The sequence below is a fragment of the Carcharhinus amblyrhynchos genome, chromosome 27 (genome assembly GCF_965287045.1).
Source record: "Carcharhinus amblyrhynchos chromosome 27, sCarAmb.v2.hapA, whole genome shotgun sequence".
Taxonomy (NCBI): domain Eukaryota; kingdom Metazoa; phylum Chordata; class Chondrichthyes; order Carcharhiniformes; family Carcharhinidae; genus Carcharhinus; species Carcharhinus amblyrhynchos.
In genome coordinates, this window is record NC_137350.1 from 10,763,983 (window position 1) to 10,833,439 (window position 69,457).

Consider the following 69,457-nt stretch of genomic DNA (forward strand, 5'->3'; position numbering starts at 1 on the left):
AAAATGCTGCCCAACTGTGATGATTCCTGGCATTTTTTGCATTCTGTAATGTGCAAATGAGTTTGCTCAGCATTTGAAGGCAGATAAAACATTTTCTAACATGTGTGTAATATGTAGCCCAGGCAAGAACTCTAACCTGACATCGCAAATTTTCCATAATTACATGTAAGTTATATGTATTTAATCCCAATCAGCTGAGAAAGTGATAGGTGTAAAACACCCCAATTAGCAAAAGGAAAATCATCTCTCATTCTGTGATTCTTAAAAACCAAGATGACAGACACATTTTTTTAAAATAACTGTTTTATCAGCATCTCCTGCCCCCTTCAATTTTTTTATGTTAACCTGCAGGTCTTTCTACTCCTCCAGCCCTTTAAAATGGTACTATATTTCTGCTGCACCTCTCCATACATCCTCCCAAATTGCAGCAATATTTTGCATTCCAGTGGCACCTTATAAGGTACAAAATAACACCAGCAGCATTGTCAAAGAAAATTTGACAGCAAGATGTGAGCACAGTGGCCTAAACTTGGTTAAACAAATGCTATTAGGAAGTATCTTCAAAGAGAGGGAGGAGGAAAGATGGGAGAAATTTAGGGAAGGAATTCCAAAGCTTCCATTTTATCTGTATTAAATTACAGTTGTCATTTGTCTACTCATTTCAACATAATAGGCAGCAGTGCTCACCATTGTGCCATGATGCTGCCCTCAGTTTTTTATGAGTAAATGACAGCGCAGCAGAGCACACTTAACCAGTTAACCTTTAGCATTTTAACAAGTCACGTTTCCTTTGTGTTTTCTATAGGCCAAGGACAAGGTGTTGATCATCCATCAATGATTGGATCAAATCAGCAGTTCTTTACTGCTTGTCTTGGCACTATGTCAAATTCTACAATGAGCAAATTGAGGAACTCTTCATGAATCTGAGGGAAACTTTAGAACTGGAGATTCATGTTTGATTGTTTTGTCCATTCTGAAGAATGTCAATAACTCTACTGTATCAATTGTCTGAGATTCAGAATGACTCCAGTTTTGACATGTGGGCACTTTAGGTGTATTTGCAAAGATTTCCTCTGATGGGTATTTCCAATTGGAAAATATTGGGTCATAATTTGCTGTCAAAATTACATTGAGACTGACAGCACTCATTGTTACTTACTTGCAAAAAGGCTTCAAACTTAGGGAGTTGTGAGGTAAAAACTCAGAAAACCAAAGGTTATTGTGAATGTGATGTTTCATTGTTTGCCTTACAATGGAAATAAACTAACTGATGCGCAGTTGCTATATTTTTATGATAGATACCAGCGAAATGGACTTTGGAAAGTTAAGCGCTGCCCATTTTAGTCTAAGAACCATTTTAATAACATAACTATTAATTACTACCAGACAATTTCTCTGACACTGGGAATTTACTATTAAAAATGTGCATCTAATTCATTCTGATCAGTTAGGTTTGTAACTACAAGGATGTATATCTGTTTAAATGACAGTAACATACAGATTATCACTGTGCTACAGGGTATAAAAAAATCAGAATTAATACATGGGCATTTGATGATCTGATAATCAATTATTGAGCTCAGAAGTCATCATGTGCTGCAAATTTCCCACCTAAAACTTGCAACATCTTGTAGTGGGTGATGTGGTTAAGTTTATACCTACTGTCAATAATCATTTAAGTGTTAGGGCAGGGGAAGTAAAGGAAATTTAGGATGGAATAGTTTTTTTTGCAAAAATATACTTGATTCATAGAATATCTGAAAGAACATTACAAACATTTCAAAATGACCATCACACGATGTACGCTAATATTCAGGTTTTCTTCAACGGCAGTTTAGTGGCACAGTGATTAGCACTGCTGCCTCACAGTGCCAGCGGCCTGGGTTCAATTCTCAGATTGGGTCACTGTCGAGGTGGAATGTGCACATTCTCCCTGTGTCTGCGTGAATTTCCTCCAGGTGCACCAGTTTCCTCCCACTGTCCAAACATGTGCAGGTTAGGTTGATTGGCCATGCTGGGTTGCCCCTTAGGGTCCCAGGATGTGTAGGTTAGAAGGATTAGCAAGGCAAATATGTGGGGTTGTGGGATAGGGTGTGGGTGGGATTGTTGCCAGTACAGACTCAATGGGCTGAATGGCTTCCTTCTGGATTATATGGATCGGTCATTTTGCACCCTGAGGTGCTTCAATACTGTTGTGATACATTCACTCAGAGGGTGGTGAGTGAGTGGAATCGGCTGCCGTCGGTGGTGGTAGGGGCAAACTTGCTGGGGTCTTTTAAGAGACTTCTGGATGAGTACATGGGATTTAATGGGATTGAGAGTTATAGATAGGCCTGGTAGGTATGGATATGATCAGCGCAACTTGTGGTCCGAAGGGCTTGTTCTATGTAATATTCATTGTATACTTTCAATGCATTCAATGCATTTAATCTAGAATGGGGTGCTGAGTTGTTACTAGACCCTGTTATCAGATTCAGCACCATTTGAGGGTGGTTGGCGGGGTCCAACCAGCCAATGCATCTTAAAACAAATTCCATCCCTTGTTGCACTACTGTAACATTTTTCCTCCACCAGCCATCTTAAGCGAAACTTGTGATTTTTTTTGCTGAATTAGGGAAACATTTTGCTGGGAAGCCCATAAAACTTCAAGTGATCCCCTGGATGTAATCACATAAATGGTTGCATTGTCTCCCTTACGAAATAGGCCATCCGCATAGGAAGTTTCTCATCGGCTGACCACAGACAATGAGAAATCCCACTCTCCATGTTCAGTTACAATGAAACTGAAAGAGATACTGAGTCTGAAAGCAACTTTGAAAGTAGCAGACAACAAGAGAATGATTTGTGTAGAGATCAGAGAATTGTCTTACTGCAACAGAGACTTAGGTTCATTTCCAACCTTGGGTGACTCTCTGGGCGGAATTTTACTGGCACTCCCCCAGAACTGGGCCGGGCATGACAGTAAAATCCTGGTGTTTGTGTGGAGTTTGCATATTCTCCCCATGTCTCAGAGAGTTTTCTCCAGGTGCTCTGGTTTCATCCCACAGTCCAAAGATGTGAAAGTTAGACTGATTGGCCAGGTTAAATTGCCTCTTAGTGTCAGGGGATTAGCAGGGTGAGATTATGGGGATAGGGCCTGGGTGGGAATTGTTTTCAGTGCAGGTTCGATGGGCTGAATGGCCTCCTTCTGCACTGTGGGATTCTATTCTATGATTAGTTGTATCTAACCACTGTGAAAATGTTGACTAAGTATGAAACCAGATGGACCATCTGGCATTCATCTAGTCACTGAACACAACATGATTTCATATTCTCCCCCTGTGGAGTAAAGGATGGATTCACATGGATTTCATGTGGTCCCCCAGCCAATACAATGGGAAGCTGAGAATCTCAACCTTTGGGCACAAATTATGGCTGGGCAGCACGGTGGCACAGTGGTTGGCATTGCTGCCTCACAGCATCAGGGATCCGGGTTCAGTTCCAATGTTGAGTGACTGTGTGGAGTTTCTATGTTCTCCCTGTATCTGCTTGGGTTTGCTCCTACAGTCCAAAGATGTACAGGTTGGGTGGATTTGCTATGCTTAATTGCCGCAAAGTGTTCCAAAATGTGTAGTATAGAGAGATTAGTGTAAATACGGGGGTTATGAAGTCTCACAACACCAGGTTAAAGTCCAACAAGTTTATTTGATAGTAAACCCACTAGCTTTCAGGGTTTCCCGAGGCATGGTACATTGGGGGAGACCATACAGATGCTATGACAACAGTTGAATGAATACTGCTCAACAATCACCAGGCAAGGCTGTTCCCTTCCTGTTAGTGAACACTTCAGTGGTCATGGGCATTCGGCCTCTGATCTTCAGGTAAACATTCTCCAAGGCGGCCTTTGCGACGTATGACAGCACAGAGTCACTGAGCAGAAACTGATAGCCAAGTTTCGCACACATGAGGACGGCCTCAACCCAGATCTTGCGTTCATGTCACACTACCTGTAACCCCCATGACTTGCCTGGGCTTGCAACATCTCACTTACTGTCCTGTCTGGAGACAATACACATCTATTTAACCTGTGCTTAAATGATATCTCCACCCACATTGTCTGCATCTTTAAGAATTGATTAGCTGTAAAGCCTCGCATTCTAATCAGTATTCTGTAAACTGTGTAAGCCTTTATATGCTCTGTCTGTGATCAGAACTCTCCACTCACCTGACGAAGGGGCAAACCCCAAAAGCTAATGGGTTTACTATCAAATAAACTTGATGGACTTTAACCTGGTGTTGTGAGACTTCTTACTATGTCTCCTGTGGACAGAAAGGATCGCAAATTAGTGTCAGAGCCCCTGCAATCTTTTCTCTTGCATCCCGCAGCAACCTGGGATGAATCTCAACTGGGCCTGGTGATTTATCCACTCTTAAACCCGCTGAAACCATTAATATCTCTTCTCTCCTAATGCTGATTGCTTCAGTTATATTACAGATATAGTGAAGAGAGACACCAATGGACACAAATGAGTAATATGTAATATATAAAAACAATTTATTTGCACAAACATGCTTTCATTCAGTATAAAATATTTTATAAATATATTATTGATTTTCCAACTTTTAATAAATATCCAATAAATTACCATTTCTTTTTGAACTCACTTCAACACATTGTATAAAACTGTAACAATCCATTACACAAAGCCATCACAGTGATAAATATAAATATGTTAAAACGATTTGATGTGGAGATGCTGGCGTTGGACTGGGGTGGGCACAGTATGAAGTCTCACAACACCAAGTTAAAGTCCAACAGGTTTATTTAGTATCACGCGCTTTCGGAGCACTACTCCTTCATCAGGTGAGGAGTACTGCTCCGAAAGCTTGTGATGCCAAATAAACCTATTGGGCTTTAACCTGGTGTTGTGAGACTTTTTAAAATGACATAGAGTTAACCAAAACGGTGACCTCATGGAAAACAGAAATGTAAAGGTTAGTGTGGAACAGGGATGGAGTTAAGAACTTGCAACCCCACCCTTGAGACTGAGGAAACCTGGAAGTCAAAGTTGAGAATGGGCTGGACCATTCCAATGCAGATTTGTCACTGGAAGTTCAGCAGTTACACTAAGCAGTTCAATGGAATTAGAATCATAGAATAGAATCATAGGATCCCTACAGTGCAGAAGGAGGCCATCCAACCCATCGAGTATGCACTTACTCTCCGATAGATCATCCTACCCAGGCCCTATCCTCATAACTCCATGTATTTACCCCATCAATCCCCCTAACCTACACTCCCTGGGACACTAAGGGACAATTCAACACGGCCAATCCACCTAATCTGCACATCTTTGCACTGTGGGAGGAAACTGGAGTAGCTAGAGGGAACCCACACAGTCACCCAAGGCCAGAATCGAACCTGGGTCGCTGGTGCTCTGAGGCAGCAGTGTTAACCACTGAAGCCCCAAGGTAAGTGGAGTTTTGAGCTTTCAAGCTGACGGAATTGTTTCATGACATAAATACTGTGCACATAAAATATAATACTTCTTCAAAAAGTGAGGCCTTTCAAAAAGCTTATTATCATTTCAGTCTGTATAAGACATGAGAAATATTTGGTTCCTTCTTTACATTTTTGATTTTATACCTTCAAAGTTGTAAAATCTGTGGTACAAGGGCATTGTGGCGATCAATTTAACTGAAGGCAGATGAGGAGCAAGAAGGATTAGTTGGGCAGCTCAGAAATTCCACAGAGGAAAAGCCAGCCAGTGGAATAAAGTGCCCAAAAGAGCAAACCTGGATTGAAATGTTTCATTGTCACCCCTGACAGCCAATAAAGGAGGAGGCAGTGTTATTTTCTCTTGGATTTCCCTTTGTGAAACATTTAGCATTTCATCATAGAAAATAAATATTAATAAATGAAAACCAATAATTAAACATAAAATAACATAATTCTTTGCTATCCATCAGTTACCAAACATCAAAGTTTCATCACAGCAGTACAGTAAAATACATGTTACGATATCATTATATTTTATCAGTAGCAGCTCACTTAAATTAATTATTCTAATTTCTACGAAACATAGTGTTGGATTTTTTTTCACGCTCTTCTGCTGATTTGTGCCATTACAAAAAGGAGCTGTTGTAATCGGGCTCTAGTCTCAATGCGGATTATTTCCCAGGCGCAGTTGCTGAATCCCTGAAAAAGTGAAACAAATGTTCAGGAAACCCCATTAGAAAATGGACAGATTTAAATGCAGTTAAATTAGCTACATGCTAGTAATAACACTGTCAAATATCAATTGTCTCACCTTCTGTTTGAGAAACTTCCTCAGTTTCCTGAAGTATTTTTGAATGGTGGAGTTTCTCCTCAGCCTGTGCTCTGACCCTGGGCTCCTGACACATTCTTCCAGCTCACTGAGTTGCCGATCCAGGAGAAGCCGGACATTTTCCACCTTGTCCCGGGCCCATGTAACTGAGCCCAGATCCATGCTGTAAATCTTGTTGATGTGTCGCAGGGTTTGATGGACAATCTGGATCCTGTCCTGTGTCTGTTCAAAATATACACAACGCCATTAGAGAGAACATGTTCTCCTTTAACCAGCAAAGTGCAATTTGCACAATTAATCCTTCATTGTTACCCTGGAAAAGCTAAGGGTTTACATAACACCACTGAAGCTGTTGCTCCATCTGATTGGTGGTACAGCAGTTAGCACAGCTGCTTCACAGCACCAGGGACCCAGGTTCGATTCCCAGCTTAGGTCACTGTCTGTTTGGAGTTTTCACGTTCTCCCCGTGTCTGCATGGGTTTCCTCCGGGTGCTCCAGTTTCCTCCCACAGTCTGAAAACGTGCTCGTTAGTTGCTTTGGCCTGAATGTTCACCAGATCATGGCGACTAGGGAAATTTCACAGTAACTTCATTGCAGCGTTAATGTAAGCCTTATTTGTAACTAATAACTATACTTTCAAATGTAGTTACTAGGAGGTACAAGCTTGCATTGATGCAGATTGTACACTCTAACTGGCACCAAATATCTGCCAGCTGGACAAGTATTTTGAGACCTCACACCCTAATTAGCCCAGTCCATGCGCAGTTCCAATTTGCCCCATGATGCCAACAATGGCTTGCATTTATATTTCACGTTTAACACAGCGAACAATCTCAAGGTTCCCAGGAGAATTACCAATCAGGGAGTTGGTGAGGTAGTGGTACTGCTGCTGGATTTGTAATCCAGAAACTCAGGGTACATGGGTTCAATTCCCACTATGGCACAGAGTGAAATTTGGGCCACAATTCTTCCATCGCGACTGGCAACTTTTCTGGTGAGTCATGGTGGGAGATGCGCATGTTCCGGGATTTGCACATGCGCTGGAAACATATGTGCATCTCCCAGAACTGGTGAACAGTCACCGGTCAGACCACACTGGAAACTGGCATGAAGACAGTTAAGTCATTTGAATCTGTTTTAAATGTATTTTAACTATGTTTTCAATCTAATTATCGGGAACTATCTGTTCCCAATTGAATCTCCCACCCTGCTAGGAGTATGTCATTATGGCGAGGTTTAGACTAGCTCCCCGTGTTCAAGGTATTAGCGAGAAACCCTGCCAGAATGAAGGGGGAGGGCAATCTGTGGGGTTCCCCGGCTGGCCAGCAATCCCGGAGACAGACAGATTGGGGCCACTGCATGCACAGAATTCCAACACTGTCAGATTCCGGCGTTAATAGGTCCTGCTCCCAGGTTTTTAATAATATTCACGATTGAGTCTTCTTCAGTGCACAGAATATGGAGATTCGAGTGAGAAGCTGAACTGACAAAACAGTCAGATCTAGAACAGTTTTTCTGCCAATTCAGCACTTTTGGAGAATTGCAGTCTTAATTTCAATAAAAATCTGGAATTAAAAGTCCAATGACAACCATGGAAGTATTGCCTACTGTTGTAAAAATAAACCCATCTAAATGAAAATAAGCCCCATCTGGTCCTTTAGGGAATGAAATCTGCCGTCCTTGGCTAGTCTGGCCTACATGTGATCCCAGAGCCACAGCAATGTGGTTGAATCTTAAATGGGCAATAAATGCTGGCCCAGCCAGCGACACTCACATTCCACAAAGGAAACAGAGAGTTGGCTTAAGAATGCAGAGAGACTTAGGCAGCTGAAGGCATTGACACCAATTGCAGAACAATGGACATCTAGAATATGCATGAAATGAAAAATGGATGTAACATAGAATCATAGAATCCCTACAGTGCTGAAGGAGACCATTCGGTCCACTGAGCCTGCACCAACAACTATCCCACCCTACTTCTGTAACCCCACGTATTTACGTTGCCAATTCCCCTGACACTACGGATCAATTTAGCATGGCCAATCAACCTAACTGCACATCTTCAGAATGTGGGAGGAAACCGGAGCAGGAGGAGGAAACCCACGCAGACATGGGGACGACGTGCAAACTCCACACGGACAGTGACCCAAGGCCTGAATCCAACCCGGGTCCCTGGTGCTGTGAGGCAGCAGTGCTAATCACTTTGCCACCATCTGGAAGCCTGGAGGAAGTCACAGAAATACGAGGGCCAAAAGCCATGGAGAGATTTCATAACAAGCACCAGAAAGTAAAAAAAATACTGTTTCCTGTCCCTAGAATACAGAAGGATTTGATTTGGTTTATTACTGCCAGATGTGCTAACATGCAGTGAAAAGCATTGTTTTCAATAGAAAGGGATGTTGAATTGTGGGAGTTGGGATATTTCGATATGTTAAAACTGGGTTATCTTGCAACAGTCACGTGAAGAAGTTCAAGTTTACAGAGGGTGAAAGGTGGGTGAGTAACGTGGCCAGTATTAGAATAATGGAGTCTCGACTTAGTGAGGTTCCACCAGACTGAGGGAACGGAGACGTGGACCTTTCCCTGGGGTTCCTAAACCGCGTGGCGTGAGTTCAACCCTGACTCAGAGAGGACCAGATTCAATTTCACTGACACTTTCACAGCAAATGAGTGGCCCGCTTTGTAAATCCTGGATTACGGTTGTTCGCCTTAACCGAGTTTTACATAAAATCCTGTCAGGATTATTGAAAATAAGCCCCAGTGTTCACTCACCTGTAACGCCTCCGACAGTCTCACCAGATCCAGGGGCTTGATTTTCAGCGCAAACCTCTCCCTGACACATTGTCGAGGGAAGCGACCGGCCTGAGAGAAAAGACAAACACCGCCTCAGACAAGAATCCCAAGCAGCGATGCTGGAGAATCGCTAACAATTAACTGAAAGCCGAGAAACACTTTCTCTGTCTGTTTTCTTCAAAAACAAACGGACCCTGCGTGAATCGGAATCTGCTCAGAAAGCAGGTTAAACTTGCCAAAGGCATGATCAACTGAACTGGGGATCAGACAGCGGCCGGATCCGGGTTCAACTCCGAACAATAATTATTTTCAAACGATTGAAACGCCTGAGTGGAAATACGGTCTCTTGTGAACCCAGCCTGAACTGTCCAGTTTTGTGTGTGTCTGACTGTGCGTGTATGCTAGAGGGGCCGAATGGTCTACTCCTGCTATGATCTTATGAGAAGACAGAAGCTGGTCCCCCGTACAATGTTTCTTCCCCAGTCACTGACACCAGCCCCTCCCTGGAAACTAACTGAGGCTGAAGCAGAGATTGCACAAACTTGGCATCATATCTGGCCATGAAATGAGTTTCTGATTACATATCCATGCCTTCAATAAAACTGCCGTGTGTGTGTCTCTTTCTGTGTGCCTATTTGTGTATGTTTCTGTGTATTTGTGTGTCTGTGTGTCTGTTTGTGTATATCTGTTTCAGTGTGCCTGTTTGTAACTGTGTGTCTGTTTCTATGTGGCCCGTGAATGTGTGTGTCTGTGTGAATGTCTGCTTGTGTGCCTGTGTGCACATCTATTTCTGTGTGAGTGCCTTTCTGTGTCTCTCTACGTGTGTCTGTAATTAACTCTCTGTATGTCTCTGTGGGTCTTGTCTCTGTGAATATCTGCGTGTATGTGTATGTGTGTTTCTCTGTGTTTGTGTGTGTGTTCGTGTGTGTGCCTATCTGTGTCTCTCTCTTTCTCTGTGTATCTGTATGTATGTGTGGACTTTGCTGGGAGGAACTGTCCCTGGTCATGCTGTCGCAGGGGCTGGCGATTACATTTAAAAAGTGAAATCTGGCAGCGGGAGTTTTGGAAGTTCTTCAGGAGAGGAATAATTAGTCTGCTCCCTGTCTGAGGTAAGGAATCTGAAAGCGGGAGATTCCGGAACCAGGAACTGGAAGATTCCTGATAGAAAAATCACAAACAGCGCTCGGTTCCAGCTCAAAGTTCCAACAATCTGGATCAATTTTATTAATATCCATTTTGTAAAAACAGATTGTTTCCTTCAAGTTGATCGGATTGTCTTGGGGCATCATAGGCTGCTTTGATTATCATTCCTTTTCAAAATCACAAATTAAATCCTATGTGACTGTAACCGAGTTAACCTCCACCACCCCCTCCCCCCAACCTTCTCCCCCCTCCCCCCCCTCCCCCGTCGTTCTTGATCTGCCTACACACTTTGACATGTTTCAAGGCATTAACATCCCCCAGGCCTCTGCACCATTGTCCGGTTGTGGGGGAGGTGGGGTAGGGGACGTGGCATGGTGTGCTCCACTCGCTTGCTTTCCTTCATATCCATCTAAACGTAGCCAGAGAAACTCCTGCAAACTGCTTCTGTTCCCGCTGTCGAGCGGGAATGTGGTATCTCTGGTATCCCCCAAGGATGAATCTTCAGCCTCTCCTCCCTCTCATCTACATCCTTCCTCTCAGATCATCTATGAACCCTCGGTCAATGTTAACATGTGTCGATCATACCCACTGGAGATGACCTTATTGAAACATAGAACATTTCTCAGGGAGCTTGGCTGGGCGGATGCTGAGGCGATGTGTCCCCCTCGCCGCGGAATCTTGGACTACTGGGCACAGTTTAAAAATAAGGAGTCTCCCATTTAGGGTGGAAGTAAAAAGGAATTTCTTGTCTTAGAGGGTCATTACTCTTTCGAATTCTCTTCCGTAGAAACAGCCCCCTCAGCCACTGAAGATGTTTCAAGGCTAATCCACACGGAAGTCAAACGTTATAGGGGGAAGGCAGGGAAAGTGAGGTTAAAGCTGCCAATTGATCAGTCATGACCTTACTGAATGATAGAGCAGGTTAGAGGGGCCGAATGGTCTACTCCTGCTATGATCTTATGAGAAGCTGGTCCCCCGTACAATGTTTCTTCCCCAGTCACTGACACCAACCCGTCCCTGGAAACTGAGCTGAAGCAGAGATTGCACAAACGTGGCATCATATCTGACCATGAAATGAGTTTCTGATCACACATCCATGCCTTCAATAAAACTGCCGACTTCCACCTCCATCATATCTGCTGCCTCCTCATATTTACTGAAACATTAATCTATACACTTTTAACCTCATGAGTTTGACTATTCCAACACAAGCCTGATAGACATTCCACGTTCTCCCCACCGGAAATTTGAAGTTATCTAAATTTGTGATGGCCTTTTCCTAAATCGCAACAGCGGTTTTCTGATCACACCTGAGCTCTGGTTAAACAAGGCCTTAAATTCTTGTACTTGTTTTCAGGTCTCCTCCGGGGTCTAGAATCATCTCCGGCCTCAAGAAACTTCAGACAAATCTGCTTTTCTGTTGTACTGGCTTCCTGAGTTTCATTGTTTCACTATCCATGGCCTATACCTTCAACTATCAAGGTGCTAAGATCAGGAATTCTTTCTGCAAACCCTTGTATCTCTTTAGCTCCCCCTTCCTCTTGTGAGACACTCGTGAAAATCTAACTCTTTCACTAACATTTGGGCATCTGCATAACTTGATGTCAATTTTATTATATTATGTTCCTGTGAAGCACTTTGAATGTTGATTTCATTAAAATTGCTATATACATACGGATTGTTGAGGTTAATGTGTTGTTTCTGTACCCCCTTTTCATTTCTGCACTCCATCACAATCCCATTCTTGACCCATTGGTTTGCCCGTGACGGCTCCATATACACGGGCTAGACGGCCTACCCCTGTTCCTATTTCTTATGTTCTTACGCCCTCTAGGTCTATACTCGTTTAAAGTGGCATATTGTGATTGACATTCTTCCTGCCAAAAGAGCCACTTCACACTTTTCTGCATTAAATCCCGCCTGCCATGTGTCTGCCCATTGCACCCACTTGAGAAGCTGGTGAAGTTTTCCGCTGTCCTCCTCACAATGCTTCCAAGATTTGTACCATTTGCAAATTCCAAAACTATGCCCTGTACACCATCACACCCGTTAACCAGTATTTACTGCCACTCGGCCAATTTCATATCCACTTTGCTCCTGTCCCTTTTATTTCAAGTTTCATAACTTTGCTCAAAGTTGTGCGGCACTTTGTCGAAAGACTATTCGAAGTCCGTGTCCAATAGCATGACCCATGCCAATCAAATCATCAAAAAAAAACTTCAACAAGTTAGTGAGACATGGTTTGCTTGTGCAGAATTTACCTGAATCCGGCATAGGGAGAGCTGAATTTCTAGAAAATTTCCGTTAAACTCGCTACCTTGTTGCCTTAACCCTTACTTTCTTTTCTGTATAACATTTGCAATGCTCCAGACCCCTACACCATCGAACCTAAGGGACAATTTAAATCACCCCGTCCGTGAAATGGCATGGTAATTAGATAAGAGGCAGTAAAGCTTACCCAGATATATGTAGATAAACACTGATAAATACTGGAGACTTCTTTGTTTGTTAAACGGATAGAAATTACAAGCCCATATCTATTTCTCTCCTGATCTGACTTGGAAAACGAACACACCCAATCTGATTCGAATCCCACTCTAGGTGTAATTTCAACTCACCATTTGACTGAGTTTGCTGAGCGTGTGTGTGTTGAGCACTTGCTGTAATTGCAGCCTCTCACAGCCCAGGCTGAGGGTCCCGGACAAGAAGAGCGACACCATCCAAAATCTCCAAATACTCGCCAAAGCCATGACCAACCGAGTCAGAGGGAAAGCCCGATGTGAAAGATGCTTTGGTGGTTCAGCGGCGAGAACGTTTCTTGCGAAGAGAATTCAAGTCGGGAAGTGGGATTGGAACCGCTTGTGATCCGGGAGCGAGCGCCTGTGTTGCCGAATGGTGCGAGTGTGGATTCTGCTGCGAGCAGCCACTGGCACTGCCATGCTGCCCGCTTTAATATGTGCCCGTTACATTGCAAAAGTGAAAATGGGCTGCAGGAGTTTTGGGAGAGCGCCGGGAGATGAATAGTTTGTGCAGTTTCTGTTTGAGGTCAGGAATGGGAAAGCTGGAGACTCCCGAAGCAGCGAGTGGAAAATCTCCGGGAAAAAAAATCACAAGCAGCGTTCGGTTACAGCTCAGAGTTGTGTGGGCTTCACATCACCCGGGGAGGTGCTGCAGAGGGGGGCTCTGTATTGTGGGGGGGGGGGGGGGACAGTGTGAGCATGTATTGGGGGCTACATTTGACCATCCGGATTATAGAGACACTGAGAGCGGCGCCTTTTAGTGCGAACATTCGGCTCCATCCCCTCTGATATCCCCTCTCTGTTCACATTGCATTTGTCCTGTTCACACTTCCCAGCTTGAACATTGCAGAGAGGCCGGCTCAGAGCCAGGCTCACCACTTAATGGAGACTGACTCCACTCCCATTGAGCTGCCCCACAATCTGCTGTTTAACTGCAAGAATTTGCTCATTTCTCGCTTCTTTTCTGCAGCCATTCCCAGACTCTGACTGAGAGAATATTGAATCTGTTCCGATTCCGAGTGGGAAAGTGATCCCGTTCCCTTTCCTTTCGCCCCATTTCTTTCTCCTTTCTCTCTTTCCAGGGGAAGCGTCCGCTTCACTTTCTCTCTGGAGATGAACCTTGTGTTAGTTTGTGCCGAAAGCAAAAGTGACAGTGGGGAGAGTTTGTGAAGAGAGCGGCTCACACTGAGAGGGCTGAGAGGAAGGTTTGCCAAGGGGGTTCTGATATTTGTATTTATCTCCCCTTTCAACTGGCAATAAGACATAGGGGCAGAATTAGGTCATATGGCCCACTGAGTCCTCTTCGCCATTCGATCATATCTGATATACTCCTCAACCCCATTTTCCTGCTTTCTCTCCTAACCCGTCAACTCATTACCGATTAACTAAATTTACTCACTGTCCCAGCATCCACCGCACTTTGGGGTAGCAAAGTCCACTGATTCACAACCCTTTGGGAGAAATAGTTTCTCCTCAAATCTGTTTTAAACTTGCTATCCCTTATTCTGAATCTGTGACCTCCCGTCTTAGAATGCCCTACAAGAGTAAGCATCCGCTCCATATCCACTTCATCCATATCTTTTATCATTTTGCGTACCTCAATTTCCTAATCTCATTCTTCTAAATTCCAGAGAGTATAGGCCTAAAGTGTTCAATCTCTCTTCATACTACAAACCCCTCATCTCTGGAATCAATCTAGTGAACCTCCTCTGAACTGCCTCCAATGCCACTACATCTTTCCTTAAATATGGGGACCAAAACTATGCACAATACTCCAGATGCAGCCTCGCTAATGCCTTATATAATTTCAACAATACTTCCTTACATTATATTTTATTCCTTTAGCTATAAAGACACCGAATCCCTGTCAGATGGAACTTGGACCCAAATCTTCAGTCCGGGTGTAGGTGGGAGTGAGATCCCACAGTGTCATAGAATCCTAGAGTGCAGAAGGAGGCTATTCAGCCCATTGAGTCTGCACCGACCACAATCCCACCATATTCCATAGTCCTACATATTTACCCTGCTACTTGCCTTGACACTAGGGTCAATTTATCACATCCAATCCATCTAACCTGCATATCTTTGAACTGCGAGAGGAAACCGGGGAACCCAAAGGAAATCCAGGCAGACATGAGAAGAATGTGCAAAGTCCATACAGATAGTGATCCAAGGCTGGAGTTGAACCCATGTCCCTGGCAGTGCTAACCACTGTGCCACCATGCTGCACCTTTCTGTAAACAGGAGACACACTGCAATTTACAATAATGCTGAGAGAAATAAGCCAATGGTAAATGAATCTGTTAGAATTGCAAATATTTGGGATGAGAGGCAGAAGCAGGACAGGAATCTCCAGGAAGAATTTTACAAACAGCATTAGTCAGAAACATGCCCGGAAATAACAAGACCTATGGCAGCATGTCCATCTTTATCAGGTAAAAATCTCAACTCCATTCACAGATAACCGGGTCCAATTTGATTTTTTTAATGCTTTCATGAGATATAAGTGACTCTGCAGGCCAACATTTATTGCGCACTCCTAATTGCCCCTCAGAATGTGATGGTGAGCTGCTTTCTTCACCTGCTGTTGTCCTTGTGAAGTAAATAAACCTACAGAGGTGTTGGGAAGAGATTCCCAAGATTTTTATCCAGAGATGGTGAAGGAACGGTGATGTGGTCCCAAGTCGGTATGGTGGGTGACTTGAAGGTGAACGTGCAGGTTGTGTTAACATGAGTCTGTTACCCTTGATCTTCTAGAGGTGGAGGTGGTGGGTTTGGCTGTTGAAAAACCCTTAGTGGGTTGCTGCAGTGAGCCTTGTAGATGGCACACACAGCTGCCCCTGTGCAGCGGTGGTGTGGAAGTCAATGTTTAAATTGGTGAAAGGGGTGCAGACTTCCGGTATAGATATTTTACAATTATTGGAGATTTCCTGCTACGTAGAAATTAAACACAATTGCATAGTGGTATCTTTATCCTCACTTTTCACCCTTTCTGCCCATCACCCCCACCAAAATTGAGAGGTTTTTGCAAAAGTTTCTGCTCCAATTTAATTGTCAATTACCAAATGTGACATGAAACAGCACAATGGGAGAGTATATTCAAGTTCTTTTTTTTTCAAATCATTAAACTATTAATTTGTGCATTTCTGCATTTATTTGGGTGCAGATTAACTCAATCACAATATCTGTTGAGCCAAACCATAGATATTTTAATTAACTTATCAGTTTACCCTCTGTTAGAATCCTGCTTTAAAATGACTGAAAATGACCTTTAAAAAGACAGGTCCCTTTTCCGGTGAATCTGGGGTGTAAAACTAATTTTCTTTTCAAATTCAAAAGTTACAATGACAATCACTTTATCACAGGTCTATTGCTATCCTCACACCAAAATGACCCAATTTTATTTCTTGAGCCTTATTGAAGGTCTGTAAATAATTTCAATGGTGAATAATTTACACTGGGGTGAGGCCAGTATCATGTCAGCCCAGTTTTCAGTGTAATTGTTTTGCCAAAAGGCTGACATCCATGTGCCACCCTCACTGGTCACAGAGTATCTCAAAGCATTTGACAGCTGATAGAGTGCCTTTGAGGCACATTGACTGTTGTAATATAGGAAACACATGCACCAATTTGTGCTTCATACTCCCACAAACAGCACTCTGATAACAAACAGAGAACCTGGTTTAATGATATTGATTGTGGGTAACTATCAGGTTGGTAATCTGGAATTAGTGGATTGCTTCTCTCTCTTGTGTTCCCTTGTAATACGATCACTATTTAACATGCAGATTTCCAGAAGGTGTAAACCAAGATACCACATGAGAGATTTTCATCCTCATGTTCCACATATTCTCTTTCCAATCATAGACTAATCTTTCCTCAGCTCATTGACTGATTTCCCAATCTGTACTCTGCCGCATTTTAAAAGTTTGTTCACATGGGGTGTTCACGTCTTGTTGAAGCTGTACAAGACATTGGTAAGGCCACACTTGGAATGCTGTGTGCAATTCTGGTCACCCTATTATAGAAAGGATATTATTCAACTAGAAAGAGTGCAGGAAAGATTTACTAGGATGCTACTGGGACTTGATGGATTGAGTTATGAAGAGAGGCTGTATAGACTGGGACATTTTTCTCTGGAGCGTAAGAGGCTGAGGGGTGACCTTATAGAGGTCTGTTAAATAATGAGGGTCGTAGAAAAGGTAGATAGTCAATATTTTTTCCCAGAGGAACTGGAGTCTCAAACTAGAGGACATAGATTGAAGGTGAGAGGGGAGAGATATAAAAGTGTCCAGAGGGGCAATTTATTCACACAGAGAGTGGTGAGTGTCTGGAACAAGCTGCCAGAAGTAGTCGTAGAGGCAGGCACAAATTTATGTTTTAAAAAGCATTTAGATAGTTACATGGGTACAATGGATATAGAGGGATATTGGCCAAATGTGGGTAACTGGGATTAGTTTAGGTGTTTTAAAAAAAGGGCGACATGGATAAATTGGGCTGAAGGGCATGTTCCCATGGTGTAAACCTCTATGACTCAAAGGGTTGCATGTCATGGGAATGGTTGGTGTTTGTTGTACATACCTAATTGCATTTAATGGAGATGGCATGCTAGTCCACTTTAGAGGACAGTTAAAAGGTAACCACATTGTGTGGTTCTGCAGCCATATGTAGGCCGGAACAGGAATGGAGGACAGATTTCCTTTCCTTACAAATATGAGTGAATCAGATGGGTCTTTTGGGCAAACTCACAGAAATGAGAAAGAAACATAATTTCAAAAAATGTGCATTATTGAAAACAATTTATTGTAAGTATTAAATACATAAAAACATGGTCTCATTCAGTATAAAAATTGACAGTGTGGAAAAACATTGCCTATTCCATTACTCTGAATAAATATCAATAAGTTAACATTTTTAAACTCATTTTATACATTGTGGAAACTGTCGCATTTTGTTACACAAAGCTATCACAACAATAAATATCAATAAATTAGGGTAGGTGAGATTCGCTGAAATGTTGTTCATTTAGGAGGGCAGAAATGGAAAGGTTAGCGGGGCTCTGTGTTTATTGTTCCACAAACCCACTTCTTGAAAGCCTGACAGTACATTCCAAATCAGACTCTCCACACACTGAAAATGTAACGTTGCACCAGAGATAATTACACAGCCGTAAATATCAATAAATAAATACCAATAAATAAATAATAAATAAAAATAAATAGTCATCCATTGTTCTCTCATTATTAAAATAAAGTATAAAATTCACGACAAATATCCATAAATAAATATAGTTTTTAATGAAAATTCTTTAAAATAAATATCCATTGTTCCCAGTCTGTAATAGAAAAGTCTTTTTCAGTTTCTTCTCCTGATTTGTGCCATTACGGAATTCATCTGTTGTAATTGGGCCCTGGTCTCAGTGCGGATTATTTCCCAGGCACATTCACTGAATTTCTGAAAAAGAAAATTATTCAGGAAAATTGATTACAGAATGAATAGATTCCAAAGGGGTGAATTAATGTACATGCCAATAACCACACAGTCAATCACCAATAGTCCTACCTCCTGTTTGAGAAACTTTTCCAGTTTCCTGAAGTAATTGTGAATGGTGAAGTTTCTCTTCATCTTGTGCTCTGACTCCTGTTTCCTGACACAGTCTTGCAGCTCACTGAGCTGCCGATCCAGGATCAGTCGGAAATGTTCCACCTTGTCTCGGGCCCATGTGACTGAACCCAGATTCATGCTGAAGATCTTGTTGATGTGTCGCAGAGTTTGATGGACAATCCGGATCCTGTCCTCTGTCTATACAAAATATGCACAATGTCATTAGAGAGATTCCATTCCCATAAGGCATAGTATGATATAGGCCATAAACAGATAAGGCTAAAAAATGTTCAAATGGAAAATGTTCACTTTCAGTGACTTAAAAGGGGATCAGACCTATGTGTATTGGAATCAAAGATTACTATTTCTTCCTTCATGGGATGTGGGCATCACTGGCAAAGACAGAATTGGTTCTTCATCCCTAATTGTATTTGACATGAATATTTCAGGTAACATTAAAGAGTCAACCACATGATTGTGGGTTTGCAGTCACTTGTAGGCCAGACCAAGTAAGGACAGCACATTTTCTTTCTTTAAAGGTCTTAATGAATTAGATGGATCCTTACAACAATCTATGACACTCCCATTGCTGGGATTAGCCGTATTTCCAGATTTATGAATTCAGCATGAATTCGATTGGCTGCCCTGGTGTTAATTGAACAAAAGTTCCCAGAGCAGAACACTAGGATTATGAATCCAGTGGCATGAGTACTGTGCCATTATTACCTCCTGAATCTTATTGGGTCAATAATAATTGCAAATAAGCAATGGGAGTTTTAAAAATTGGAGATGTTTTGGATACATACCGGGCTCCTTTTAATGAAGCAGCGAGGCCAGAGGCCATTTGATTTACAATAAAAATTAGACTCTTTGTTCAGTATAGAACCGTGCTGCACTCAGCACATATACAGCAAAATTATCAAAAGAAATGAGGGGCAATTACGGTGCATGAGAATTAACGATAGATATCATAAAGAGGAAGCTAAAAAGGGGTCATAAGAATATAAAGAATATGGAGATGCCAGTATTGGGCTCGAGGGGGAGAAGATAAGAGTCCAAGACATTTATTTGAAATCAGTAATTTGAATTTGGCTTCAGTTCAGAAGGAGATGCTTCAAGTGTTACTGTAAAGGGAGAAGTAGTAAAGAAAATCGATAAAAAAGGGGTATCGCTGTGGCAGTGCAACTGGGAATGTTGCTTCCTGTCCTCACCAGATGCTGGGTCACTTGACCAGTCCAGTACTGCCTTTGAATGAGAGACATACGCACAACTCTTCCTGATCCCACTTACAATACTAGCAACCTGAAAGCAAACATTGGTGAGGCCGCAGCTGGAGTACTGTGTGCAGTTTTGGGCGCCGCACCTGCGCAAGGATATTTTGGCCCTGGAGGGAGTGCAGAGGAGGTTTACTAGGCTGATACCGGAGTTGAGGGGATTGAGCTATGAGGAGAGGCTGAATAAACTAGGCTTGTACTCGTTAGAGTTTAGAAGAATGAGGGGAGATCTCATTGAGACGTTTAAGATGATGAATGGGATGGATAGGATAGAGGTGGAGAGACTCTTCCCGCTCAAAAAAGACAGTAGGACTAGGGGGCACAGCCTCAAGATAAAGGGGAGGCGGTTTAGAACGGAGTTGAGGAGGAACTTCTTCACTCAAAGGGTGGTGAATCTCTGGAATTCTCTGCCCGTTGAAGTGGTGGAGGCTGCCTCGCTAAATATTTTTAAGAAGCGGGTTGATGGGTTTTTGATAAGAGAAGGGATTAAGGGTTATGGGGAGAGGGCGGGAAAGTGGAACTGAGCCACGACAGATCAGCCATGATCTAATTGAATGGCGGGGCAGGCTCGAAGGGCTAGATGGCCTACTCCTGCTCCTATTTCTTATGTTCTTATGACTCTCCAGATTCCCACTTGTGAATCCTCTGATTCTTACTAATTGTGTAAAGTTGTCAGTGGGTATGAGGCCCTTATTTGGACATTCAATTTGTGTCTCCCGGACCGTCGAACATCAGTTAATGGGAACAGTTTTCCCTTTACTGCCTTTCGGAAACAACCATAATCCTAAAATGTTCTGCACTGACGCTGTATCCACAACATGTAATGAATATTGTTAACGCTAGGGATATTTCAGTTACACTGAGTCACATAAGAGTGGGACATGCTGCATGGAGGCATGTTGAATTTCACTGCACTTTCGATCATTTTGAAGTTGAAATGTTTCGTAATGCTCTTCCGCAAGTGTTATGAATAATTTATGTTTTTGGGGGTGATAGTGATCAGAAGAATGAAAGTGTAAGAGGCAGAAAATGAAATAGTTCGCGGGCAACAGATTATTAAAGCAAGTGGTCTTATTGGAGAGGAAGGAATGGTTAGAGAGGCGGATAGAATTTCAGGGGCTTCGAGACAGAGAGTTAGTAAGTGCGGTAAGAGTGAAATTATTAGTGAGTTAGATGCAGAATGAAATACAATGACAGAGGGTTCTGTTATTGTCACAATGGGTGGAAATCACACGATTGAAGGTATTTACAGTTGCCAGTTCCGATCAGATTGTAACTTTTTATGAAACCTCTGTCTAAATAAAATGACCAGTGTCTAAATAAAATGAACCGAGATTTTACTCACCTCTAATTCCTTCGAAAGTTTCACCAGATCCAAGGCTTTGGATTTCAGGAGGTGTCTCTGTTTTATACAGTGCTGGGGAAAGGAGCCACCCTGAGAGGAGAAAAAATATAATTAATTATAAATCCCCAGAAATTTGTGATGATTTGACATTTCTCACGCTGCTCAGAATATAGCTTTAACTCACCATTTGATTGAGTTTGCTGAGTGTCTGTTTGTTGAGAATTTGCTGTAATTGCAGCTTCTCACAGCCCAGACTGAGGGTCCCGAACAAGAAGAGCAACACCATGCAAAATCTCCAAATACTCGCCAAAGCCATGACCAACCGAGTCAGAATGAAACCCGAAGTGAGGATAAGACACCGACTGAGTTCAACTCCGAATAACAATTATTTTCAAACGAATGAAAATCTAAATAGTTCCGCCTCTGAATACCGAGTGAACGGCTGAACTGTTCAGTCCTCTTTCCGTGTGTCTGTCTGTGTCTCTCGCTGTGTATCCGTATATATATGTCGACTGTGCTGGGAGGAAAAGTCCCTGGTCATGCTGCTGCAGGGGTTGGCGATTACATTGAAAAAGTGAAATCTGGTAGCGGGAGTTTTGGAAGTTTTTCAGGTGAGGAATGGTTAGTCTGCTCCCTGTCTGAGGTAAGGAATGTGAAAGTGGGAGATTCCTGAACCAGAGACTGGAAGATTCCGATAGAAAAATCTCAAACAGCGCTCGGTTCCAGTTCAAAGTTCCAACAATCTGGATCAATGTTATCAATATCCATTTTGCAAAAACAGATTATTGCCTTCAAAGTGATCGAATTCAAACTTAAGGGAAAAATAAAGTTACGGTTGGTCAGATTGTTGGATTTCGGGGTTGTTCTTCTTGAGTTCTCTGCCCCAAGGCGGCCCAACCCATTTTCTCATCAGAGCTCCATAAGGTGATTATTACAGTCAGAAATGGCAGTCAATGTGCCCGTGACACAGGTAAACTCTCCCTCCTCCTTGTCGCTCAGTCCGCAGCCTTTGACATGGGCGAGCAGACCCTCATCATTCAACTCTCTCCCCTCACTGTGCAGCTGATTGGGAGCACTCTCTCTGCCTCTCATTCTTACTGAAGTCATTGTACCCTGAGAATATCCAGAATCGCATCTTTTCTCGCCCACAATCCACCAGGCACCCCAACTTTCAGCCTCTGCTGTCCATGAGGATCTCTCCCTGCTCCCTTTTCTAATTCTCCTCTCCATGTCCCCATGGGGACATCATTCACCATTTATCCATCATCCCTGTGCTCGTTGAATTATGTTGGCTTCTGCTTCAGGAATATCTTGATTTTAAAAATCTCACCCTCATTTTCAAACTCCGTCAGTCCCTCATCCCTCCCTATCTCTGTAATCACCTCCTGCCTCTAATCCCAACGAGATATCTGCTCTGTTCCAATCCTGGCCTCTCCACAATTCCCCATGTTAATTCACCGACAGTGACTAGTGTCTCTTCAGCTGCTCAACCCTCAAACCACTGTAATTTCTACCCTAAACCATCCGCCCCACTTTACCCCATTAAAACGCTCCTTAACATCAATTTCATTCATCAAGTTATTGCTCACCTGCCTCAGTATATTTTCGTCTGACTGGCTATCCAAGTTTTCTGCATAACACGCCCCTGAATCACTTGGAACATCCATCTCTCTCTATAATGATGAGAGCTTGTTCCTGATGAGCTGTTTCTGATTTCCCCCCCTCTCAGGCTCACATTCCCTTTTATCCGTCACTCAGTCCCCTTCACCCCAATGCCTGCTTTCTATTTCTCTCTCAGATTAGAGTTGCTCCTTCAAACACATTCAGGTTCAATCTCTCCCTCTCTCCCCTCAAGATCGTTCCCAGTTTCAACTCACCATTTGACTGAGTTTGCTGAGTGTGTGTTTGTTGAGCACTTGCTGTAACTGCAGCCTCTCACAGCCCAGACTGAGGGTCCCGGACAAGAAGAGCGACACCATCCAAAATCTCCAAATACTCGCCAAAGCCATGACCAACCGAGTCAGAGGGAAAGCCCGATGTGGAAGATGCTTTGGTGGTTCAGCGGCGAGAACGGTTCTTGCGAAGAGAATTCAAGTCGGGAAGTGGGATTGGAGCCGCTTGTGGTCCGGGAGCGAGCGCCTGTGTTGCCGAATGGTGCGAGTGTGGATTCTGCCGCGAGCTGCCACAGGCACTGCCATGCTGCCCGCTTTAATATGTGTCCATTACATTGCAAAAATGAAAATGGGCTGCAGGAGTTTTGGGAGAGCTCCGGGACATCAATAGTTTGTGCGGTTTCCGTTTGAGGTGAGGAATGGGAAAGCTGGAGACTCCCGAAGCAGCGAGTAGGAAAATCCCCGGGAGAAAATCACAAGCAGCGCTCGGTTACAGCTCAGTGTTGTGTGGGCTTCACATCACACGGGGGGCACTAAGGTGCTGCTGGGGGGGCTCTGTATTGGGGGGGCAGGGTTGGCATTTGAGCATCCGGATTACAGAGGCACCGAAAGTGGCGCCTTTGGTGCGGGCATTCGGCCCCATCGTCTCTGATATCCCCGCTGTGTTCACATCGCGTTTGTCCTGTTCACACTTCCTCGGCTTGAACATTGCAGAGAGGCCGACTCAGAGCCCAGGCTCACCGCTTTATGGAGACTGACTCCACTCCCATTGAGCTGCCCCACAATCCGTTCTTTAACTGCAAGAAGTTGCTCATTTCTCGCTTCTTTTCTGCAGCCATTTCCAGACTCTGAGAGAATATTGAATCTATTCCGATTCTGAGTGGGAAAGTGATCCCGTTCCCTTTCCTTTCGCCCCGTTTCTTTCTCCTCTCTCTCTCTCCCGGGAAAGTGTCCGCCTCACTTTCTGTCTGGAAATGAACCTTGCGTCAGTTTGTTCCGAAAACGAAAGTGATTCAGGGAAAGTGAGGCGTTTTGTCATTTCCGACAGTGGGGAGAGTTTGTGAAGAGAGCGGCTCACACTGAGAGGGCTGAGGGGAGGGGCTGCCAGAGGTTTTCTGATGTCCGGGATTATCCCCCCGTTCCACAGGGAATGGCAGCGAATCCCTGTCAGATGGAACTCGGGTCCGAATCTTCAGTCCGGGTGTCGGTGGGAGTGAGATCCCACAGCACCAACTGGATCACACAATCCTACAGTGCAGAAGGAGGCTATTCGGCCCATTGTGTCTTCTCGCCGACCGATGCTTTCATGAGATATGAGCGACTCTGCAGGCTAACATTTGTTACTCATTCCTAATTGCCCTTCAGAAGGTGGTGATGAGCCTTTTTTAACCTGCTGCTGTCCTTGTGAAGTAAATAAATCTACAGCTGTATTGGGAAGTGAGTTCCAGGATTTTTATCCAGAGACTGTGATGGAACGGTGATGTGGTCCCAAGTCGGCATGCTGGGTGACTTGAGGGTGAAGTTGCGGGCTGTGTTGTTAACATGTGCCTGTTACTCTTGATTTTCTAGAGGTGGGGGTGGTGAGTTTGGAAGGTGCTGTTGAAGGAGCCTGAGTGGGTTACTACAGTTAACCTTTTAGATGGCACACACTGGCTGCCACTGTGCGGCGGTGGTGCGGAACTCAGTGTTAAGTTGGTGAAAGGGATGCAGAATTCCAGGTATAAATATTTTACAATTAGTAGAGATTTCACACTCTGCAAAAATTGAAGACAACTGTACAGCAGTTCCTTTATCCTTTCTTTTAGTCTTCTCCACCTCCATCACCCCCACCTAGATTGAGAGTTTTTCTGCAAAACTTTCTGGTCCAAATTAATTGCCAGAAACCAAATGTGACATGAAGCAGCACAACAGGATGCTATATTCAAAACAGATTTTAAAAAATACACTGAACTATTAATTTATGCATTTCTGCGTTCATTTGAGTGCAGATTAACTCATTCAAGGTATCTGTTGATCCAAACCATAAGCATTTCAATCAACTTATCAGTTTACCCGCTGCTCAAATCCTGCTTTAAAATGTCAGAAAATGACCTTTAAAAAGACAGGTCCATTTTCTGGTGAATCTGAAATGCTATATTTATTTTCTTCTAATTTTCTTTTCAAATTCAGAAGTTACAATGACAATCACTTTATCACAGGTCTATTGCTATCCTCACACCAAAATGACCTAATTCTATTTCTTGAGCCTTATTGAAGGCCTGTAAATAATTTCAATGGTGAATAATTTACACTGGGGTGGGGCCAGTTTCATGTCAGCCCAATTTTCAGTGTAATTGTTTTGCCAAAAGGCTGACATCCATGTGCCACCCTCACTGGTCACAGAGTATCTCAAAGCATTTGACAGCTGATAGAGTGCCTTTGAGGCACATTGACTGTTGTAATATAGGAAACACATGCACCAATTTGTGCTTCATATTCCCACAAACAGCACTCTGATAACAAACAGAGAACCTGGTTTAATGATATTGATTGTGGGTAACTATCAGGTTGGTAATCTGGAATTAGTGGATTGCTTCTCTCTCTTGTGTTCTCTTGTAATACGATCACTATTTAACATGCAGATTTCCAGAAGGTGTAAACCAAGATACCACATGAGAGATTTTCATCCTCATGTTCCACATATTCTCTTTCCAATCATAGACTAATCTTTCCTCAGCTCATTGACTGATTTCCCAATCTGTACTCTGCCGCTTTTTAAAAGTTTGTTCACATCGGGTGTTCACGTCTTGTTGAAGCTGTACAAGACATTGGTAAGGCCACATTTGGAATGCTGTGTGCAATTCTGGTCACCCTATTATAGGAAGGATATTATTCAACTAGAAAGAGTGCAGGAAAGATTTACCAGGATGCTACTGGGACTTGATGGATTGAGTTATGAAGAGAGGCTGTATAGACTGGGACATTTTTCTCTGGAGCGTAAGAGGCTGAGGGGTGACCTTATAGAGGTCTGTTAAATAATGAGGGTCGTAGAAAAGGTAGATAGTCAATATTTTTTCCCAGAGGAACTGGAGTCTCAAACTAGAGGACATAGATTGAAGGTGAGAGGGGAGAGATATAAAAGTGTCCAGAGGGGCAATTTATTCACACAGAGAGTGGTGAGTGTCTGGAACAAGCTGCCAGAAGTAGTCGTAGAGGCAGGCACAAATTTATGTTTTAAAAAGCATTTAGGTAGTTACATGGGTACAATGGATATAGAGGGATATTGGCCAAATGTGGGTAACTGGGATTAGTTTAGGAGTTTTAAAAAAAGGGTGACATGGATAAATTGGGCCGAAAGGCATGTTTCCATGCTGTAAACCTCTATGACTCAAAGGGTTGCATGTCATGGGAATGGTTGGTGTTTGTTGTACATACCTAATTGCATTTAATGGAGATGGCATGCAAGTCCACTTTAGAGGACAGTTAAAAGGTAACCACATTGTGTGGTTCTGCAGCCATATGTAGGCCGGAACAGGAATGGAGGACACATTTCCTTTCCTTACAAATATGAGTGAATCAGATGGGTCTTTCGGGCAAACACAGAAATGAGAAAGAAACATAATTTCAAAAAATGTGCATTATTGAAAACAATTTATTGTAAGTATTAAATACATAAAAACATGGTCTCATTCAGTATAAAAATTGACAGTGTGGAAAAACATTGCCTATTCCATTACTCTGAATAAATATCAATAAGTTAACATTTTTAAACTCATTTTATACATTGTGGAAACTGTCGCATTTTGTTACACAAAGCTATCATAACAATAAATATCAATAAATTAGGGTAGGTGAGATTCGCTGAAATGTTGTTCATTTAGGAGGGCAGAAATGGAAAGGTTAGCGGGGCTCTGTGTTTATTGTTCCGCAAACCCACTTCTTGAAAGCCTGACAGTACATTCCAAATCAGACTCTCCACACACTGAAAATGTAACGTTGCACCAGAGATAATTACACAGCCGTAAATATCAATAAATAAATACCAATAAATAAATAATAAATAAAAATAAATAGTCATCCATTGTTCTCTCATTATTAAAATAAAGTATAAAATTCACTACAAATATCCATAAATAAATATAGTTTTTTATGAAAATTCTTTAAAATAAATATCCATTGTTCCCAGTCTGTAATAACACAGCCGTAAATATCAATAAATAAATACTAATAAATAAATAATAAATAAAAATAAATAGTCATCCATTGTTCTCTCATTATTAAAATAAAGTATAAAATTCACTACAAATATCCATAAATAAATATAGTTTTTATGAAAATTCTTTAAAATAAATATCCATTGTTCCCAGTCTGTAATAGAAAAGTCTTTTTCAGTTTCTTCCCCTGATTTGTGCCATTACGGAATTCATCTGTTGTAATTGGGCCCTGGTCTCAGTGCGGATTATTTCCCAGGCACATTCACTGAATTTCTGAAAAAGAAAATTATTCAGGAAAATTGATTACAGAATGAATAGATTCCAAAGGGGTGAATTAATGTACATGCCAATAACCACACAGTCAATCACCAACAGTCCTACCTCCTGTTTGAGAAACTTTTCCAGTTTCCTGAAGTAATTGTGAATGGTGAAGTTTCTCTTCATCTTGTGCTCTGACTCCTGTTTCCTGACACAGTCTTGCAGCTCACTGAGCTGCCGATCCAGGATCAGTCGGAAATGTTCCACCTTGTCTCGGGCCCATGTGACTGAACCCAGATTCATGCTGTAGATCTTGTTGATGTGTCGCAGAGTTTGATGGACAATCCGGATCCTGTCCTCTGTCTATACAAAATATGCACAATGTCATTAGAGAGATTCCATTCCCATAATGCATAGTATGATATAGGCCATAAACAGATAAGGCTAAAAAATGTTCAAATGGAAAATGTTCACTTTCAGTGACTTAAAAGGGGATCAGACCTATGTGTATTGGAATCAAAGATTACTATTTCTTCCTTCATGGGATGTGGGCATCACTGGCAAAGACAGAATTGGTTCTTCATCCCTAATTGTATTTGACATGAATATTTCGGGTAACATTAAAGAGTCAACCACATGATTGTGGGTTTGCAGTCACTTGTAGGCCAGACCAAGTAAGGACAGCACATTTTCTTTCTTTAAAGGTCTTAATGAATTAGATGGATCTTTACAACAATCTATGACAGTCCCATTGCTGGGATTAGCTGTATTTCCAGATTTATGAATTCAGCATGAATTCGATTGGCTGCCCTGGTGTTAATTGAACAAAAGTTCCCAGAGCAGAACACTAGGATTATGAATCCAGTGGCATGAGTACTGTGCCATTATTACCTCCTGAATCTTATTGGGTCAATAATAATTGCAAATAAGCAATGGGAGTTTTAAAAATTGGAGATGTTTTGGATACAAACCGGGCTCCTTTTAATGAAGCAGCGAGGCCAGAGGCCATTTGATTTACAATAAAAATTAGACTCTTTGTTCAGTATAGAACCGAGCTGCACTCAGCACATATACACCAAAATTATCAAAAGAAATGAGGGGCAATTACGGTGCATGAGAATTAATGATAGATATCGTAAAGAGGAAGCTAAAAAGGGGTCATAAGAATATAAAGAATACGGAGATGCCAGTATTGGGCTCGAGGGGGAGAAGATAAGAGTCCAAGACATTTATTTGAAATCAGTAATTTGAATTTGGCTTCAGTTCAGAAGGAGATGCTTCAAGTGTTACTGTAAAGGGAGAAGTAGTAAAGAAAATCGATAAAAAAGGGGTATCACTGTGGCAGTGCAACTGGGAATGTTGCTTCCTGTCCTCACCAGATGCTGGGTCACTTGACCAGAGTAAAAAGTCTGACAACACCAGGTTTTAGTCCAACCTATTTATTTGATAATATTCTCACTAGCTTTCGAGGGGACAGCCTCTTCGTCAGGTGAATGGAGAGTTACCTGACGAAGAGGCTGTCCCCTCGAAAGCTAGTGAGAATATTATCAAATAAATAGGTTGGACTAAAACCTGGTGTTGTCAGACTTTTTACTGTGTTTACGCCAGTCCAACGCCGGCATACCCACATCATCACTTGACCAGTCCAGTACTGCCTTTGAATGAGAGACATACGCACAACTCCTGATCCCACTTATAATACTAGCAGCCTGGAAGCAAACCGACAAGATGACTCTCCAGATTCCCACTTGTGAATTCTTTGATTCTTACTAATTGTGTAAAGTTGTCAGTGGGGATGAGGCCCTTATTTGGACATTCAATTTGTGTCTCCCGGACCGTCGAACATCAGTTAATGGGAACAGTTTTCCCTTGACTGCCTTTCGGAAACAGCCATAATCCTAAAATGTTCTGCACTGACGCTGTATCCACAACATGTAATGAATATTGTTAACGCTAGGGATATTTCAGTCACATAAGAGTGGGACATGCTGCATGGAGGCATGTTGAATTTCACTGCACTTTCGATCATTTTGAAGTTGAAATGTTTCGTAATGCTCTTCCGCAAGTGTTATGAATAATTTATGTTTTTGGGGGTGATAGTGATCAGAAGAATGAAAGTGTAAGAGGCAGAAAATGAAATAGTTCGCGGGCAACAGATTATTAAAGCAAGTGGTCTTATTGGAGAGGAAGGAATGGTTAGAGAGGCGGATAGAATTTCAGGGGCTTCGAGACAGAGAGTTAGTAAGTGCGGTAAGAGTGAAATTATTAGTGAGTTAGATGCAGAATGAAATACAATGACAGAGGGTTCTGTTATTGTCACAATGGGTGGAAATCACACGATTGAAGGTATTTACAGTTGCCAGTTCCGATCAGATTGTAACTTTTTATGAAACCTCTGTCTAAATAAAATGACCAGTGTCTAAATAAAATGAACCGAGATTTTACTCACCTCTAATTCCTCCGAAAGTTTCACCAGATCCAAGGCTTTGGATTTCAGGGAGTGTCTCTGTTTTATACAGTGCTGGGGAAAGGAGCCACCCTGAGAGGAGAAAAAATATAATTAATTATAAATCCCCAGAAATTTGTGATGATTTGACATTTCTCACGCTGCTCAGAATACAGCTTTAACTCACCATTTGATTGAGTTTGCTGAGTGTCTGTTTGTTGAGAATTTGCTGTAATTGCAGCTTCTCACAGCCCAGACTGAGGGTCCCGAACAAGAAGAGCAACACCATGCAAAATCTCCAAATACTCGCCAAAGCCATAACCAACCGAGTCAGAATGAAACCCCAAAGTGAGGACAAGACACCGACTGAGTTCAACTCCGAATAACAATTATTTTCAAACGAATGAAAATCTAAATAGTTCCGCGTCTGAATACCGAGTGTACGGCTGAACTGTTCAGTCCTCTTTCCGTGTCTCTGTCTGTGTCTCTCTCTGTGTATCCGTATATATATGTGGACTCTGCTGGGAGGAACAGTTCCTGGTCATGCTGCTGCAGGGGTTGGCGATTACATTGAAAAAGTGAAATCTGGTAGCGGGAGTTTTGGAAGTTTTTCAGGTGAGGAATAATTAGCCTGCTCCCTGTCTGAGGTAAGGAATGTGAAAGCGGGAGATTCCGGAACCAGAGACTGGAAGATTCCGATACACAAATCACAAACAGCGCTCGGTTCCAGTTCAAAGTTCCAACAATCTGGATCAATGTTATCAATATCCATTTTGTAAAAACAGATTATTGCCTTCAAAGTGATTGAATTCAAATTTAAGGGAAAAATAAAGTTACGGTTGGTCAGATTGTTGGATTTCGGGGTTGTTCTTCTTGAGTTCTCTGCCCCAAGGCGGCCCCAACTCATTATCTCATCAGAGCTCCATAAGGTGATTATTACATTCGGAAATGGCATTCAATGTGCCCGTGACACAGGTAAACTCTCCCTACTCCTTGTCGCTCTGTCCGCAGCCTTTGACATGGGCGAGCAGACCCTCATCATTCCACTCTCTCCCCCACTGTGCAGCTGATTGGGAGCACTCTCTCTGCCTCTCATTCTTACTGAAGTCTTTGTACCCTGAGAATATCCAGAATCGCATCTTTTCTCGCCCACACTCCACCAGGCACCCCAACTTTCAGCCTCTGCTGTCCATGAGGATCTCTCCCTGCTCCCTTTTCTAATTCTCCTCTCCAAGTTGCCTCATGGGGACATCACTCACCATTTACCCATTACGCCTGTGCTCGTTGAATTATGTTGGCTCCTGCTTCAGGAAAGCCTTGATTTTAAAAATCTCACCCTCATTTTCAAACTTTGACAGGCCCTCATCCCTCCCTATCTCTGTAATCACCTCCAGCCTCTAATCCCTACAAGATATCAGCTCTGCTCCAATCCTGGCCTCTCCACAATTCCCCATGTTAATTCACCCACCGGGAGTGCTGTCTCTTCAGCTGCTCAACCCTCAATCCTCTGTAATTTCTACCCGAAACCTATCTGCCTCCCTTTACCCCATTAAAACCCTCCTTCAAATCGTTATTGCTCACCTGCCTCAGTATCTTTTCGTCTGACTGGCTATCCAAGTTTTCTGTGTAACACGCCTCCGAATCTCTTGGAACCATCCTTCTCTCTCTATAGCGACGAGAGCTTGTTACTGATGAGCTGTTTCTGATTTCCCCCCTCTCAGGCTCACATTCCCTTTTTTCCGTCACTCAGTCCCCTTCACCCCAACGTCTGCTTTCTATTTCTCTCTCAGATTAGAGTTGCTCCTTCAAACACTTCCAGGTTCAATCTCTCCCGCTCCCTCTCTCCCCTCAAGATCGTTCCCAGTTTCAACTCACCATTTGACTGAGTTTGCTGAGTGTGTGTTTGTTGAGCACTTACTGTAACTGCAGCCTCTCACAGCCCAGACTGAGGGTCCCGGACAAGAGGAGTGACACCATCCAAAATCTCCAAATACTCGCCAAAGCCATGACCAACCGAGTCAGAGGGAAAGCCCGATGTGGAAGATGCTTTGGTGGTTCAGTGGCGAGAACGGTTCTTGCGAAGAGAATTCAAGTCGGGAAGTGGGATTGGAGCCACTTGTGATCCGGGAGCGAGCGCCTGTGTTGCCGAATGGTGCGAGTGTGGATTCTGCTGCGAGCTGCCACTGGCACTGCCATGTTGCCGCTTTAATATGTGCCCATTACATTGCAAAAATGAAAATGGGCTGCAGGAGTTTTGGGAGAGCTCCGGCACATCGATAGTTTGTGCGGTTTCTGTTTGAGGTCAGGAATGGGAAAGCTGGAGACTCCCGAAGCAGCGAGTAGGAAAATCCCCGGGAGAAAATCACAAGCTGCGCTCGGTGACAGCTCAGTGTTGTGTGGGCTTCACATCACACGGGGGGCACTAAGGTGCTGCTGGGGGACAGAGTGGACATGGACTGGGGGCTGCATTTGAGCATCCGGATTACAGAGGCACCGAAAGTGGCGCCTTTGGTGCGGGCATTCGGCCCCATCGTCTCTGATATCCCCGCTGTGTTCACATCGCGTTTGTCCTGTTCACACTTCCCCGGCTTGAACATTGCAGAGAGGCCGGCTCAGAGCCCAGGCTCACCGCTTTATGGAGACTGACTCCACTCCCATTGAGCTGCCCCACAATCCGTTCTTTAACTGCAAGAAGTTGCTCATTTCTCGCTTCTTTTCTGCAGCCATTTCCAGACTCTGAGAGAATATTGAATCTATTCCGCTTCTGAGTGGGAAAGTGATCCCGTTCCCTTTACTTTCGTCCCGTTTCTTTCTCCTCTTTCTCCCGGGAAAGTGTCCGGCTCACTTTTTCTCTGGAAATGAACCTTGCGTCAGTTTGTTCCGAAAACGAAAGTGATTCAGGGAAAGTGAGGCGTTTTGTCATTTCCGACAGTGGGGAGAGTTTGTGAAGAGAGCGGCTCACACTGAGAGGGCTGAGGGGAGGGGCTGCCAGAGGTTTTCTGATATCCGGGATTCTCCCCCCGTTCCACAGGGAATGGCAGCGAATCCCTGTCAGATGGAACTCGGGTCCGAATCTTCAGTCCGGGTGTCGGTGGGAGTGAGATCCCACAGCACCAACTGGATCACACAATCCTACAGTGCAGAAGGAGGCTATTCGGCCCATTGTGTCTTCTCGCCGACCGATGCTTTCATGAGATATGAGCGACTCTGCAGGCTAACATTTGTTACTCATTCCTAATTGCCCCTCAGAAGGTGGTGATGAGCCTTTTTTTTTACCTGCTGCTGTCCTTGTGAAGTAAATAAATCTACAGCTGTATTGGGAAGTGAGTTCCAGGATTTTTATCCAGAGACTGTGATGGAACGGTGATGTGGTCCAATTCGGCATGCTGGGTGACTTGAGGGTGAAGTTGCGGGCTGTGTTGTTAACATGTGCCTGTTACTCTTGATTTTCTAGAGGTGGGGGTGGTGAGTTTGGAAGGTGCTGTTGAAGGAGCCTGAGTGGATCACTACAGTTAACCTTTTAGATGGCACACACTTGCTGCCACTGTGCGGCGGTGGTGCGGAACTCAGTGTTAAGTTGGTGAAAGGGATGCAGAATTCCAGGTATAAATATTTTACAATTAGTAGAGATTTCACGCTCTGTAAAAATTGAAGACAACTGTACAGCAGTTCCTTTATCCTTTCTTTTAATCTTTTTCACCTCCATCACCCCCACCTAGATTGAGAGGTTTTCTGCAAAACTTTCTGGTCCAAATTAATTGCCAGAAACCAAATGTGACATGAAGCAGCACAACAGGATGCTATATTCAAAATAGATTTTAAAAATTACACTAAACTATTGGTTTATGCATTTCTGCGTTTATTTGGGTGCAGATTAACTCATTCAAGGTGTCTGTTGATCCAAACCATAAGCATTTGAATCAACTTATCAGTTTACCCGCTGCTCGAACCCTGCTTTGAAATGTCAGAAAATGACCTTTAAAAAGACAGGCCCATTTTCTGGTGAATCTGGAGTGCAATTTTTATTTTCTTCTCAAATTCAAATGTTATATTGCCAATCACTTTTTCACAGGTCTATTGCTGTCCTCACACCAAAATGATTCAATTTTGTTTCTGGAGCCCCAGTGAAGGCCTGTTAACATGTTTATTGGTCAATCATTTACACTGGGGTGAGGCCAGTTTCGCGTCGTCTCAGTTTTCACTATAATCGTTTCACAAAAAGACGAACCAATTTGTGCTTCATACTCCCACAAACAGCGATCTGATAACGAACAGAGAACGTGGTTTAATGGTATTGATTGTGGGTAATAATCAGGTTGGCAATCTGGAATGAGTGGATTGCTCCTCCTTCTTGTGTTCTTTTGCAATGCAATCATCGTTTAAGAAGGTATAAACCATGATAGCACATGAGAGATTTTCATCTGACGTTCCACTTATTCTCTTTCCGACCCAGGGACTGATGTCTCCTCAGCCAATTGGTTGGTTTCCCAATCTATACTCTGCATTTTGTTCACATTGGTTGCATGTCACGAGAATGGGCCCTGTTTGTTGTCCATCCCTAATTTCCCTTCGGGTGGAAAGCATGCTAGATCAGTTCAGAGGGCAGTTAAAAGGGAACCACATTGTTGTGGGTCTGCAGCCATGTTGAGGCCAGAACAGGTATCGAGGGCAGATTTCCTTTCCTTACAGACATGAGTGAATCAGATGGGACTTCCGGGCAAACTCACAGAAATAAAAAAGAAACATGATTTCAGCAAATATGTATTCTTAAAAATAATTTATTGTAAATATTAAATACATAAAAACGTGGTCTCATGCAGTATAAAAATTGCCAGTGTGGAAAAACATTGTCTATTCCATAACTCTAAATAAATATCAATAACTTAACATTTTTAAACGCATTTTACACATTGTGGAAACTGTCACATTTAGTTGCAAAAAGACATCAAAACAATAAATATCAATAAAATCGCTGAAATTGGTTCAACTGTCCATTTAGGGGGATAGAAATGGAAAGGTCTGCGTGGTTCAGGGTTTGTTGTGCTGCAAACCCACTTTCTGAAAGCCTGACAGTACATTCCAAATCAGACTCTGAAAATGTAACAATGCATCAGAGGAAAATAACACAGCCGTAAACATCAATAAATTAAAAATAAATAAAAATAAATAACCCAACACGTCATCCATTCTTCTCTCATCATTAAAGTATAAAATTCACGACAAATATCCATAAATAAATATAGTTTTAAATGAAAATTCTTTAAAATAAATATCTATTGTTCCCAGTCTGTAATAGAAAAGTCTTTTTCAGTTTCTTCTCCTGATTTGTGCCATTACGGAATTCATCTGTTGTAATTGGGCCCTGGTCTCAGTGCGGATTATTTCCCAGGCACATTCACTGAATTTCTGAAAAAGAAAATTATTCAGGAAAATTGATTACAGAATGAATAGATTCCAAAGGGGTGAATTAATGTACATGCCAATAACCACACAGTCAATCACCAATAGTCCTACCTCCTGTTTGAGAAACTTTTCCAGTTTCCTGAAGTAATTGTGAATGGTGAAGTTTCTCTTCATCTTGTGCTCTGACTCCTGTTTCCTGACACAGTCTTGCAGCTCACTGAGCTGCCGATCCAGGATCAGTCGGAAATGTTCCACCTTGTCTCGGGCCCATGTGACTGAGCCCAGATTCATGCTGTAGATCTTGTTGATGTGTCGCAGAGTTTGATGGACAATCCGGATCCTGTTCTCTGTCTACACAAAATATGCACAATGTCATTAGAGAGATTCCATTCCCAATAATGCATAGTATGATATAAGCCATAAACAGAGAAGGCGAAAAATGTTCAAATGGAAAATGTTCACTTTCAGTGTCTTAAAACGGAATCAGGCCTATGTTTATTGGAATCAAAGTTTGTTATTTCTTCCTTCATGGGATGTGGGCATCACTGGCAAGGCCAGAATTTGTTGCTCGTCCTTATTGTATTTGACATGAATATTTCAGGTAACATTTAAGAGTCAACCACATGATTGTGGGTTTGCAGTCACTTGTAGGCCAGACCAAGTAAGGACAGCAGGTTTTCTTTCCTTAAAGGTCATTAATGAACCAGGTGGATCTTTCCAACAATCTATGACAGTCCCATTGCTGGGATTAGCTGTATTTCCAGATTTATAAATTGAGAACGAATTCGGTTGGCTGTCCTGAAGGAAATTGAACAGAAGTTCCCAGAGCAGAACACTAGCCCTCGGGATTATCAATCCAGTGGCATGAGCACTGTGCCACTATTCCCACCTAAATAACATTGGGTCAATAATAATTGCAAATGAGCAATTTGAGTTTTTATAATTGGAGATGTTTTGGATACAAACTGGGCTCCTTACGATGAAATGGAGAGGCCAGAGGCCATTTGATTTACAATAAAAATTAGAGTCTTTGTTCAGTATAGAACCAAGCTGAATGCAGACCATATACACCAAAAATATCAAAAGAAATGAGGGGTAAATACAATGCACGAGAATTAACGAGAGGTATCATAAAGAGGAAACTAAAAATGGGTCATAAGAATATGAGGAATGTGAAGATGCTGGTGCTGGACTAGGGGGGAGAAGATTAGATTCCAAGACGTTTATTTGAAAACAGTAATTTAGATTTGGCCTCAGTTCCGAAGGAGATGCTTCAAATGTTACAGCAAAGGGAGAAGTAGTAAAGAAATTGGATGGGATAAAAAGGGGGCTTCAATGTGGCGGTGCAACTGGGAATGTCGCTGACTCTCCTCAATGCACCTATCAAAAATGCAGGGCCAAAGAGGGACGACATTTCTAAGACCTGGATGGAAGTCCGAGAGAGGTTAGGATTGTAGGAGATATGGGAAAATGGTCAGAAGCATAAGGTTGCTGTTCTTCCATCACATCGCGGAATGCACCAGATGCCGGGTCACTTGACCTGTCCAGTACTGCCTTTGAATGAGACACATATCCACAACTCCGTCTGACCCCACTGAGAACACTAGCAACCTGGAATTAAACGGACAAGGTGGCTTTCTGGATTCCCACTTGCTGAATCCCCTGATTCCTACTGATTGTGTAAAGTTGTCAGTGAGGGTGAGACCCTTGTATGGACATTCAATTTGAGCCTCCCAGGCCGTTGAACATCAGTTAATGGGGACAGTTTTGCCTTGACTGCCTTTCGGACGCGGCCATAATCCTAAAACATTCTACACTCAGGCTGTATCCCAAACATTACCAACGCTGGGGATATTTCACTTCCATTGAGTCACATAAGAGTGGAACATGCTGCATGGAGGCATGTTGAATTTCATTGCACTTTCTATCATTTTGAAGTAGAAATGTTTTGTAATGCTCTTCCGCAAATGTTATGAATAATTTATATTTTTGGGATGGAAGTTAGTGATCAGAATAATGAAAGTGTAAGGGGCAGAAAATAAAATAGTTCGCGGGCACCTCATCATTAAAGCAAGCGGCCTTATTGGAGAGGCAGGAATGGTTAGTGGGACGGATATAATTTCAGGGGATTCGAGATAAGAACATAAGAACATAAGAACATAAGAAATAGGAGCAGGAGTAGGCCATCTAGCCCTTCGAGCCTGCCCCGCCATTCAATAAGATCATGGCTGATCTGTTGTGGCTCAGTTCCACTTTCCCGCCCTCTCCCCATAACCCTTAATCCCCTCTCTTATCAAGAACCCATCAACCCGCTTCTTAAAAATATTTAGCGAGGCAGCCTCCACCACTTCAACGGGCAGAGAATTCCAGAGATTCACCACCCTTTGAGTGAAGAAGTTCCTCCTCAACTCCGTTCTAAACCGCCTCCCCTTTATCTTGAGGCTGTGCCTCCTAGTCCTACTGTCTTTTTTGAGCGGGAAGAGTCTCTCCACCTCTATCCTATCCATCCCATTCATCATCTTATACGTCTCAATGAGATCTCCCCTCATTCTTCTAAACTCTAACGAGTACAAGCCTAGTTTATTCAGCCTCTCCTCATAGCTCAATCCCCTCAACTCCGGTATCAGCCTAGTAAACCTCCTCTGCACTCCCTCCAGGGCCAAAACATCCTTGCGCAGGTGCGGCGCCCAAAACTGCACACAGTACTCCAGCTGCGGCCTCACCAATGCCCTATACAGCTGCAGCAAGACCTCCCTACTTTTATATTCAATCCCCCTCGCTATGAAGGCCAGCATCCCATTCGCCTTCCTGACCACCTGCTGCACCTGCAAGCTGGGTTTTTGCGACTCATGCACAAGGACCCCGAGGTCCCTCTGCACCGTCGCCTGCTGCAGTTTTTCGCCACGTAAGTAACAGTCCTTCCTACCATTCTTCCTACCAAAGTGGACCACCTCACACTTGCCAACATTAAATTCCATTTGCCATTTCCTGGCCCATTCGCCCAGCCTATCTAGATCCTTCTGCAGACTCTCCACACCCTCCGCACAATTTGCCTTTCCCCCAATCTTGGTGTCATCAGCAAATTTCGACACCCTGCACTCGGTTCCCTCCTCCAGATCATCTATATAAATGGTAAATAGCTGAGGCCCCAGCACCGACCCCTGGGGCACCCCACTCGTCACCAACCGCCAATCCGAATAGCACCCATTGACCCCCACTCTCTGCCTCCTATTTGACAACCAATCCTCTATCCACGCTAACACCCTACCCCCAACTCCATGTCCCCTGACCTTCTGCAATAACCTCTTGTGAGGTACCTTGTCAAACGCCTTCTGAAAATCCAGAAAGACCACATCCACCGGCTCTCCTCTATCCACTGCCCGAGACACATCCTCATAGAACCTCATAGATCCTCATAGAGAGATAGTAAGTGCGGTAACAGTGAAATTATTAGTGAATTAGGTACAGAGTGAAATACAATGACAGAGAATTCTGTTATTGTCACAATGGGTGGAAATCACACGATTGAAAGTATTTGCAGTTGCCAGTTCCGATCAGGTTCTTGATGTAACTTTCTATAAAACCTCTGTCTAAATAGAATGAACGGAGATTTTACTCACCTCTAATGCCGTCGAAAGTTTCACCAGATCCAAAGGTTTGGATTTCAGGAAGTGTCTCTGTTTTATACAGTGCTGGGGAAAGGAGCCACCCTGACAGGAGAAAAAATATACTTAATTATAAATCTCCAGAAATTTCTGATGATTTGACATTTCTCACGCTGCTCAGAATACAGCTTTAACTCACCATTTGATTGAATTTGCTGATTGTGTGCTTGTTGAGAATTTGCTGTAATTGCGGCTTCTCACAGCCCAGACTGAGGGTCCCGAACAAGAAGAGCAACACCATGCAAAATCTCCAAATACTCGCCAAAGCCATGACCAACCGAGTCAGAATGAAACCCCGAAGTGAGGATAAGACACCGACCGGATCTGAGTTCAACTCCGAAAAATAATTATTTTCAAACGAATGAAAATCTAAATAGTTCCGCCTCTGAATACCGAGCGAACGGCTGAACTGTTCAGTCCTCTTTCCGTGTCTCTGTCTGTGTCTCTCTCTGTGTATTCGTATATATATGTGGACTGTGCTGGGAGGAAAAGTCCCTGGTCATGCCGCTGCAGGGGTTGGCGATTACATTGAAAAAGTGAAATCTGGTAGCGGGAGTTTTGGAAGTTCTTCAGGTGAGGAATAATTAGTCTGCTCCCTGTCTGAGGTAAGGAATGTGAAAGTGGCAGATTCCGGAACCAGTGACAGGAAGATTCCGATCGAAAAATCACAAACAGCGCTCGGTTCCAGTTCAAAGTTCCAACAATCTGGATCAATGTTATCAATATCCATTTTGTAAAAACAGATTATTGCCTTCAAAGTGATCGAATTCAAATTTAAGGGAAAAATAAAGTTACGGTTGGTCAGATTGTTGGATTTCGGGGTTGTTCTTCTTGAGTTCTCTGCCCCAAGGCGGCCCCAACTCATTATCTCATCAGAGCTCCATAAGATGATTATTACACTCAGAAATGGCAGTCAATGTGCCCGTGACACAGGTAAACTCTCCCTCCTCCTTGTCGCTCTGTCCGCAGCCTTTGACATGGGCGAGCAGACCCTCATCATTCAACTCTCTCCCCTCACTGTGCAGCTGATTGGGAGCACTCTCTCTGCCTCTCATTCTTACTGAAGTCATTGTACCCTGAGAATATCCAGAATCGCATCTTTTCTCGCCCACACTCCACCAGGCACCCCAACTTTCAGCCTCTGCTGTCCATGAAGATCTCTCCCTGCTCCCTTTTCTAATTCTCCTCTCCAAGTTGCCCCATGGGGACATCACTCACCATTTACCCATTACGCATGTGCTCGTTGAATTATGTTGGCTCCTGCTTCAGGAAAGCCTTGATTTTAAAAATCTCACCCTCATTTTCAAACTTCGTCAGGCCCTCATCCCTCCCTATCTCTGTAGTCACCTCCAGCCTCTAATCCCTACGAGATATCTGCTCTGCTCCAATCCTGGCCTCTCCACAATTCCCCATGTTAATTCACCCACCGGGAGTGCTGTCTCTTCAGCTGCTCAACCCTCAATCCTCTGTAATTTCTACCCGAAACCTATCTGCCTCCCTTTACCCCATTAAAACCCTCCTTCAAATCGTTATTGCTCACCTGCCTCAGTATCTTTTCGTCTGACTGGCTATCCAAGTTTTCTGTGTAACACGCCTCCGAATCTCTTGGAACCATCCATCTCTCTCTATAACGACGAGAGCTTGTTACTGATGAGCTGTCTCTGATTTCCCCCCTCTCAGGCTCACATTCCCTTTTATCCGTCACTCAGTCCCCTTCACCCCAATGCCTGCTTTCTATTTCTCTCTCAGATTAGAGTTGCTCCTTCAAACGCATTCAGGTTCAATCTCTCCCGCTCCCTCTCTCCCCTCAAGATCGTTCCCAGTTTCAACTCACCATTTGACTGAGTTTGCTGAGTGTGTGTTTGTTGAGCACTTGCTGTAACTGCAGCCTCTCACAGCCCAGACTGAGGGTCCCGGACAAGAAGAGCGACACCATCCAAAATCTCCAAATACTCGCCAAAGCCATGACCAACCGAGTCAGAGGGAAAGCCCGATGTGGAAGATGCTTTGGTGGTTCAGTGGCGAGAACGATTCTTGCGAAGAGAATTCAAGTCGGGAAGTGGGATTGGAGCCGCTTGTGATCCGGGAGCGAGCGCCTGTGTTGCCGAATGGTGCGAGTGTGGATTCTGCCGCGAGCTGCCACAGGCACTGCCATGCTGCCCGCTTTAATATGTGTCCATTACATTGCAAAAATGAAAATGGGCTGCAGGAGTTTTGGGAGAGCTCCGGCACATCGATAGTTTGTGCGGTTTCTGTTTGAGGTCAGGAATGGGAAAGCTGGAGACTCCCGGAGCAGCGAGTAGGAAAATCCCCGGGAGAAAATCACAAGCAGCGCTCGGTTACAGCTCAGTGTTGTGTGGGCTTCACATCACACGGGGGGCACTAAGGTGCTGCTGGGGGACAGAGTGGACATGGACTGAGGGCTGCATTTGAGCATCCGGATTACAGAGGCACCGAAAGTGGCGCCTTTGGTGCGGGCATTCGGCCCCATCCCCTCTGATATCCCCTCTGTGTTCACATCGCGTTTGTCCTGTTCACACTTCCCCGGCTTGAACATTGCAGAGAGGCCGGCTCAGAGCCCAGGCTCACCGCTTTATGGAGACTGACTCCACTCCCATTGAGCTGCCCCACAATCCGTTCTTTAACTGCAAGAAGTTGCTCATTTCTCGCTTCTTTTCTGCAGCCATTTCCAGACTCTGAGAGAATGTTGAATCTATTCCGATTCTGAGTGGGAAAGTGATCCCGTTCCTTTTCCTTTCGTCCCGTTCCTTTCTCCTCTCTCTCTCCCGGGAAAGTGTCCGCCTCACTTTTTCTCTGGAAATGAACCTTGTGCCAGTTTGTTCCGAAAGCGAAAGTGATTCAGGGAAAGTGAGGCGTTTTGTCATTTCCGACAGTGGGGAGAGTTTGTGAAGAGAGTGGCTCACACTGAGAGGGCTCTGCAGGCTAACATTTGTTACTCATTCCTAATTGCCCCTCAGAAGGTGGTGATGAGCCTTTTTCTAACCTGCTGCTGTCCTTGTGAAATAAATAAATCTACAGCTGTATTGGGAAGTGAGTTCCAGGATTTTTATCCAGAGACTGTGATGGAACGGTGATGTGGTCCCAAGTCGGCATGCTGGGTGACTTGAGGGTGAAGTTGCGGGCTGTGTTGTTAACATGTGCCTGTTACTCTTGATTTTCTAGAGGTGGAGGTGGTGAGTTTGGAAGGTGCTGTTGAAGGAGCCTGAGTGGGTTACTACAGTTAACCTTTTAGATGGCACACACTTGCTGCCACTGTGCGGCGGTGGTGCGGAACTCAATGTTAAGTTGGTGAAAGGGATGCAGAATTCCAGGTATAAATATTTTACAATTAGTAGAGATTTCACGCTCTGTAAAAATTGAAGACAACTGTACAGCAGTTCCTTTATCCTTTCTTTTAATCTTTTCCACCTCCATCACCCCCACCTAGATTGAGAGGTTTTCTGCAAAACTTTCTGGTCCAAATTAATTGCCAGAAACCAAATGTGACATGAAGCAGCACAACAGGATGCTATATTCAAAACAGATTTTAAAAAATACACTAAACTATTAATTTATGCATTTCTGCGTTCATTTGAGTGCAGATTAACTCATTCAAGGTATCTGTTGATCCAAACCATAAGCATTTGAATCAACTTATCAGTTTACCCGCTGCTCAAATCCTGCTTTAAAATGTCAGAAAATGACCTTTAAAAAGACAGGTCCATTTTCTGGTGAATCTGAAATGCTATATTTATTTTCTTCTAATTTTCTTTTCAAATTCAGACGTTACAATGACAATCACTTTATCACAGGTCTATTGCTATCTTCACACCAAAATGACCCAATTCTATTTCTTGAGCCTTATTGAAGGCCTGTAAATAATTTCAATGGTGAATAATTTACACTGGGGTGGGGCCAGTTTCATGTCAGCCCAATTTTCAGTGTAATTGTTTTGCCAAAAGGCTGACATCCATGTGGCACCCTCACTGGTCACAGAGTATCTCAAAGCATTTGACAGCTGATAGAGTGCCTTTGAGGCACATTGACTGTTGTAATATAGGAAACACATGCACCAATTTGTGCTTCATATTCCCACAAACAGCACTCTGATAACAAACAGAGAACCTGGTTTAATGATATTGATTGTGGGTAACTATCAGGTTGGTAATCTGGAATTAGTGGATTGCTTCTCTCTCTTGTGTTCTCTTGTAATACGATCACTATTTAACATGCAGATTTCCAGAAAGTGTAAACCAAGATACCGCATGAGAGGATTTCATCCTCATGTTCCACATATTCTCTTTCCAATCATAGACTAATCTTTCCTCAGCTCATTGACTGATTTCCCAATCTGTACTCTGCCGCTTTTTAAAAGTTTGTTCACATGGGGTGTTCACGTCTTGTTGAAGCTGTACAAGTCATTGGTAAGGCCACACTTGGAATGCTGTGTGCAATTCTGGTCACCCTATTATAGAAAGGATATTATTCAACAAGAAAGAGTGCAGGAAAGATTTACTAGGATGCTACTGGGACTTGATGGATTGAGTTATGAAGAGAGGCTGTATAGACTGGGACATTTTTCTCTGGAGCATAAGAGGCTGAGGGGTGACCTTATAGAGGTCTGTAAAATAATGAGGGTCGTAGAAAAGGTAGATAGTCAATATTTTTTCCCAGAGGAACAGGAGTCTCAAACTAGAGGACATAGATTGAAGGTGAGAGGGGAGAGATATAAAAGTGTCCAGAGGGGCAATTTATTCACACAGAGAGTGGTGAGTGTCTGGAACAAGCTGCCAGAAGTTGTCGTAGAGGCAGGCACAAATTTATGTTTTAAAAAGCATTTAGGTAGTTACATGGGTACAATGGATATAGAGGGATATTGGCCAAATGTGGGTAACTGGGATTAGTTTAGGTGTTTTAAAAAAAGGGCGACATGGATAAATTGGGCCGAAGGGCATGTTTCCATAGTGTAAACCTCTATGACTCAAAGGGTTGCATGTCATGGGAATGGTTGGTGTTTGTTGTACATACCTAATTGCATTTAATGGAGATGGCATGCTAGTCCACTTTAGAGGACAGTTAAAAGGTAACCACATTGTGTGGTTCTGCAGCCATATGTAGGCCGGAACAGGAATGGAGGACAGATTTCCTTTCCTTACAAATATGAGTGAATCAGATGGGTCTTTCGGGCAAACTCACAGAAATGAGAAAGAAACATAATTTCAAAAAATGTGCATTATTGAAAACAATTTATTGTAAGTATTAAATACATAAAAACATGGTCTCATTCAGTATAAAAATTGACAGTGTGGAAAAACATTGCCTATTCCATTAGTCTGAATAAATATCAATAAGTTAACATTTTTAAACTCATTTTATACATTGTGGAAACTGTCGCATTTTGTTACACAAAGCTATCACAACAATAAATATCAATAAATTAGGGTAGGTGAGATTCGCTGAAATGTTGTTCATTTAGGAGGGCAGAAATGGAAAGGTTAGCGGGGCTCTGTGTTTATTGTTCCACAAACCCACTTCTTGAAAGCCTGACAGTACATTCGAAATCAGACTCTCCACACACTGAAAATGTAACGTTGCACCAGAGATAATTACACAGCCGTAAATATCAATAAATAAATACCAATAAATAAATAATAAATAAAAATAAATAGTCATCCATTGTTCTCTCATTATTAAAATAATGTATAAAATTCACTACAAATATCCATAAATAAATATAGTTTTTTATGAAAATTCTTTAAAATAAATATCCATTGTTCCCAGTCTGTAATAGAAAAGTCTTTTTCAGTTTCTTCCCCTGATTTGTGCCATTACGGAATTCATCTGTTGTAATTGGGCCCTGGTCTCAGTGCGGATTATTTCCCAGGCACATTCACTGAATTTCTGAAAAAGAAAATTATTCAGGAAAATTGATTACAGAATGAATAGATTCCAAAGGGGTGAATTAATGTACATGCCAATAACCACACAGTCAATCACCAGTAGTCCTACCTCCTGTTTGAGAAACTTTTCCAGTTTCCTGAAGTAATTGTGAATGGTAAAGTTTCTCTTCATCTTGTGCTCTGACTCCTGTTTCCTGACACAGTCTTGCAGCTCACTGAGCTGCCGATCCAGGATCAGTCGGAAATGTTCCACCTTGTCTCGGGCCCACGTGACTGAACCCAGATTCATGCTGTAGATCTTGTTGATGTGTCGCAGAGTTTGATGGACAATCCGGATCCTGTCCTCTGTCTATACAAAATATGCACAATGTCATTACAGAGATTCCATTCCCATAAGGCATAGTATGATATAGGCCATAAACAGACAAGGCTAAAAAATGTTCAAATGGAAAATGTTCACTTTCAGTGACTTAAAAGGGGATCAGGCCGATGTGTATTGGAATCAAAGATTACTATTTCTTCCTTCATGGGATGTGGGCATCACTGGCAAAGACAGAATTGGTTCTTCATCCCTAATTGTATTTGACATGAATATTTCAGGTAACATTAAAGAGTCAACCACATGATTGTGGGTTTGCAGTCACTTGTAGGCCAGACCAAGTAAGGACAGCACATTTTCTTTCTTTAAAGGTCTTAATGAATTAGATGGATCTTTACAACAATCTATGACAGTCCCATTGCTGGGATTAGCTGTATTTCCAGATTTATGAATTCAGCATGAATTCGATTGGCTGCCCTGGTGTTAATTGAACAAAAGTTCCCAGAGCAGAACACTAGGATTATGAATCCAGTGGCATGAGTACTGTGCCATTATTACCTCCTGAATCTTATTGGGTCAATAATAATTGCAAATAAGCAATGGGAGTTTTAAAAATTGGAGATGTTTTGGATACAAACCGGGCTCCTTTTAATGAAGCAGCGAGGCCAGAGGCCATTTGATTTACAATAAAAATTAGACTCTTTGTTCAGTATAGAACCGAGCTGCACTCAGCACATATACACCAAAATTATCAAAAGAAATGAGGGGCAATTACGGTGCATGAGTATTAACGATAGATATGGTAAAGAGGAAGCTAAAAAGGGGTCATAAGAATATAAAGAATACGGCGATGCCAGTATTGGGCTCGAGGGGGAGAAGATAAGAGTCCAAGACATTTATTTGAAATCAGTAATTTGAATTTGGCTTCAGTTCAGAAGGAGATGCTTCAAGTGTTACTGTAAAGGGAGAAGTAGTAAAGAAAATCGATAAAAAAGGGGTATCACTGTGGCAGTGCAACTGGGAATGTTGCTTCCTGTCCTCACCAGATGCTGGGTCACTTGACCAGTCCAGTACTGCCTTTGAATGAGAGACATACGCACAACTCCTCCTGATCCCACTTACAATACTAGCAACCTGAAAGCAAACCGACAAGATGACTCTCCAGATTCCCACTTGTGAATCCTCTGATTCTTACTAATTGTGTAAAGTTGTCAGTGGGGATGAGGCCCTTATTTGGACATTCAATTTGTGTCTCCCGGACCGTCGAACATCAGTTAATGGGAACAGTTTTCCCTTTACTGCCTTTCGGAAACAACCATAATCCTAAAATGTTCTGCACTGACGCTGTATCCACAACATGTAATGAATATTGTTAACGCTAGGGATATTTCAGTTACACTGAGTCACATAAGAGTGGGACATGCTGCATGGAGGCATGTTGAATTTCACTGCACTTTCGATCATTTTGAAGTTGAAATGTTTCGTAATGCTCTTCCGCAAGTGTTATGAATAATTTATGTTTTTGGGGGTGATAGTGATCAGAAGAATGAAAGTGTAAGAGGCAGAAAATGAAATAGTTCGCGGGCAACAGATTATTAAAGCAAGTGGTCTTATTGGAGAGGAAGGAATGGTTAGAGAGGCGGATAGAATTTCAGGGGCTTCGAGACAGAGAGTTAGTAAGTGCGGTAAGAGTGAAATTATTAGTGAGTTAGATGCAGAATGAAATACAATGACAGAGGGTTCTGTTATTGTCACAATGGGTGGAAATCACACGATTGAAGGTATTTACAGTTGCCAGTTCCGATCAGATTGTAACTTTTTATGAAACCTCTGTCTAAATAAAATGACCAGTGTCTAAATAAAATGAACGGAGATTTTACTCACCTCTAATTCCTTCGAAAGTTTCACCACATCCAAGGCTTTGGATTTCAGGAAGTGTCTCTGTTTTATACAGTGCTGGGGAAAGGAGCCACCCTGAGAGGAGAAAAAATATAATTAATTATAAATCCCCAGAAATTTGTGATGATTTGACATTGCTCACGCTGCTCAGAATACAGCTTTGACTCACCATTTGATTGAGTTTGCCGAGTGTCTGTTTGTTGAGAATTTGCTGTAATTGCAGCTTCTCACAGCCCAGACTGAGGGTCCCGAACAAGAAGAGCAACACCATGCAAAATCTCCAAATACTCGCCAAAGCCATGACCAACCGAGTCAGAATGAAACCCCGAAGTGAGGATAAGACACCGACTGAGTTCAACTCCGAATAACAATTATTTTCAAACGAATGAAAATCTAAATAGTTCCGCCTCTGAATACCGAGTGAACGGCTGAACTGTTCAGTCCTCTTTCCGTGTGTCTGTCTGTGTCTCTCGCTGTGTATCCGTATTTATATGTGGACTCTGCTGGGAGGAACAGTTCCTGGTCATGCTGCTGCAGGGGCTGGCGCTTACATTGAAAAAGTGAAATCTGGTAACGGGAGTTTTGGAAGTTTTTCAGGTGAGGAATAATTAGTCTGCTCCCTGTCTGAGGTAAGGAATGTGAAAGCGGGAGATTCCGGAACCAGAGACTGGAAGATTCCGATACACAAATCACAAACAGCGCTCGGTTCCAGTTCAAAGTTCCAACAATCTGGATCAATGTTATCAATATCCATTTTGTAAAAATAGATTATTGCCTTCAAAGTGATCGAATTCAAACTTAAGGGAAAAATAAAGTTACGGTTGGTCAGATTGTTGGATTTCGGGGTTGTTCTTCTTGAGTTCTCTGCCCCAAGGCGGCCCAACCTATTTTCTCATCAGAGCTCCATCAGGTGATTATTACATTCGGAAATGGCAGTCAATGTGCCCGTGACACAGGTAAACTCTCCCTACTCCTTGTCGCTCTGTCCGCAGCCTTTGACATGGGCGAGCAGACCCTCATCATTCCACTCTCTCCCCCACTGTGCAGCTGATTGGGAGCACTCTCTCTGCCTCTCATTCTTACTGAAGTCATTGTACCCTGAGAATATCCAGAATCGCATCTTTTCTCGCCCACACTCCACCAGGCACCCCAACTTTCAGCCTCTGCTGTCCATGAGGATCTCTCCCTAATTCTCCTCTCCAAGTTGCCCCATGGGGACATCACTCACCATTTACCCATTACGCCTGTGCTCGTTGAATTATATTGGCTCCTGCTTCAGGAAAGCCTTGATTTTAAAAATCTCACCCTCATTTTCAAACTTTGACAGGCCCTCATCCCTCCCTATCTCTGTACTCACCTCCAGCCTCTAATCCCTACGAGATATCTGCTCTGCTCCAATCCTGGCCTCTCCACAATTCCCCATGTTAATTCACCCACCGGGAGTGCTGTCTCTTCAGCTGCTCAACACTCAGTCCTCTGTAATTTCTACCCGAAACCTATCTGCCTCCCTTTACCCCATTAAAACCCTCCTTCAAATCGTTATTGCTCACCTGCCTCAGTATCTTTTCGTCTGACTGGCTATCCAAGTTTTCTGTGTAACACGCCTCCGAATCTCTTGGAACATCCATCTCTCTCTATAACGATGAGAGCTTGTTACTGATGAGCTGTCTCTGATTTCCCCCCTCTCAGGCTCACATTCCCTTTTATCCGTCACTCAGTCCCCTTCACCCCAACGTCTGCTTTCTATTTCTCTCTCAGATTAGAGTTGCTCCTTCAAACACATTCAGGTTCAATCTCTCCCGCTCCCTCTCTCCCCTCAAGATCGTTCCCAGTTTCAACTCACCATTTGACTGAGTTTGCTGAGTGTGTGTTTGTTGAGCACTTGCTGTAACTGCAGCCTCTCACAGCCCAGACTGAGGGTCCCGGACAAGAAGAGCGACACCATCCAAAATCTCCAAATACTCGCCAAAGCCATGACCAACCGAGTCAGAGGGAAAGCCCGATGTGGAAGATGCTTTGGTGGTTCAGTGGCGAGAACGGTTCTTGCGAAGAGAATTCAAGTCGGGAAGTGGGATTGGAGCCGCTTGTGATCCGGGAGCGAGCGCCTGTGTTGCCGAATGGTGCGAGTGTGGATTCTGCCGCGAGCTGCCACAGGCACTGCCATGCTGCCCGCTTTAATATGTGCCCATTACATTGCAAAAATGAAAATGGGCTGCAGGAGTTTTGGGAGAGCTCCGGCACATCGATAGTTTGTGCGGTTTCTGTTTGAGGTGAGGAATGGGAAAGCTGGAGACTCCCGAAGCAGCGAGTGGGAAAATCCCCGGGAGAAAATCACAAGCAGCGCTCGGTTACAGCTCAGTGTTGTGTGGGCTTCACATCACACGGGGGGCACTAAGGTGCTGCTGGGGGATAGAGTGGACATGGACTGGGGGCTACATTGGAGCATCCGGATTACAGAGGCACCGAAAGTGGCGCCTTTGGTGCGGGCATTCGGCCCCACTCCCTCTGATATCCCCGCTGGGTTCACATCGCGTTTGTCCTGTTCACACTTCCTCGGCTTGAACATTGCAGAGAGGCCGACTCAGAGCCCAGGCTCACCGCTTTATGGAGACTGACTCCACTCCCATTGAGCTGCCCCACAATCCGTTCTTTAACTGCAAGAAGTTGCTCATTTCTCGCTTCTTTTCTGCAGCCATTTCCAGACTCTGAGAGAATATTGAATCTATTCCGATTCTGAGTGGGAAAGTGATCCCGTTCCCTTTCCTTTCGTACCGTTTCTTTCTCCTCTCTCTCTCTCCCGGGAAAGTGTCCGCCTCACTTTCTCTCTGGAAATGAACCTTGTGTCAGTTTGTTCCGAAAACGAAAGTGATTCAGGGAAAGTGAGGCGTTTTGTCATTTCCGACAGTGGGGAGAGTTTGTGAAGAGAGCGGCTCACACTGAGAGGGCTGAGGGGAGGGGCTGCCAGAGGTTTTCTGATATCCGGGATTCTCCCCCCGTTCCACAGGGAATGGCAGCGAATCCCTGTCAGATGGAACTCGGGTCCGAATCTTCAGTCCGGGTGTCGGTGGGAGTGAGATCCCACAGCACCAACTGGATCACACAATCCTACAGTGCAGAAGGAGGCTATTCGGCCCATTGTGTCTTCTCGCCGACCGATGCTTTCATGAGATATGAGCGACTCTGCAGGCTAACATTTGTTACTCATTCCTAATTGCCCCTCAGAAGGTGGTGATGAGCCTTTTTTTTTACCTGCTGCTGTCCTTGTGAAGTAAATAAATCTACAGCTGTATTGGGAAGTGAGTTCCAGGATTTTTATCCAGAGACTGTGATGGAACGGTGATGTGGTCCAAGTCGGCATGCTGGGTGACTTGAGGGTGAAGTTGCGGGCTGTGTTGTTAACATGTGCCTGTTACTCTTGATTTTCTAGAGGTGGGGGTGGTGAGTTTGGAAGGTGCTGTTGAAGGAGCCTGAGTGGATCACTACAGTTAACCTTTTAGATGGCACACACTTGCTGCCACTGTGCGGCGGTGGTGCGGAACTCAGTGTTAAGTTGGTGAAAGGGATGCAGAATTCCAGGTATAAATATTTTACAATTAGTAGAGATTTCACGCTCTGTAAAAATTGAAGACAACTGTACAGCAGTTCCTTTATCCTTTCTTTTAATCTTTTTCACCTCCATCACCCCCACCTAGATTGAGAGGTTTTCTGCAAAACTTTCTGGTCCAAATTAATTGCCAGAAACCAAATGTGACATGAAGCAGCACAACAGGATGCTATATTCAAAATAGATTTTAAAAATTACACTAAACTATTGGTTTATGCATTTCTGCGTTTATTTGGGTGCAGATTAACTCATTCAAGGTGTCTGTTGATCCAAACCATAAGCATTTGAATCAACTTATCAGTTTACCCGCTGCTCGAACCCTGCTTTGAAATGTCAGAAAATGACCTTTAAAAAGACAGGCCCATTTTCTGGTGAATCTGGAGTGCAATTTTTATTTTCTTCTCAAATTCAAATGTTATATTGCCAATCACTTTTTCACAGGTCTATTGCTGTCCTCACACCAAAATGATTCAATTTTGTTTCTGGAGCCCCAGTGAAGGCCTGTTAACATGTTTATTGGTCAATCATTTACACTGGGGTGAGGCCAGTTTCGCGTCGTCTCAGTTTTCACTATAATCGTTTCACAAAAAGACGAACCAATTTGTGCTTCATACTCCCACAAACAGCGATCTGATAACGAACAGAGAACGTGGTTTAATGGTATTGATTGTGGGTAATAATCAGGTTGGCAATCTGGAATGAGTGGATTGCTCCTCCTTCTTGTGTTCTTTTGCAATGCAATCATCGTTTAAGAAGGTATAAACCATGATAGCACATGAGAGATTTTCATCTGACGTTCCACTTATTCTCTTTCCGACCCAGGGACTGATGTCTCCTCAGCCAATTGGTTGGTTTCCCAATCTATACTCTGCATTTTGTTCACATTGGTTGCATGTCACGAGAATGGGCCCTGTTTGTTGTCCATCCCTAATTTCCCTTCGGGTGGAAAGCATGCTAGATCAGTTCAGAGGGCAGTTAAAAGGGAACCACATTGTTGTGGGTCTGCAGCCATGTTGAGGCCAGAACAGGTATCGAGGGCAGATTTCCTTTCCTTACAGACATGAGTGAATCAGATGGGACTTCCGGGCAAACTCACAGAAATAAAAAAGAAACATGATTTCAGCAAATATGTATTCTTAAAAATAATTTATTGTAAATATTAAATACATAAAAACGTGGTCTCATGCAGTATAAAAATTGCCAGTGTGGAAAAACATTGTCTATTCCATAACTCTAAATAAATATCAATAACTTAACATTTTTAAACGCATTTTACACATTGTGGAAACTGTCACATTTAGTTGCAAAAAGACATCAAAACAATAAATATCAATAAAATCGCTGAAATTGGTTCAACTGTCCATTTAGGGGGATAGAAATGGAAAGGTCTGCGTGGTTCAGGGTTTGTTGTGCTGCAAACCCACTTTCTGAAAGCCTGACAGTACATTCCAAATCAGACTCTGAAAATGTAACAATGCATCAGAGGAAAATAACACAGCCGTAAACATCAATAAATTAAAAATAAATAAAAATAAATAACCCAACACGTCATCCATTCTTCTCTCATCATTAAAGTATAAAATTCACGACAAATATCCATAAATAAATATAGTTTTAAATGAAAATTCTTTAAAATAAATATCTATTGTTCCCAGTCTGTAATAGAAAAGTCTTTTTCAGTTTCTTCTCCTGATTTGTGCCATTACGGAATTCATCTGTTGTAATTGGGCCCTGGTCTCAGTGCGGATTATTTCCCAGGCACATTCACTGAATTTCTGAAAAAGAAAATTATTCAGGAAAATTGATTACAGAATGAATAGATTCCAAAGGGGTGAATTAATGTACATGCCAATAACCACACAGTCAATCACCAATAGTCCTACCTCCTGTTTGAGAAACTTTTCCAGTTTCCTGAAGTAATTGTGAATGGTGAAGTTTCTCTTCATCTTGTGCTCTGACTCCTGTTTCCTGACACAGTCTTGCAGCTCACTGAGCTGCCGATCCAGGATCAGTCGGAAATGTTCCACCTTGTCTCGGGCCCATGTGACTGAGCCCAGATTCATGCTGTAGATCTTGTTGATGTGTCGCAGAGTTTGATGGACAATCCGGATCCTGTCCTCTGTCTACACAAAATATGCACAATGTCATTAGAGAGATTCCATTCCCAATAATGCATAGTATGATATAAGCCATAAACAGAGAAGGCGAAAAATGTTCAAATGGAAAATGTTCACTTTCAGTGTCTTAAAACGGAATCAGGCCTATGTTTATTGGAATCAAAGTTTGTTATTTCTTCCTTCATGGGATGTGGGCATCACTGGCAAGGCCAGAATTTGTTGCTCGTCCTTATTGTATTTGACATGAATATTTCAGGTAACATTTAAGAGTCAACCACATGATTGTGGGTTTGCAGTCACTTGTAGGCCAGACCAAGTAAGGACAGCAGGTTTTCTTTCCTTAAAGGTCATTAATGAACCAGGTGGATCTTTCCAACAATCTATGACAGTCCCATTGCTGGGATTAGCTGTATTTCCAGATTTATAAATTGAGAACGAATTCGGTTGGCTGTCCTGAAGGAAATTGAACAGAAGTTCCCAGAGCAGAACACTAGCCCTCGGGATTATCAATCCAGTGGCATGAGCACTGTGCCACTATTCCCACCTAAATAACATTGGGTCAATAATAATTGCAAATGAGCAATTTGAGTTTTTATAATTGGAGATGTTTTGGATACAAACTGGGCTCCTTACGATGAAATGGAGAGGCCAGAGGCCATTTGATTTACAATAAAAATTAGAGTCTTTGTTCAGTATAGAACCAAGCTGAATGCAGACCATATACACCAAAAATATCAAAAGAAATGAGGGGTAAATACAATGCACGAGAATTAACGAGAGGTATCATAAAGAGGAAACTAAAAATGGGTCATAAGAATATGAGGAATGTGAAGATGCTGGTGCTGGACTAGGGGGGAGAAGATTAGATTCCAAGACGTTTATTTGAAAACAGTAATTTAGATTTGGCCTCAGTTCCGAAGGAGATGCTTCAAATGTTACAGCAAAGGGAGAAGTAGTAAAGAAATTGGATGGGATAAAAAGGGGGCTTCAATGTGGCGGTGCAACTGGGAATGTCGCTGACTCTCCTCAATGCACCTATCAAAAATGCAGGGCCAAAGAGGGACGACATTTCTAAGACCTGGATGGAAGTCCGAGAGAGGTTAGGATTGTAGGAGATATGGGAAAATGGTCAGAAGCATAAGGTTGTTGTTCTTCCATCACATCGCGGAATGCACCAGATGCCGGGTCACTTGACCTGTCCAGTACTGCCTTTGAATGAGACACATATCCACAACTCCGTCTGACCCCACTGAGAACACTAGCAACCTGGAATTAAACGGACAAGGTGGCTTTCTGGATTCCCACTTGCTGAATCCCCTGATTCCTACTGATTGTGTAAAGTTGTCAGTGAGGGTGAGACCCTTGTATGGACATTCAATTTGAGCCTCCCAGGCCGTTGAACATCAGTTAATGGGGACAGTTTTGCCTTGACTGCCTTTCGGACGCGGCCATAATCCTAAAACATTCTACACTCAGGCTGTATCCCAAACATTACCAACGCTGGGGATATTTCACTTCCATTGAGTCACATAAGAGTGGAACATGCTGCATGGAGGCATGTTGAATTTCATTGCACTTTCTATCATTTTGAAGTAGAAATGTTTTGTAATGCTCTTCCGCAAATGTTATGAATAATTTATATTTTTGGGATGGAAGTTAGTGATCAGAATAATGAAAGTGTAAGGGGCAGAAAATAAAATAGTTCGCGGGCACCTCATCATTAAAGCAAGCGGCCTTATTGGAGAGGCAGGAATGGTTAGTGGGACGGATATAATTTCAGGGGATTCGAGATAAGAACATAAGAACATAAGAACATAAGAAATAGGAGCAGGAGTAGGCCATCTAGCCCTTCGAGCCTGCCCCGCCATTCAATAAGATCATGGCTGATCTGTTGTGGCTCAGTTCCACTTTCCCGCCCTCTCCCCATAACCCTTAATCCCCTCTCTTATCAAGAACCCATCAACCCGCTTCTTAAAAATATTTAGCGAGGCAGCCTCCACCACTTCAACGGGCAGAGAATTCCAGAGATTCACCACCCTTTGAGTGAAGAAGTTCCTCCTCAACTCCGTTCTAAACCGCCTCCCCTTTATCTTGAGGCTGTGCCCCCTAGTCCTACTGTCTTTTTTGAGCGGGAAGAGTCTCTCCACCTCTATCCTATCCATCCCATTCATCATCTTATACGTCTCAATGAGATCTCCCCTCATTCTTCTAAACTCTAACGAGTACAAGCCTAGTTTATTCAGCCTCTCCTCATAGCTCAATCCCCTCAACTCCGGTATCAGCCTAGTAAACCTCCTCTGCACTCCCTCCAGGGCCAAAACATCCTTGCGCAGGTGCGGCGCCCAAAACTGCACACAGTACTCCAGCTGCGGCCTCACCAATGCCCTATACAGCTGCAGCAAGACCTCCCTACTTTTATATTCAATCCCCCTCGCTATGAAGGCCAGCATCCCATTCGCCTTCCTGACCACCTGCTGCACCTGCAAGCTGGGTTTTTGCGACTCATGCACAAGGACCCCGAGGTCCCTCTGCACCGTCGCCTGCTGCAGTTTTTCGCCACGTAAGTAACAGTCCTTCCTACCATTCTTCCTACCAAAGTGGACCACCTCACACTTGCCAACATTAAATTCCATTTGCCATTTCCTGGCCCATTCGCCCAGCCTATCTAGATCCTTCTGCAGACTCTCCACACCCTCCGCACAATTTGCCTTTCCCCCAATCTTGGTGTCATCAGCAAATTTCGACACCCTGCACTCGGTTCCCTCCTCCAGATCATCTATATAAATGGTAAATAGCTGAGGCCCCAGCACCGACCCCTGGGGCACCCCACTCGTCACCAACCGCCAATCCGAATAGCACCCATTGACCCCCACTCTCTGCCTCCTATTTGACAACCAATCCTCTATCCACGCTAACACCCTACCCCCAACTCCATGTCCCCTGACCTTCTGCAATAACCTCTTGTGAGGTACCTTGTCAAACGCCTTCTGAAAATCCAGAAAGACCACATCCACCGGCTCTCCTCTATCCACTGCCCGAGACACATCCTCATAGAACCTCATAGATCCTCATAGAGAGATAGTAAGTGCGGTAACAGTGAAATTATTAGTGAATTAGGTACAGAGTGAAATACAATGACAGAGAATTCTGTTATTGTCACAATGGGTGGAAATCACACGATTGAAAGTATTTGCAGTTGCCAGTTCCGATCAGGTTCTTGATGTAACTTTCTATAAAACCTCTGTCTAAATAGAATGAACGGAGATTTTACTCACCTCTAATGCCGTCGAAAGTTTCACCAGATCCAAAGGTTTGGATTTCAGGAAGTGTCTCTGTTTTATACAGTGCTGGGGAAAGGAGCCACCCTGACAGGAGAAAAAATATACTTAATTATAAATCTCCAGAAATTTCTGATGATTTGACATTTCTCACGCTGCTCAGAATACAGCTTTAACTCACCATTTGATTGAATTTGCTGATTGTGTGCTTGTTGAGAATTTGCTGTAATTGCGGCTTCTCACAGCCCAGACTGAGGGTCCCGAACAAGAAGAGCAACACCATGCAAAATCTCCAAATACTCGCCAAAGCCATGACCAACCGAGTCAGAATGAAACCCCGAAGTGAGGATAAGACACCGACCGGATCTGAGTTCAACTCCGAAAAATAATTATTTTCAAACGAATGAAAATCTAAATAGTTCCGCCTCTGAATACCGAGCGAACGGCTGAACTGTTCAGTCCTCTTTCCGTGTCTCTGTCTGTGTCTCTCTCTGTGTATTCGTATATATATGTGGACTGTGCTGGGAGGAAAAGTCCCTGGTCATGCTGCTGCAGGGGTTGGCGATTACATTGAAAAAGTGAAATCTGGTAGCGGGAGTTTTGGAAGTTCTTCAGGTGAGGAATAATTAGTCTGCTCCCTGTCTGAGGTAAGGAATGTGAAAGTGGCAGATTCCGGAACCAGTGACAGGAAGATTCCGATCGAAAAATCACAAACAGCGCTCGGTTCCAGTTCAAAGTTCCAACAATCTGGATCAATGTTATCAATATCCATTTTGTAAAAACAGATTATTGCCTTCAAAGTGATCGAATTCAAATTTAAGGGAAAAATAAAGTTACGGTTGGTCAGATTGTTGGATTTCGGGGTTGTTCTTCTTGAGTTCTCTGCCCCAAGGCGGCCCCAACTCATTATCTCATCAGAGCTCCATAAGATGATTATTACAGTCAGAAATGGCAGTCAATGTGCCCGTGACACAGGTAAACTCTCCCTCCTCCTTGTCGCTCTGTCCGCAGCCTTTGACATGGGTGAGCAGACCCTCGTCATTCAACTTTCCCCCTCACTGTGCAGCTGATTGGGAGCACTCTCTCTGCCTCTCATTCTTACTGAAGTCTTTGTACCCTGAGAATATCCAGAATCGCATCTTTTCTCGCCCACACTCCACCAGGCACCCCAACTTTCAGCCTCTGCTGTCCATGAAGATCTCTCCCTGCTCCCTTTTCTAATTCTCCTCTCCAAGTTGCCCCATGGGGACATCACTCACCATTTACCCATTACGCCTGTGCTCGTTGAATTATGTTGGCTCCTGCTTCAGGAAAGCCTTGATTTTTAAAAATCTCACCCTCATTTTCAAACTTTGACAGGCCTTCATCCCTCCCTATCTCTGTACTCACCTCCAGCCTCTAATCCCTACGAGATATCTGCTCTGCTCCAATCCTGGCCTCTCCACAATTCCCCATGTTAATTCACCCACCGTGAGGGCTGTCTCTTCAGCTGCTCAACCCTCAATCCTCTGTAATTTCTACCCGAAACCTATCTGCCTCCCTTTACCCCATTAAAACCCTCCTTCAAATCGTTATTGCTCACCTGCCTCAGTATCTTTTCGTCTGACTGGCTATCCAAGTTTTCTGTGTAACACGCCTCCGAATCTCTTGGAACATCCATCTCTCTCTATAACGATGAGAGCTTGTTACTGATGAGCTGTCTCTGATTTCCCCCCTCTCAGGCTCACATTCCCTTTTATCCGTCACTCAGTCCCCTTCACCTCAACGCCTGCTTTCTATTTCTCTCTCAGATTAGAGTTGCTCTTTCAAACACATTCAGGTTCAATCTCTCCCGCTCCCTCTCTCCCCTCAAGATCGTTCCCAGTTTCAACTCACCATTTGACTGAGTTTGCTGAGTGTGTGTTTGTTGAGCACTTGCTGTAACTGCAGCCTCTCACAGCCCAGACTGAGGGTCCCGGACAAGAAGAGCGACACCATCCAAAATCTCCAAATACTCGCCAAAGCCATGACCAACCGAGTCAGAGGGAAAGCCTGATGTGGAAGATGCTTTGGTGGTTCAGCGGCGAGAACGGTTCTTGCGAAGAGAATTCAAGTCGGGAAGTGGGATTGGAGCCGCTTGTGATCCGGGAGCGAGCGCCTGTGTTGCCGAATGGTGCGACTGTGGATTCTGCTGCGAGCTGCCACAGGCACTGCCATGCTGCCCGCTTTAATATGTGCCCATTACATTGCAAAAATGAAAATGGGCTGCAGGAGTTTTGGGAGAGCTCCTGCACATCGATAGTTTGTGCGGTTTCTGTTTGAGGTGAGGAATGGGAAAGCTGGAGACTCCCGAAGCAGCGAGTGGGAAAATCCCCGGGAGAAAATCACAAGCAGCGCTCGGTTACAGCTCAGTGTTGTGTGGGCTTCACATCACACGGGGGGCACTAAGGTGCTGCTGGGGGACAGAGTGGACATGGACTGGGGGCTGCATTTGAGCATCCGGATTACAGAGGCACCGAAAGTGGCGCCTTTGGGGCGGGCATTCGGCCCCATCGTCTCTGATATCCCCGCTGTGTTCACATCGCGTTTGTCCTGTTCACACTTCCCCGGCTTGAACATTGCAGAGAGGCCGGCTCAGAGCCCAGGCTCACCGCTTTATGGAGACTGACTCCACTCCCATTGAGCTGCCCCACAATCCGTTCTTTAACTGCAAGAAGTTGCTCATTTCTCGCTTCTTTTCTGCAGCCATTTCCAGACTCTGAGAGAATGTTGAATCTATTCCGATTCTGAGTGGGAAAGTGATCCCGTTCCCTTTACTTTCGTCCCGTTTCTTTCTCCTCTCTCTCTCTCTCCCGGGAAAGTGTCCGCCTCACTTTCTCTCTGGAAATGAACCTTGCGTCAGTTTGTTCCGAAAACGAAAGTGATTCAGGGAAAGTGAGGCGTTTTGTCATTTCCGACAGTGGGGAGAGTTTGTGAAGAGAGCGGCTCACACTGAGAGGGCTGAGGGGAGGGGCTGCCAGAGGTTTTCTGATATCCGGGATTATCCCCCCGTTCCACAGGGAATGGCAGCGAATCCCTGTCAGATGGAACTCGGGTCCGAATCTTCAGTCCGGGTGTCGGTGGGAGTGAGATCCCACAGCACCAACTGGATCACACAATCCTACAGTGCAGAAGGAGGCTATTCGGCCCATTGTGTCTTCTCGCCGACCGATGCTTTCATGAGATATGAGCGACTCTGCAGGCTAACATTTGTTACTCATTCCTAATTGCCCCTCAGAAGGTGGTGATGAGCCTTTTTTAACCTGCTGCTGTCCTTGTGAAGTAAATAAATCTACAGCTGTATTGGGAAGTGAGTTCCAGGATTTTTATCCAGAGACTGTGATGGAACGGTGATGTGGTCCCAAGTCGGCATGCTGGGTGACTTGAGGGTGAAGTTGCGGGCTGTGTTGTTAACATGTGCCTGTTACTCTTGATTTTCTAGAGGTGGGAGTGGTGAGTTTGGAAGGTGCTGTTGAAGGAGCCTGAGTGGATCACTACAGTTAACCTTTTAGATGGCACACACTTGCTGCCACTGTGCGGCGGTGGTGCGGAACTCAGTGTTAAGTTGGTGAAAGGGATGCAGAATTCCAGGTATAAATATTTTACAATTAGTAGAGATTTCACGCTCTGTAAAAATTGAAGACAACTGTACAGCAGTTCCTTTATCCTTTCTTTTAATCTTCTCCACCTCCATCACCCCCACCTAGATTGAGAGGTTTTCTGCAAAACTTTCTGGTCCAAATTAATTGCCAGAAACCAAATGTGACATGAAGCAGCACAACAGGATGCTATATTCAAAACAGATTTTAAAAAATACACTAAACTATTAATTTGTGCATTTCTGCGTTCATTTGAGTGCAGATTAACTCATTCAAGGTATCTGTTGATCCAAACCATAAGCATTTGAATCAACTTATCAGTTTACCCGCTGCTCAAATCCTGCTTTAAAATGTCAGAAAATGACCTTTAAAAAGACAGGTCCATTTTCTGGTGAATCTGAAATGCTATATTTATTTTCTTCTAATTTTCTTTTCAAATTCAGAAGTTACCATGACAATCACTTTATCACAGGTCTATTGCTATCCTCACACCAAAATGACCCAATTCTATGTCTTGAGCCTTATTGAAGGCCTGTAAATAATTTCAATGGTGAATAATTTACACTGGGGTGGGGCCAGTTTCATGTCAGCCCAATTTTCAGTGTAATTGTTTTGCCAAAAGGCTGACATCCATGTGGCACCCTCACTGGTCACAGAGTATCTCAAAGAATTTGACAGCTGATAGAGTGCCTTTGAGGCACATTGACTGTTGTAATATAGGAAACACATGCACCAATTTGTGCTTCATATTCCCACAAACAGCACTCTGATAACAAACAGAGAACCTGGTTTAATGATATTGATTGTGGGTAACTATCAGGTTGGTAATCTGGAATTAGTGGATTGCTTCTCTCTCTTGTGTTCTCTTGTAATACGATCACTATTTAACATGCAGATTTCCAGAAGGTGTAAACCAAGATACCACATGAGAGATTTTCATCCTCATGTTCCACATATTCTCTTTCTAATCATAGACTAATCTTTCCTCAGCTCATTGACTGATTTCCCAATCTGTACTCTGCCGCTTTTTAAAAGTTTGTTCACATGGGGTGTTCACATCTTGTTGAAGCTGTACAAGACATTGGTAAGGCCACATTTGGAATGCTGTGTGCAATTCTGGTCACCCTATTATAGAAAGGATATTATTCAACTAGAAAGAGTGCAGGAAAGATTTACTAGGATGCTACTGGGACTTGATGGATTGAGTTATGAAGAGAGGCTGTGTAGGCTGGGACATTTTTCTCTGGAGCGTAAGAGGCTGAGGGGTGACCTTATAGAGGTCTGTAAAATAATGAGGGTCGTAGAAAAGGTAGATAGTCAATATTTTTTCCCAGAGGAACAGGAGTCTCAAACTAGAGGACATAGATTGAAGGTGAGAGGGGAGAGATATAAAAGTGTCCAGAGGGGCAATTTATTCACACAGAGAGTGGTGAGTGTCTGGAACAAGCTGCCAGAAGTAGTCGTAGAGGCAGGCACAAATTTATGTTTTAAAAAGCATTTAGGTAGTTACATGGGTACAATGGATATAGAGGGATATTGGCCAAATGTGGGTAACTGGGATTAGTTTAGGAGTTTTAAAAAAAGGGTGACATGGATAAATTGGGCCGAAAGGCATGTTTCCATGCTGTAAACCTCTATGACTCAAAGGGTTGCATGTCATGGGAATGGTTGGTGTTTGTTGTACATACCTAATTGCATTTAATGGAGATGGCATGCTAGTCCACTTTAGAGGACAGTTAAAAGGTAACCACATTGTGTGGTTCTGCAGCCATATGTAGGCCGGAACAGGAATGGAGGACAGATTTCCTTTCCTTACAAATATGAGTGAATCAGATGGGTCTTTCGGGCAAACTCACAGAAATGAGAAAGAAACATAATTTCAAAAAATGTGCATTATTGAAAACAATTTATTGTAAGTATTAAATACATAAAAACATGGTCTCATTCAGTATAAAAATTGACAGTGTAGAAAAACATTGCCTATTCCATTACTCTGAATAAATATCAATAAGTTAACATTTTTAAACTCATTTTATACATTGTGGAAACTGTCGCATTTTGTTACACAAAGCTATCACAACAATAAATATCAATAAATTAGGGTAGGTGAGATTCGCTGAAATGTTGTTCATTTAGGAGGGCAGAAATGGAAAGGTTAGCGGGGCTCTGTGTTAATTGTTCCGCAAACCCACTTCTTGAAAGCCTGACAGTACATTCCAAATCAGACTCTCCACACACTGAAAATGTAACGTTGCACCAGAGGTAATAACACAGCCATAAATATCAATAAATAAATACCAATAAATAAATAATAAATAAAAATAAATAGTCATCCATTGTTCTCTCATTATTAAAATAAAGTATAAAATTCACTACAAATATCCATAAATAAATATAGTTTTTTATGAAAATTCTTTAAAATAAATATCCATTGTTCCCAGTCTGTAATAGAAAAGTCTTTTTCAGTTTCTTCCCCTGATTTGTGCCATTACGGAATTCATCTGTTGTAATTGGGCCCTGGTCTCAGTGCGGATTATTTCCCAGGCACATTCACTGAATTTCTGAAAAAGAAAATTATTCAGGAAAATTGATTACAGAATGAATAGATTCCAAAGGGGTGAATTAATGTACATGCCAATAACCACACAGTCAATCACCAATAGTCCTACCTCCTGTTTGAGAAACTTTTCCAGTTTCCTGAAGTAATTGTGAATGGTGAAGTTTCTCTTCATCTTGTGCTCTGACTCCTGTTTCCTGACACAGTCTTGCAGCTCACTGAGCTGCCGATCCAGGATCAGTCGGAAATGTTCCACCTTGTCTCGGGCCCATGTGACTGAACCCAGATTCATGCTGTAGATCTTGTTGATGTGTCGCAGAGTTTGATGGACAATCCGGATCCTGTCCTCTGTCTATACAAAATATGCACAATGTCATTACACAGATTCCATTCCCATAATGCATAGTATGATATAGGCCATAAACAGACAAGGCTAAAAAATGTTCAAATGGAAAATGTTCACTTTCAGTGACTTAAAAGGGGATCAGGCCTATGTGTATTGGAATCAAAGATTACTATTTCTTCCTTCATGGGATGTGGGCATCACTGGCAAAGACAGAATTGGTTCTTCATCCCTAATTGTATTTGACATGAATATTTCAGGTAACATTAAAGAGTCAACCACATGATTGTGGGTTTGCAGTCACTTGTAGGCCAGACCAAGTAAGGACAGCACATTTTCTTCCTTTAAAGGTCTTAATGAATTAGATGGATCTTTACAACAATCTATGACAGTCCCATTGCTGGGATTAGCTGTATTTCCAGATTTATGAATTCAGCATGAATTCGATTGGCTGCCCTGGTGTTAATTGAACAAAAGTTCCCAGAGCAGAACACTAGGATTATGAATCCAGTGGCATGAGTACTGTGCCATTATTACCTCCTGAATCTTGTTGGGTCAATAATAATTGCAAATAAGCAATGGGAGTTTTAAAAATTGGAGATGTTTTGGATACAAACCGGGCTCCTTTTAATGAAGCAGCGAGGCCAGAGGCCATTTGATTTACAATAAAAATTAGACTCTTTGTTCAGTATAGAACCGGGCTGCACTCAGCACATATACACCAAAATTATCAAAAGGAATGAGGGGCAATTACGGTGCATGAGTATTAACGATAGATATGGTAAAGAAGAAGCTAAAAAGGGGTCATAAGAATATAAAGAATACGGCGATGCCAGTATTGGGCTCGAGGGGGAGAAGATAAGAGTCCAAGACATTTATTTGAAATCAGTAATTTGAATTTGGCTTCAGTTCAGAAGGAGATGCTTCAAGTGTTACTGTAAAGGGAGAAGTAGTAAAGAAAATCGATAAAAAAGGGGTATCACTGTGGCAGTGCAACTGGGAATGTTGCTTCCTGTCCTCACCAGATGCTGGGTCACTTGACCAGTCAAGTACTGCCTTTGAATGAGAGACATACGCACAACTCCTCCTGATCCCACTTACAATACTCGCAACCTGAAAGCAAACCGACAAGATGACTCTCCAGATTCCCACTTGTGAATCCCCTGATTCTTACTAATTGTGTAAAGTTGTCAGTGGGGATGAGGCCCTTATTTGGACATTCAATTTGTGTCTCCCGGACCGTCGAACATCAGTTAATGGGAACAGTTTTCCCTTTACTGCCTTTCGGAAACAACCATAATCCTAAAATGTTCTGCACTGACGCTGTATCCACAACATGTAATGAATATTGTTAACGCTAGGGATATTTCAGTTACACTGAGTCACATAAGAGTGGGACATGCTGCATGGAGGCATGTTGAATTTCACTGCACTTTCTATCAATTTGAAGTTGAAATGTTTCGTAATGCTCTTCCGCAAGTGTTATGAATAATTTATGTTTTTGGGGGTGATAGTGATCAGAAGAATGAAAGTGTAAGAGGCAGAAAATGAAATAGTTCGCGGGCAACAGATTATTAAAGCAAGTGGTCTTATTGGAGAGGAAGGAATGGTTAGAGAGGCGGATAGAATTTCAGGGGCTTCGAGACAGAGAGTTAGTAAGTGCGGTAAGAGTGAAATTATTAGTGAGTAAGATGCAGAATGAAATACAATGACAGAGGGTTCTGTTATTGTCACAATGGGTGGAAATCACACGATTGAAGGTATTTACGGTTGCCAGTTCCGATCAGATTGTAACTTTTTATGAAACCTCTGTCTAAATAAAACGACCAGTGTCTAAATAAAATGAACCGAGATTTTACTCACCTCTAATTCCTTCGAAAGTTTCACCACATCCAAGGCTTTGGATTTCAGGAAGTGTCTCTGTTTTATACAGTGCTGGGGAAAGGAGCCACCCTGAGAGGAGAAAAAATATAATTAATTATAAATCCCCAGAAATTTGTGATGATTTGACATTGCTCACGCTGCTCAGAATACAGCTTTAACTCACCATTTGATTGAGTTTGCTGAGTGTCTGTTTGTTGAGAATTTGCTGTAATTGCAGCTTCTCACAGCCCAGACTGAGGGTTCCGAACAAGAAGAGCAACACCATGCAAAATCTCCAAATACTCGCCAAAGCCATGACCAACCGAGTCAGAATGAAACCCCGAAGTGAGGATAAGACACCGACTGAGTTCAACTCCGAATAACAATTATTTTCAAACGAATGAAAATCTAAATAGTTCCGCCTCTGAATACCGAGTGAACGGCTGAACTGTTCAGTCCTCTTTCCGTGTGTCTGTCTGTGTCTCTCGCTGTGTATCCGTATTTATATGTGGACTCTGCTGGGAGGAACAGTTCCTGGTCATGCTGCTGCAGGGGCTGGCGCTTACATTGAAAAAGTGAAATCTGGTAACGGGAGTTTTGGAAGTTTTTCAGGTGAGGAATAATTAGTCTGCTCCCTGTCTGAGGTAAGGAATGTGAAAGCGGGAGATTCCGGAACCAGAGACTGGAAGATTCCGATACACAAATCACAAACAGCGCTCGGTTCCAGTTCAAAGTTCCAACAATCTGGATCAATGTTATCAATATCCATTTTGTAAAAATAGATTATTGCCTTCAAAGTGATCGAATTCAAACTTAAGGGAAAAATAAAGTTACGGTTGGTCAGATTGTTGGATTTCGGGGTTGTTCTTCTTGAGTTCTCTGCCCCAAGGCGGCCCAACCTATTTTCTCATCAGAGCTCCATAAGGTGATTATTACATTCGGAAATGGCAGTCAATGTGCCCGTGACACAGGTAAACTCTCCCTACTCCTTGTCGCTCTGTCCGCAGCCTTTGACATGGGCGAGCAGACCCTCATCATTCCACTCTCTCCCCCACTGTGCAGCTGATTGGGAGCACTCTCTCTGCCTCTCATTCTTACTGAAGTCATTGTACCCTGAGAATATCCAGAATCGCATCTTTTCTCGCCCACACTCCACCAGGCACCCCAACTTTCAGCCTCTGCTGTCCATGAGGATCTCTCCCTAATTCTCCTCTCCAAGTTGCCCCATGGGGACATCACTCACCATTTACCCATTACGCCTGTGCTCGTTGAATTATTTTGGCTCCTGCTTCAGGAAAGCCTTGATTTTAAAAATCTCACCCTCATTTTCAAACTTTGACAGGCCCTCATCCCTCCCTATCTCTGTACTCACCTCCAGCCTCTAATCCCTACGAGATATCTGCTCTGCTCCAATCCTGGCCTCTCCACAATTCCCCATGTTAATTCACCCACCGGGAGTGCTGTCTCTTCAGCTGCTCAACACTCAGTCCTCTGTAATTTCTACCCGAAACCTATCTGCCTCCCTTTACCCCATTAAAACCCTCCTTCAAATCGTTATTGCTCACCTGCCTCAGTATCTTTTCGTCTGACTGGCTATCCAAGTTTTCTGTGTAACACGCCTCCGAATCTCTTGGAACATCCATCTCTCTCTATAACGATGAGAGCTTGTTACTGATGAGCTGTCTCTGATTTCCCCCCTCTCAGGCTCACATTCCCTTTTATCCGTCACTCAGTCCCCTTCACCCCAACGTCTGCTTTCTATTTCTCTCTCAGATTAGAGTTGCTCCTTCAAACACTTCCAGGTTCAATCTCTCCCGCTCCCTCTCTCCCCTCAAGATCGTTCCCAGTTTCAACTCACCATTTGACTGAGTTTGCTGAGTGTGTGTTTGTTGAGCACTTGCTGTAACTGCAGCCTCTCACAGCCCAGACTGAGGGTCCCGGACAAGAAGAGCGACACCATCCAAACTCTCCAAATACTCGCCAAAGCCATGACCAACCGAGTCAGAGGGAAAGCCCGATGTGGAAGATGCTTTGGTGGTTCAGCGGCGAGAACGGTTCTTGCGAAGAGAATTCAAGTCGGGAAGTGGGATTGGAGCCGCTTGTGATCCGGGAGCGAGCGCCTGTGTTGCCGAATGGTGCGAGTGTGGATTCTGCCGCGAGCTGCCACAGGCACTGCCATGCTGCCGCTTTAATATGTGCCCATTACATTGCAAAAATGAAAATGGGCTGCAGGAGTTTTGGGAGAGCTCCGGCACATCGATAGTTTGTGCGGTTTCTGTTTGAGGTCAGGAATGGGAAAGCTGGAGACTCCCGAAGCAGCGAGTGGGAAAATCCCCGGGAGAAAATCACAAGCAGCGCTCGGTTACAGCTCAGTGTTGTGTGGGCTTCACATCACACGGGGGGCACTAAGGTGCTGCTGGGGGATAGAGTGGACATGGACTGAGGGCTGCATTTGAGCATCCGGATTACAGAGGCACCGAAAGTGGCGCCTTTGGTGCGGGCATTCGGCCCCACTCCCTCTGATATCCCCGCTGGGTTCACATCGCGTTTGTCCTGTTCACACTTCCTCGGCTTGAACATTGCAGAGAGGCCGACTCAGAGCCCAGGCTCACCGCTTTATGGAGACTGACTCCACTCCCATTGAGCTGCCCCACAATCCGTTCTTTAACTGCAAGAAGTTGCTCATTTCTCGCTTCGTTTCTGCAGCCATTTCCAGACTCTGAGAGAATATTGAATCTATTCCGATTCTGAGTGGGAAAGTGATCCCGTTCCCTTTCCTTTCGTACCGTTTCTTTCTCCTCTCTCTCTCTCCCGGGAAAGTGTCCGCCTCACTTTCTCTCTGGAAATGAACCTTGCGTCAGTTTGTTCCGAAAACGAAAGTGATTCAGGGAAAGTGAGGCGTTTTGTCATTTCCGACAGTGGGGAGAGTTTGTGAAGAGAGCGGCTCACACTGAGAGGGCTGAGGGGAGGGGCTGCCAGAGGTTTTCTGATATCCGGGATTCTCCCCCCGTTCCACAGGGAATGGCAGCGAATCCCTGTCAGATGGAACTCGGGTCCGAATCTTCAGTCCGGGTGTCGGTGGGAGTGAGATCCCACAGCACCAACTGGATCACACAATCCTACAGTGCAGAAGGAGGCTATTCGGCCCATTGTGTCTTCTCGCCGACCGATGCTTTCATGAGATATGAGCGACTCTGCAGGCTAACATTTGTTACTCATTCCTAATTGCCCCTCAGAAGGTGGTGATGAGCCTTTTTTTCACCTGCTGCTGTCCTTGTGAAGTAAATAAATCTACAGCTGTATTGGGAAGTGAGTTCCAGGATTTTTATCCAGAGACTGTGATGGAACGGTGATGTGGTCCAAGTCGGCATGTTGGGTGACTTGAGGGTGAAGTTGCGGGCTGTGTTGTTAACATGTGCCTGTTACTCTTGATTTTCTAGAGGTGGAGGTGGTGAGTTTGGAAGGTGCTGTTGAAGGAGCCTGAGTGGGTTACTACAGTTAACCTTTTAGATGGCACACACTTGCTGCCACTGTGCGGCGGTGGTGTGGAACTCAGTGTTAAGTTGGTGAAAGGGATGCAGAATTCCAGGTATAAATATTTTACAGTTAGTTGAGATTTCATGCTCTGTAGAAATTAAAGACAAATGTACAGCAGTTCTTTGAGCCTTTCTTTTCACCTTTTCCACCTCCATCACCCCCACCTCGATTGAGAGGTTTTTTGCAAAACTTTCTGCTCCAACTTAATTGCCAGAAACCAAATGTGACATGAAGCAGCACAACAGGATGGTATATTCAAATTAGTTTTTAAAAAATACATTAAACTATTAATTTATGCATTTCTGCGTTTATTTGGGTGCAGATTAACTCATTCAAAATATCTGTTGACCCAAGCCATTTGCATTTTTATCAAATTCTCAATTTACCCGCTGCTCGAATCCTACTTTAAAATGCCAGAAAGTGACCTTTAAAAAGACAGGTCCATTTTCTGGTGAATCTGGAGTGCAATATTTATTTTCTTCTCAAATTCAAAAGTTATATTGCCAATCACTTTTTCACAGGTCTATTGCTGTCCTCACACCAAAATGATTCAATTTTGTTTCTGGAGCCCCAGTGAAGGCCTGTTAACATGTTTAATGGTCAATAATTTACATTGGGGTGAGGCCAGTTTCGTGTCGGCTCAGTTTTCAGTATAATCATTTCACAAAAAGACATGAGCCGGTTTGTGCGTCATATTCCCACAAACAGCGATCTGATAACGAACAGAGAACGTGGTTTAATGACATTGATTGTGGGTAATAATCAGGTTGGCAATGTGGAATTCGTGGATAGCTCCTCCTTCTTGTGTTCTTTTGCAATGCAATCATCGTTTAAGGTGTCAACCATGATAGCACATGAGAGATTTTCATCCTGACGTTCCACTTATTCTCTTTCCTAACCAGGGATTGATGTCTCCTCAACCCATTGATTGGTTTCCCAATCTGTACTCTGCATTTTATTCACATGGGTCACATGTCATGAGAATTGTCCCTGTTTGTTGTCCATCCCTAATTTCCCTTCGGGTGGGCAGCATGCTAGGTCAGTTCAGAGGGCAGTTAAAAGGGAACCACATTGTTGTGGGTCTGCAGCCATGTATAGGCCAGAACAGGTATCGAGGGCAGATTCCTTTCCTTACAAACATGAGTGAATCAGATGGGATTTCCAGGCAAATTCAAAAAATAAAAAAGAAACATGATTTCAACAAAAATGTATTATTAAAAATAATTAATTGTAAATATTAAATACAAAAAAAGAGGTCTCATTCAGTACAAAAATTGTCAATGTGGAAAAACATTGTCTATTCCATAACTCTAAATACATAGCAGTAACAACATTTTTAAACGCATTTGACACATTGTGGAAACTGTCACATTTTGTTGCACAAAGACATCAACACAATAAATATCAATAAATTCGCTGAAATTTGGTTCAAATGTCCATTTGAGAGGTTAGAAATGGAAAGGTCAGCGTGGTTCAGGGTTTATTGTTCTGCAAACCCACATCCTGAAAGCCTGACAGTACATTCCAAATCAGACTCTGAAAATGTAACAATGCATCAGAGGAAAATAACACAGCCATAA

General features: G+C 43.3%; 7 protein-coding genes across 7 annotated transcripts; all 7 read right to left on the reverse strand.

Moving 5' to 3' along the window:
• Nucleotides 1–6,079: 6,079 nt before the first annotated feature.
• Nucleotides 6,080–12,994, reverse strand: LOC145358986 (interferon alpha-F-like). The gene is made up of 4 exons (XM_080213344.1): nt 12,863–12,994; nt 9,081–9,170; nt 6,291–6,530; nt 6,080–6,178 (listed from the first exon to the last, which is right to left on the reverse strand). Exons 1-4 carry the CDS (start codon nt 12,992–12,994, stop codon nt 6,080–6,082), a joined length of 561 nt encoding a protein of 186 aa, XP_080069470.1.
• Nucleotides 12,995–18,118: 5,124 nt separating this feature from the next.
• LOC145359212 (interferon alpha-F-like) lies at nt 18,119–22,995 on the reverse strand. Its single transcript, XM_080213688.1, has 4 exons — nt 22,864–22,995; nt 20,987–21,076; nt 18,326–18,565; nt 18,119–18,217 (listed from the first exon to the last, which is right to left on the reverse strand). Exons 1-4 carry the CDS (start codon nt 22,993–22,995, stop codon nt 18,119–18,121), a joined length of 561 nt encoding a protein of 186 aa, XP_080069814.1.
• A 4,250-nt stretch (nt 22,996–27,245) lies between these two features.
• On the reverse strand, nt 27,246–30,094 carry LOC145359241 (interferon alpha-F-like). The gene is made up of 4 exons (XM_080213739.1): nt 29,963–30,094; nt 29,779–29,868; nt 27,453–27,692; nt 27,246–27,344 (listed from the first exon to the last, which is right to left on the reverse strand). The coding sequence occupies exons 1-4, from the start codon at nt 30,092–30,094 to the stop codon at nt 27,246–27,248; spliced, it is 561 nt and encodes a 186-aa protein (XP_080069865.1).
• A 4,988-nt stretch (nt 30,095–35,082) lies between these two features.
• Nucleotides 35,083–36,592, reverse strand: LOC145358987 (interferon alpha-F-like). Its single transcript, XM_080213345.1, has 3 exons — nt 36,545–36,592; nt 35,290–35,529; nt 35,083–35,181 (listed from the first exon to the last, which is right to left on the reverse strand). The coding sequence occupies exons 1-3, from the start codon at nt 36,590–36,592 to the stop codon at nt 35,083–35,085; spliced, it is 387 nt and encodes a 128-aa protein (XP_080069471.1).
• Nucleotides 36,593–44,645: 8,053 nt separating this feature from the next.
• On the reverse strand, nt 44,646–48,936 carry LOC145359263 (interferon alpha-F-like). Its single transcript, XM_080213780.1, has 4 exons — nt 48,805–48,936; nt 46,947–47,036; nt 44,853–45,092; nt 44,646–44,744 (listed from the first exon to the last, which is right to left on the reverse strand). The coding sequence occupies exons 1-4, from the start codon at nt 48,934–48,936 to the stop codon at nt 44,646–44,648; spliced, it is 561 nt and encodes a 186-aa protein (XP_080069906.1).
• A 3,305-nt stretch (nt 48,937–52,241) lies between these two features.
• Nucleotides 52,242–57,967, reverse strand: LOC145359254 (interferon alpha-F-like). The gene is made up of 4 exons (XM_080213755.1): nt 57,836–57,967; nt 55,958–56,047; nt 52,449–52,688; nt 52,242–52,340 (listed from the first exon to the last, which is right to left on the reverse strand). The coding sequence occupies exons 1-4, from the start codon at nt 57,965–57,967 to the stop codon at nt 52,242–52,244; spliced, it is 561 nt and encodes a 186-aa protein (XP_080069881.1).
• A 4,070-nt stretch (nt 57,968–62,037) lies between these two features.
• LOC145359251 (interferon alpha-F-like) lies at nt 62,038–66,330 on the reverse strand. Its single transcript, XM_080213752.1, has 4 exons — nt 66,199–66,330; nt 64,341–64,430; nt 62,247–62,486; nt 62,038–62,138 (listed from the first exon to the last, which is right to left on the reverse strand). The coding sequence occupies exons 1-4, from the start codon at nt 66,328–66,330 to the stop codon at nt 62,040–62,042; spliced, it is 561 nt and encodes a 186-aa protein (XP_080069878.1). The 3' UTR covers nt 62,038–62,039.
• Nucleotides 66,331–69,457: the final 3,127 nt, after the last annotated feature.

Bases quoted from the DNA above. Each gene is read 5' to 3' on its own strand.
- LOC145358986 (XM_080213344.1), bottom strand. From the start codon at position 12,994: ATGGCTTTGGCGAGTATTTGGAGATTTTGGATGGTGTCGCTCTTCTTG. The intron at 6,531-9,080 runs GTGAGTGAACAC...TATTTTGAACAG, and splicing joins GACTGTCGGAGGCGTTACAG to ACACAGGACAGGATCCAGAT. The intron at 6,179-6,290 runs GTGAGACAATTG...TCACTTTTTCAG, and splicing joins GGAAGTTTCTCAAACAGAAG to GGATTCAGCAACTGCGCCTG.
- LOC145359251 (XM_080213752.1), bottom strand. From the start codon at position 66,330: ATGGCTTTGGCGAGTATTTGGAGAGTTTGGATGGTGTCGCTCTTCTTG. The intron at 64,431-66,198 runs GTGAGTTGAAAC...TTCTCCTCTCAG, and splicing joins TCAGCAAACTCAGTCAAATG to GGTGGCTCCTTTCCCCAGCA. The intron at 62,487-64,340 runs GTGAGTAAAATC...TATTTTGTATAG, and splicing joins AACTTTCGAAGGAATTAGAG to ACAGAGGACAGGATCCGGAT.
- LOC145359254 (XM_080213755.1), bottom strand. From the start codon at position 57,967: ATGGCTTTGGCGAGTATTTGGAGATTTTGGATGGTGTCGCTCTTCTTG. The intron at 56,048-57,835 runs GTGAGTTGAAAC...TTCTCCTGTCAG, and splicing joins TCAGCAAACTCAGTCAAATG to GGTGGCTCCTTTCCCCAGCA. The intron at 52,341-52,448 runs GTAGGACTATTG...TTTCTTTTTCAG, and splicing joins AAAAGTTTCTCAAACAGGAG to AAATTCAGTGAATGTGCCTG.
- LOC145359263 (XM_080213780.1), bottom strand. From the start codon at position 48,936: ATGGCTTTGGCGAGTATTTGGAGATTTTGGATGGTGTCGCTCTTCTTG. The intron at 47,037-48,804 runs GTGAGTTGAAAC...TTCTCCTCTCAG, and splicing joins TCAGCAAACTCAGTCAAATG to GGTGGCTCCTTTCCCCAGCA. The intron at 44,745-44,852 runs GTAGGACTACTG...TTTCTTTTTCAG, and splicing joins AAAAGTTTCTCAAACAGGAG to AAATTCAGTGAATGTGCCTG.
- LOC145359241 (XM_080213739.1), bottom strand. From the start codon at position 30,094: ATGGCTTTGGCGAGTATTTGGAGATTTTGCATGGTGTTGCTCTTCTTG. The intron at 27,693-29,778 runs GTGAGTAAAATC...TATTTTGTATAG, and splicing joins AACTTTCGGAGGAATTAGAG to ACAGAGGACAGGATCCGGAT. The intron at 27,345-27,452 runs GTAGGACTGTTG...TTTCTTTTTCAG, and splicing joins AAAAGTTTCTCAAACAGGAG to AAATTCAGTGAATGTGCCTG.
- LOC145359212 (XM_080213688.1), bottom strand. From the start codon at position 22,995: ATGGCTTTGGCGAGTATTTGGAGATTTTGGATGGTGTCGCTCTTCTTG. The intron at 21,077-22,863 runs GTGAGTTGAAAC...TTCTCCTCTCAG, and splicing joins TCAGCAAACTCAGTCAAATG to GGTGGCTCCTTTCCCCAGCA. The intron at 18,218-18,325 runs GTAGGACTATTG...TTTCTTTTTCAG, and splicing joins AAAAGTTTCTCAAACAGGAG to AAATTCAGTGAATGTGCCTG.
- LOC145358987 (XM_080213345.1), bottom strand. From the start codon at position 36,592: ATGTCGTCCCTCTTTGGCCCTGCATTTTTGATAGGTGCATTGAGGAGA. The intron at 35,530-36,544 runs GTCAGCGACATT...TATTTTGTGTAG, and splicing joins TGATAGGTGCATTGAGGAGA to ACAGAGAACAGGATCCGGAT. The intron at 35,182-35,289 runs GTAGGACTATTG...TTTCTTTTTCAG, and splicing joins AAAAGTTTCTCAAACAGGAG to AAATTCAGTGAATGTGCCTG.